Source organism: Sceloporus occidentalis, unplaced genomic scaffold, assembly GCF_023333645.1.
Source record: "Sceloporus occidentalis isolate IW3139 unplaced genomic scaffold, rSceOcc1.0.p SCAF_246, whole genome shotgun sequence".
Classification (NCBI taxonomy): domain Eukaryota; kingdom Metazoa; phylum Chordata; class Lepidosauria; order Squamata; family Phrynosomatidae; genus Sceloporus; species Sceloporus occidentalis.
Window position 1 is genome coordinate 325,399 of NW_028317226.1, and position 72,089 is coordinate 397,487.

Consider the following 72,089-nt stretch of genomic DNA (forward strand, 5'->3'; position numbering starts at 1 on the left):
CAAATGACTCATGTCACCTTTCTTTTTGTAAATGTCAGGACACAACCTGTTTCAAACTATTGCTTTTACAAGTTTCACTCCCAGAGGGTGACCCAATCAGAATTACTACATAAGCGAGTTCTGCTTGCACTGTACGTAAGCAAGCTGGATTATCAGATGACTTTTCTGTGGCATTGTGAACAATCATCAGTCACAATGTGAGGCTCTACTCCTTTAGCTAATATTAGCTGGCTAGTCTTTGGCAGAAACAAAAGTATTTCACCTGTTATCCACAACCATAAAATCGTAACCACATTGTGCCAGCAAAACCAAAGCTGAAATGATTTATAATTAACATTTTTTTTCTGTGAATGCCGCGTGGGATAAGATCTATCGCAGAATTCCCCCTATTTGCTCTTTATATCGATAAGTCAACAGCATAGGTTAACTTAATCGATATATATATATATATATATATTAATATATAGGCCAGTATAGTGTATAGATTAACTTTACACTACCATTTGTACTGCCATTTTAAAAAAGCTGTGCTTCACCTGTAAACCATAAGCAAAACCCAGAGAGTTTCCAAGTATGGTGATAATGCACTCCCATCACCATCATTATAATTTTAGAGGTCCACAAATGCCATCCAATTATTATTTAAAAGTACATTGAGAAGTATAATTAATATTAGAAAATCATATTCCAAAATGAATGTATTTAAATTAAGGAGTGTATTTTTTATTGTATCTTTACATTTTATGGGAGGGTGGCATACTTGGGAACTCTATGTTTAACCCAGAGTCTTTGGGTATACGTTTGCTTCCTTGGGTGTCCAAGTCACTTTTTCCTTTTCTGGGCAGGGGGAGTGGCGTTTAGTCATGACCACTCTCCGCCTACTTTCGTACTACTTTCCTACTTTCTAGGGGCCCAGAGGAACTTGATTCTAAAAACAGGTGTGGAAAAGACCACCACATGAGGTGAAGTAGAGGGCCATGTTGTATCTCAGTGCCAGAGTGGTATACCACATCATCATTACCTTATCTGCTTGTTCCTTAAGGTTAGCGCAGATGGAAACCTGAGAAGTGTTCTCTCGAATATCCTCCAAATATGTTACCTTCAAAAGGTCACACAGGTCAAATTTAGAAAACACAACAGAGTGCCTTAGGATATATAAAGGCCAAAATTTGCCACACAGAATATAAAATGTTAATAATCGTCCAGTTCTTGCAGGGGTTCATTGTAATGGGGGTCATGGGAGATGGAGCGAAGCACAAACCAAATCTACATGCATTCTTGTCCCATAAGCAAACAGCATCCAAAATAGCAGGACATTTACGACATAAAAGAAGCCTGTCATGCCTGGAGATCCAGAGATAGTAGGCTTTAAATAGAAGTGACGAATCTGGAGCCATCAAATCTAACTCCACATCTACCCATTACTGTTTCTCAGAGTCCCACTCTGGAATTTGTACCACTGGGGCCACAAAAAAACATTATATATGCATCCCCCACAGAGTCTCAAGCAATATAGACATACCTGGGAACTCTCTGGCTCCGGCTCCCCCTTGCGGGATGCAGCTAGTAGGTCCAGCTGATGTGCAATGCCGCTCCAAGACCCAGTGTTTCAAATGAATTATGATTGCACTTTTTAGAGAAAGAAAGTCAGGTGGTATACGACGAGGTGTGATACAGTACATAAGGCAACATGTAATGTATTTTCTGACAAAGAGAGAAAAGGCGCGTATAACCAGGGTAACCAGAATAAGCACTCTAGCTTTAAGCTCCAAGCATAATCCAAGTAGCCCCCTTCAAGACATTATTAAAAAATGATGTTAAATCAAGTTTGGGTGAAAAAGTTACTAGCCTAGAAAGTATTAGTGTAGCTGTTCAGCCCTGGCATTTTGCGTACCATTTTGATTGCGCTGGCCTGTTACTCAGCCATAATGGAAGCACTTACGATGCTTAGAGCATCGCATGTGACTGACCTACGCGCTGCTGTGCGCTTGTGCAACTTTTTATAAAACACTGTAAAAACTCAGCTGGTACAGAATGGTCATGTCTTGAGGAGTCTCTCACAACTGTAATCGTATGAAGAAAGAGTTTAGGTTCAGGTACGAGGTTTGTTCATTTTGTTTCATAAAATAATCATTATGACCAGATTAGTTCCTTGGATACATCATCCATCATGATATTTTGAAGTTGGTACCTCCCATTCATCAAAGAAGAAGCCAGAGACTAAAGGAGGTCAATGTCTTTCATTTGTTTAGTACTGTCTTTGTTGTGATGCAAAGTAAGCTAATCAGTTCACCCCTGAGAAGAGGACTGCAAATTTTAATTATCATCAAAAATAACAGAATATGGCATTGGGACATAAATTCTAGAGAATAATTCAACCTCTACAAAAAAGGGTATTGTCTCATATTATATCACACATGGCTTAATAATAAGGAAAAAATTATTAAGTGCCTGCTAATGTTGGAAAAACTAATAGATAAAATTAGAATTTTCAAGGAGCAGTAAAGATCAATGAAACCTGATGGAAGACACTACTAAAATGGGGTTAAATGAAAGGCACGGGTGGAAATTCAATCATGAATTGTATAGATTTGGCACCATAAAACATAGCAAGTACCTTAATTGTCTGGTAAATTTGGGAGTCAGGCTACACCCCATTTCGTACTTATCTTGTCTATATCCTTGCGTAGCATTCAAAATCTCCCCCCCATGTTAGTGACCACAACCTCTCACTGCAGCATGTTATGCTTTCATGCACCACACATCAACTTTCCCAATAGCAAACCTCTGGTCCAAACCTTAAGTTGCAAATTTGACACTAACCATAGATAAAATCAATACCAAGGGTAGAGCTTTAGATTTAGATTTTATTGGCCTTATCGATGGATTCTCAGTTAACAGTGAAGATCTGAGTGGTTCCAATATGTTCACAATTATAATTAACGTTTAGCAACTATTTCATAATGTTCCCAGACCTACAAGAGCATATGATTTCCAGTTACGAGAAATCTTTACTTATCTGAAAGTGAAACGTATAATTCAACTACTCAACAACCCATCATCTTCTGGGACCAAACCCAACATTTGCCACACCCTCCAAAAAGATGTCGCCCTTAAATGTTGGGGCATGGATTCAGCAAACTATGTATTTGTACCATTACTATCTTTCGTCTGTTTCTTCACAAGAGAGCATGTCTCAATGATGTGTTTCTCAATACTGATTTGTAAAAACATAGGGGGGGTTACAAAAATTACACTTAGAAATGTTTCATTTAACATACAAAACAGACGCCAAAACATTTTTTTTCTGTGAATGCCGCGTGGGATAAGATCTAACACAGAATTCCCCCTATTTGCTCTTTATATCGATAAGTCATATCGATACAAAAAAAGTAGAAAAGTAGAGTGGAGAAGAAAGATTTTCCAAACATTTGATATTGTATGTAAACTACAATGAGTTTCAGGTTGTTCCACTTTAGTCTCAGTTTAGACTAAGCAGTCCTAATTTGTGTTCTCACGTCTGACTGGCCCTTAAGAATGTTCAATGAACAAACTACAGCAGTATTCATGGAGTGCTTTTTCACAAAGGTCACTGCTGGACTATACAAAATGTACCGGTATATTCAAAGTAATATTGCTCATTAGCGTTACTAATAATTACAGCAACATAATGGAATAATATGAGAATAACTTTTATCAGTGGGAGAAGACACAAATATATCTGAATAAAAAAATAATTTTAACATAATTTGCAACATAATTGTATTTTAAATATGAGTGACATCACTCTAGTGTGGGATAGGGCCAGATTATACAGGGCCTCTGTTAGAAAAACATAAATATAAGCAAATATATCTTCACAAACCGCTTGCCCTCATATTTAATGGCGTAGGTTCTCAGTTTACACCAGTCTTCCTGGTGAGCATCTCACTCCAGCTATCCGGTTGACTGATCTTAATCCTAGCAACAGCAATTTCTTTTTTTTTTTTTTAAAGGATTAGCATTCTTGCCAATTTGTCATCTATTTTTTATTAACCTCATCTGCCAGGGTTTGTTTACCTGAAAATGTAAAATAATTTATATAAAAAAAATAGAAAAATGTATAGATTTATTTATGTTTATCTATTAATGTTTATATAAAATTATAACATTTATTAAAATGTACATATGTATAAATGTCACCCCCCCCCCGCCCAGTAAATAAGAAATGACTTGGCAGCTGTCAGTTTTGTGTTACACAGAAGAATGACTCCTATGTATATCATATCTTTAGGAAGAAGGAAGAAATAATTGGTGAGTTTTATGACAATTTAATTAAAAAAGAGAAACCTTTTTTTTTTTTTTCCTTTTTATACCTTCATGTTTGATTTCCAAAAACCTGTTATGTATTTTCAGAAACATATACATGTTTAAATAACTGTGATTATAAACTGGCATAGTTACATATATACATCTACATTTTTGGAGAAGAGGCAGGTCAGACAAATATCCATTACATGTTGATACCAATTTTTGCTTATTTTACTGAGGTAGGTCCCCCAAGTCAACAAAACTAAAGGCAGTGAGTAACGTGGAATTCATAACAGACTTTACATGATATATTAGAGATTCCTGACATCAAAGAGATTGTGCAAAGTGCAGGGAAACGATGGGCTCGTTTTAAACAAATGCATCACATTCTATTAAAAGAGTTTAAATAATTTCCTAGTCAAACTTGTACAGGTTTTCAATTGTATTTTAACCGAGCCCTGCTTTGTGAGATTCTATGAGGTAGTCACTGGTAATGGAAACTCCTTACTGCCATTGTGTGATGCGTGAAACATTCTTACATCATCCAATGTCTCAGTCATAAAGGAAGAGGCGCTGCTGCGAGTAACACTAAAACTGAAAACAATAGAAGCCCTCGCAAACAAACACCAGTTTGCACTATTTGTGATCAACTCTGGAAATATGCGATGAGTAAAAATTTCCCTTTTACCTAGCACCATATGATTGCAGATGTCTCATGAGCTTATTTCGTGGCATTCCACAATTAAACCCTGTTATTCTAGGAACGAGGATAATCACCGATAAGCAGGGATAGGCAGCTTTCGACAACAGTTGCAACATCAATAACGCTCAGTAATGTGGGGAACATTATAAACACTAAAAAGAACAAAAAACAGTATCAGGAAATATATTTTATATGCAAGCCTCCTGATCGATGGGGGTGTATGACAGCTAAAATAACTGTATGAAAATGTGTAACTAGAACACCTTTACCTGTGGCAAGACATAAACTGCTTTTCATTGGGACCATCATTAGAAGCTTTTAGCTGAACACCTTAAATGATCAGTATTCACTATGTACTTTGAGCTGGATATGCGCTAGAGTTTTGCGTGGGACTGCTTTTTTAATCCCGCTCCCGTTTTTTTTGTCCAATCCCGCCCGCTCCCGCAATGTAGGTGTTCCACTCCCGCAACATGTGTGCCCAATCCCGCCCGCTCCCGCCACATTTGTTGCCAATCCGGCCCACTCCCGCCACATTTGTGGCCAATAACGCCCGCCTCCTAACCTGAACTGCAGATTTCCCGCCTCGAGTTGCTCCCTCACAGCTTCTCTTATCTTGCTCCGCCCCGGAACAAGGCGGAGTCACGGGAAGTGACGTCACATCACGTGACTCCGCTTTGTTCCTGGGCGGAGCAAGAGAAGAGTCACTGTAAGGGAGCCGCGCGTAGGCAGCCTTGCGGGACTGCGCGGGATTACCAGGACCCGCAGGTACAGTGTCTGACCGCCAGCTCCCGCCCGCAACACCAGCAAGAACGCCCACGAGTTTTTTGGCGGGACCCACGGAACCCGTCTCCCAATGCAGTCCTCTAATATGCGCCACCGTATGTTACATTTTTATACTCGCCCATTGTGCAGCCAGGCATATCTGGCCACACGCTGCAGCACCTAATCTGCCACTGAAGCAGCAGTTCAGGTGAGACTGGTACACTGTCAGTCAGCGGCCTGCCGGGCAAATGCCTGGTGTGCCAAATGACCATGCTAGGCTATCTAAGTATCTCAAAGATAAACTGTGTCTGTGTTGCTGAACTTTGCCCCTACCTTTTCCTTTAGGCATCCTAGGTTGGCACTGTCCATTAAGTAAAAAAGAATACTTCTAACAACTTCACCCACTTTCTTGGCACAGCTGCTGCTTTTACACAGTGAAGTGTTTCACATGACCTCAGTGTACCTTTCAAAGAATAGGAAACCTGTGTGTTTTACGTCATTTCCCCTGCTGACTAATGTTCCAGGGAATTTTTGATAGTATGAACTCCCCAGCCTACTAATAAATATGCCACACACCGTTTGTAGTTTGTTATGGATTGAAACGGAATCCTCTTTTTTTTCCCCCTGCAGGTCTATAAAAGCTTAACCAATTAAACATTCACTAACAAAGTTATGTCTGTATAGTTTATTAGTAAAACTGTACAAATGGATCTTTTTCCTTATTATTTTGAACTTATTATTTAGAATAATTAGTACTAGAACCTAACAAACACTGTGGACAATTTTTTATTTATGAAAGCTGACATTTTTCACGACTTCTGTATTCTTAAAAGAAACAGTCGTTAGCAATTTGTTTCTCATAAAAATAAATTGACCCTCCAATTACATTAGCATGCTGCCAAGCCACTTCCTTTCAGTCGTCCAGCATGCTAGTATGTCCAAATAATTCCTAAGATTTCAGATGGCCAAAAGGGGCTAGTTATATCTGCAAAGCTTTTCACGAGAGATTGAGACTGAGGTAACTGAGTAGGGCACTTACAAGAATAATAATGTATTTTTTTACGTGATAAAATGTAAACACACATTTTCTGCTGTTTCTCCGTACATTATTGTGACTTTTATGACTGTAAACACTGAGCTGTGGTACACTCATAAATAGCAAATATTATGTGCTTGTTCAGAAGCGGAATACAGATCAGTGCTGAACCCAACCACTAGATTGTTTTGGAAGCATGAACATAAATAATATGTAGGCATGCAGGTATCCAGCATTATACCCTAATGGAGTATGCCCCCAATTAATAGTAGATCTAGATAAATCTAATTTAAAAAACAAAACAAAAACATGACTATTTAATCTGCTTAGTGCTAAAGGGTCCATTGATTCAGAATGTCTTTCAAAAGTAAGCAAACCACATTTCCTCTTCAACCAATGGCACATGTGTGCAGAAACCCCAACTTTTGTAGGGTGATATCAATTGCCCATTAACACAAGTTAGTACTCCTACTCTCTGTGATATGGGTAGGGGTGGCTTGGTACCGGTCCTTTACCCTGGTTCCTCATACACCCATTCCTTTTTTTGTGTGCCTCTGTGATGTAAACCCATGACTGGACACATTTGTATGGATAGGTGGGGGTTAATAAGGTTGGGGATACATAGATGACACTATGAGTACTATAACACAGTAGCTATAAAGCCCCCCAACATCCATAAATCCTTCTGTTGCTGGTCCTGTGTCCAAATTATGGAGAACTGGATACAACCATCAACAGAACATAGAAACTGGAAAAAAAAAAACATCATCTAGATGAATTAGTAAACGTCAACCTCTTGCTCCGGAGGGATGAACCAAAACTTAACCTAAGAGAAATATAGAAAAGAGAGAAAAGAAGGGGGGAATAATATTTGCCTGTCTTTAAGAAAACCATTATTTTGCGTCACAATGTTAGTAAAATCACATAATTTTATAGTATATTATGTTAAGTTCAAAGTATGCATACCAAATTCAATCAGAATTAACAGATGGCGGTCTCCCTGACGATTGAAAAGAATGTCTGGGAATTATGGAATTATTCGTGGGAAGTTTATGCTCAATTTCAGAAGCGTAGGGTAAAAACATGGTTGCGTTTGCTAAAATGGAGTTAGGAGAACCACTGTTTTTAATTACTGACAATGGAAACAACACTGGGAATCATGGAGAGTGATGGGAAGGAGTAATTTCTTCCCTGAGACCAGTCTTGAAGAAAAGCATCCACTTCTGGATACGGTCTCCAACTGAAGAACCTAGGTAACTGCACATTCAAGTGAGTAGCAAAAAGGTACACGTGGAATAGTCCCCAAATTGAGGAAATTTGATGTAAATCTAAGTTGTGAAGTTTGCAGTCACTGGAATCCTTTAAATGCCTGGAGTTCCAATTCTCAGTTGTGTTTGAGAGGCCAGGGATATATTTTGCCTGCATGGTAATGACCAAAAATGACAAACAATATTTTGCCAAATCGGCTAAAGGTTTTGATTTAATTCCTCTCAAGGTTTATGTACTGAACTGCTGAAACGTTGTCCATCTTCAACAGATTGTAAACAATTCGCCTTGTCTTTGGCAAAAGATTTTAGTGCAAACGAACCTGCTAGTACAGGGGCGTCCAACATGCGTGAGATTTGCAGCCAGGGCAACCGGGATCCAAAGCGCCCTGCTGCTTACCTGGGGGAGGGTGGGGGAGGGTCTTTTTTCCTGCACAGGGGAAGCGGAACACAGCAGAGTCACGTGAATTTACGTCACATCACATGACGCTGCTCAATTCCTGCTTCCTCTCTACAGTACAAGTGAAGTTGCTCGCACTGAATGCGAACAACGCAGAGGGAAGCAGAGGCCCCTGCGAGAGAGCTGCAGTGCAGGCAAGGGGGTAGGGGAGGGTGTATGAATGCGTATGCATTATTGAGGTAATTAAACTATGAATGAGTATATGAATGAGTGTGTGTGTGTGCGTTAGCATGGATGTGCATGGCACAGGGTGGCTGTAAGTGATGTGCAGACCCCATACTGCTGGCATCATCAATACACAAAGGGGCAGCTAGCCAGGTTTCAGCATGTACCGGCTGAATTGGCATGATAGGAATGTGATTGCTAACAGCAATATATATATAAATATATTAACATTGTTACTATTTTTTTTGTACAATTTTGGTGCGTAACTTACTTTTATTAAAAGTGTGGGGGGGGGGGTTAGGTTTTTTTTTAAAGGTGGGGGGCCATTCAGTGAACCCTGAATTTCTGTCCAGAATTTTAATTTCGGTGCATACCTAAAATAAATAGAACTATTTAATTAATACTTATCCAGAATCCTGAATTTGTAGTCACTTCAGAGGACTTTCTAGGCCCAGAAATCAGTGAGAGGAAAAGTAAAGGTTTTGTGTAATTTTCTTTATTTTAATCTGCATATTTTATTAAAGGCCATATGTTCTCACAGGGGAAAATGAGTGCGGCCCACGCACATATACATTTCTGGTGAAGTGGCCCACTGCAGTATAAACTTGGACACCCCTGTGCTAGTAGTTCCAGACAATTGATGTGAAGTTCAGATTCCTGAAAAGACCATTTTGCCTATGGAAGAAAACAGAACTGGAACAATTACCCCTTTGCCCAACAACTCCTGAATCTCTGTATCAATTGCTTTTATATCCGAAGACCAGAAAGAAATTGGATAAGGTAGATGTGCTTGGAATGAAATGGCAATAAAATCTATAACATAACCCTGAATCGTTTGAAGAATCCATTGATGGAACCAACAATCAATGGAAAAAATGGGTCTGCCACCCACTTTTTCCTCAAAAAAAAGAAAAGTTTGAAATCTTACCCGATGATGATCTGTATCGTCTGCCTCCTCTGGGTTTCCAAGACCCTCCTCCAGATGAAAAGAAGGTCCCAAATTGTTGGGACTGCAAATCATTTCTGGAGCCTTTGTTCTGGGCATATGATTGTAATGATTTGTGCGAGAGGATCCCATAAAGTGGGGTAGGCATCTTGTGGTTAATAAATAAAAACAGGATTCCCATATTGTACTCCCTATCCTGTCAGTCAGGGTTCTCAAGGATCATTCCCAACATCTCAGGTTCAAGGACAAGTTCATCTATACTAAGTTCCTGTTATACTTGTGTATGCAGAGGATAACTAAAAACAGCATATTTACCCCTTCCTCAACAATGATTACATTCCTTACATTAACATGACTACATCACACTTTTAACCCTTTCACATCACAATTCTCTTCCAGGCACTGCACCCTGTTTTATGGGTTGATTACTGATTACACTAAAATACCAGTAAAAAAGACTACAACTGTGCTGCATTGATCCATGGACTAGAGTATGATGGGATAGGTATTCCACAGGACTTGAGTGTGAGCAATAGCCTGTCCAGCATGGACATGGTTATAAATTCTATATGATATATGATAACATGCCAGATGGTACTACAGTACAGAACAAGGGTGATCCTGAGACATGGTATTTCCCATGTTAGCATAATCACACTAAAAATAAGACAGGTCATACCTGAATTGTCACATAGCCATTGTCAGACTAGTAGAATAGGCAGACCCTGAGAGTTATTCAAACCAACCACCTGCTTCAAAAGCTAGCCTACAGGTTCAAGTGGTATCAGGACATTCTAAGGATCTTTAGAGAATCAAACTGCAAACTTGGTTTGAAACTCACTATACATTACAAACTCATGCTCCGTTCCTATACATCGGCCCTCCATCTCTCCAAACAAACCTATTTTCATTAATGTCCTCCCTTTCCCATAACCCTAAACGCCTGTTCTCCACATTTAACACTCATCTCTGTCCCCCAGCACTTCCCTCTCATTCCATCTTCTCTACCCATGATCTTGCCACCAATTTTAAAAACAAAATTGGCACCAGGGATAACAGCCTCCCTATGGTGTTAATAAGATGGTACTTTGACCCCCTTCCTCCCCACAAGCCACCCTCAACTGCCTAAGTCCAGTCACCTCTGCTGAAGTTTCTGAGATTCTCTCGTCCTACCACCTCGCCACCTGCCCCCTTGACACTGTATCTTCACGTCTCCTGTGATCCCTTTGTAATGTCCTTACCCCAACTTTCATCTCTCTCTTCCCTCTGGTGTATTCCTATGCTCATTTAGACATGTCATCATCTCTCTCATCCTAAAGAAACATTCCCTTGATCCCACATCTCTTCTCATGATTTATAGTCTTGGACCTGTCTGCAGCCTTTGACACGGTAGGCCACCTCCTTCAACAAACCCTTTATGCTCATGGTATCTGTGGCATAGCTCTTTCCTGCCTCAAATCTTACCTCTCTGGTCATACTTTTACTGTCTCCTTCACTTCCTTTCTCCTAGCGCTATCTTTTCAGGCTCAGTTTTGGGTCCTCTACCTTTCCATCTACACCTCTTTCCTGGGACAACTCATATCTCCCTATGGCTTCCAATACTACCTATATGCCGACGACACCTTAATTTATATTTACTATCCTGACCTTTTACCCTCTGTTCTAACTTGCCTCACGACTGTCCTTCTGGAATTGCATCATTGATAGTGTTGCATTACCTGAAGCTTAACATCTCAAAGACTGAGCTTATGGTTATCCCGCCATACCCTTTGTTCACAATTCCTGACATTTCTTTTACTGTTAACAATGCCACCACCCAACAGACCAAGTACGCTGCCTTGGTGTCACACTTGACTCTGCTCTATCCTTCATCCCTCACATCCAGTCCCTTAACAAATCCTGTCCCCTTCATCTAAAAACATCAAAATTGGCCATTCCTGATGCAAGAAACAACCAAATTATTAATCCACTCCCTTGTGATACCTCGTCTGGATTAATGGAACCCCATGCTAACTGGTCTCCCACTCTCAAACCTTTCACCAATCCATCCTCGACTGTGCAGCTTGACTAATCTTTCTCTATCACCATTCCTCATTTGCTGCTCCAATGTGCCAATTGCTCCACAGAGCTCTGTTCCATCCTACATCTCTGCCCTCTTATCCAAATGCACCCCTAACCACCCTCTTTGTTGCTCTCATAACCTGTGTTTGTCTTCTACCATCATTACTCCTTCAGGATTTCACATGTGCTGTATTCCTTCTCTGGAATTCACTACCTCATTTTGTCAGGCTTTCTCCCCTGTATACAAATTTCAAAACCCACTTTTTTGAGAAGCATACATTCTTTCGTCTTAACACTGAGCAAGCATCCTAATCAAGACATCTGCACAATCAACAACCTCTATAGATCATCCTGATTCAATCAACTCATCCCTATCCAGGCAGTCCTCTCCTACTATTTCACTTCTCTCTCAACCACCAACTAGATTGTAAGCTGACGAGCAGGGCCCTCTTCTCCTTTTGTACCAGTTTGTTATTGAGCGTGATTTGAAATTATTTTACTGACTCTGTTTTAGCTTTATAATCGTTAGAGGCCTGTACTTTTGCAGCTCCCAACATATCACCTACCAACCTTGGTAGGTGGTGGAAGCTACCATAACTCAATTGTATGGTATGAACCAAATGCTTCCCTACATTTCTGTGTTTTGTACCCTTTTTTGTTTTTATACTTTTTTTGTTTTTTATTATAAATATATTTCCTCATAGTGGTGAAAAGAATTTATACCAGTTTATCCAAACACTACTTCTGCTTTGGCTGTAATCAGTGATAAGATTCTAGCTAAACAATGATGCCTATTCCAGCTATTCCATGGCTGACTATCTAACTTTATATAAGTATTGGTTTTATCCACCCCTGACTCCATTGTTAGACTGGCTTTTAATCTGTACTAGTGCACCTTCCCTTAGCTCTGAGAGCAATTTCTTATATGTCTAGGACACTCTAAGGAAGGTCTGGGGAAGGTCATTTTCTATTGCAGCATGACAGTGCCCCAGTGCACAAAGCAAGGTCTATTAAGATATGGTTTTATGAATTTGGTGTGGAAGAACTTGACTGGCTCGCACAGAGCCCTTGCCTCAACCCCATCAAACATGTTTGGAATGAACTGGAACAGAGATTGTAAGCCAGGCCTTCTCATCCAACATCAGTGCCTGACTTCACAAATGCTCTACTGGATGAATGGGCACAAATTTCCACAGAAACACCCCATAATCTTGTGGAAAGCTCAGAAGAGTGGAAGCTGTTATAGCGGCAAAGGGGGGACCAACTTCATATTAATGTCATATAATATTTGTATATATATAATTGTATAATACCGTATTTGCACGAATATAGGCCGCACTTTCCCCCCCCACTTTAAGTCTTTAAAGTGGGGGTGCGGCCTATATTCTGAGTCTAGCGCCCGACGCCCTTGACATGCAGTTCCGGGCGCCGGGCAGGCAGCAGGGTTAGGATACAGATCCCCCGCAGCGGTGCAGGGGACCTGCATCCTACTCTCCGGTACGCTCAGACAGCCTTCCCTGTCGGCACTTTCCACGGGGGGAGTACCGGCACGGGAGGTTGTCTAAGCGCATCGCGCAGACGTTCACCGGCAGCGGCGATGCGCGTAAACAACCTCCGCTGCCGGCACGTCTGCTCGGTGTGCTTTAACAATCTTCCTTGCCAGGAATTCCCACGGGGAGAGTCCCGGCAAGGGAGGTTGTTAAAGCACATCGTGCAGACGTGCCGGCAGCGTAGGTTGTTTACGCTCGCCGGTGAACATCTGCGCGGAAAGCTTTAACAATCCTCCTTACCGGTGCAGACTCCCGGTGTCTTGCGGGGCCGGCGGGGGACATCTATTCTACGCAGAACGGTATACAACTTCCGGCACTCGGGGGGGGGGACACAGAGTGGCAGCATGTCTCGTTGGGACACACAGAGTGGCAGCATGTCTCGGGGGGCGGGCAGAGTGGCAGCATGTCTCGGGGGGGGCAGAGTGGCAGCATATCTATTACACTTTAAATTAAATTTTTTCTTTAAAAAAAGCACCTAACTTTTAGGGTGCGGCCTATACTCGGGTGCGGCCTATACTCGAGCCAATACGGTATATGTTATGCACTGTAATCATTCATTATATAATCAAAACAGCAAAGAGAAAATAAAACTACAATAGATGTAGCAGCAGGGCTCTCTTCACCTAATGTATCGGTTTGTCTTAGTCTGTCAATTCTAGTCCTTTGAATATATGTATTGTAAGTAGTGCTGCGTAGTGGCGCTATATAAGTAAATGATAATTATAATAATGTAGAAGTTTTTTTCCTACCCACTGCCAGTGCAAACACCTCCTATTCTAAGTAGTGTATATGCTGCTTGTGAGTACAACATTTAAATTAATGGGTGAAACTTAATTTCCAAAACCTAACACACCCAAGTTTTTTTAATCCTAAATAAATCCATCCAGTATACATACACACCTATAATTTTCTATTTTCAGTACTACTTAAAGTAGAAGTGCACGTGTATTGTGTTGGGCTTTCACACATCAAGTTATATAAGCCACGTACAGAAAAACATCAGTCATGCGTTTATTCATAGGTAGGTTGTCCTTGTCATTAGGGCATGTAAGGTGGGCTGCTCTGGTATTGGCCAGTAGGGCATCCTGTAAGTTAAGTGGCAAGCCCTACTGATTATTTTGTTCCTCGGTATATCCAGTCAATCATTTTCATTTTTATTTATTTATCATGTTTTATTTATAGATCTGCAATGTACAAAAATGGAAACAAAGCAAATAATAAGCAAACAAAGAAACAAAGAAAAAAAAGGTTAATGGTTTAAAAATAAATAAATAAATCACCGAAATAATACAAGAAGTAACTATACAGTGAGTTAAGTGATGTCATTGTGACATCACTGACATTAATAACATGTTCAAGATGTCCCTAAGAGGACCTCTAACCATTGTTTTAAAAAGTTATATATCTAAAAAGTATAACTCTCCTGCCCCCGTTCACAACCCCCAAACCTGTTAAGCCATAAGCATAAAAATTGTACGAATAATGTAGATATAGATAAGGCAAAAAGTCACAAGCAAACTCAACATTGAAGTTATAGATCAAATAAATAATGCCTGGAAATTGCAGGCATAGGCCACAGATCACACACTCCAAAGGCCAGCCTTGGCACGGAGATTGCATCCACAGGACCTGCCAAGCACCCAGATTGGACGCACAGGATTTGCCATTTGTCCCCAAAAAGCCTGCCTGTGCCATCTTTGCCCCAAACATTCTCCCTGGTCATCTGTGCCGCAAACAGCCTCCCTGTGCCATCTTTGCCTCAAACAGCCTGCCTTTGCCATTATTTCCCCAGTCTCCATGTGCCATATTTGTCCCAAACAGCCTCCCTGTGCCACCTTTGCCCCAAACAGCCTGCCTGTGCCACCTTTGCCCCAAACAGCCTGCCTGTGCCATCTTTGCCCCACTTACTAACCCATGCTATCATATTCATACTCATTCACAGATACTCATTCGCTCAAAGATACTCATTCACAAATACCCATTTACACATATTCATTCACAAATCCTCATTCACACATACTCATTTATACACCCCACCCCCTTACCTCAACTGAATTCTCACACTTCAATTGTGGCCCTCTGCTTACCTCTGCATTGAATATAGAATGTGTTGATGCCATTGATTATCACACGTTCCAAAGGGGAAAGTGGCACTCAAAATCAGTCAACATCATGGAAGAGAGTATAAATCTCTTTTTTTATTGGTTGAAGATACAAAAAGACACAGAGCCAGAAACGCTTAAGCCATTGGTAAGTACTACGAATGAGAGATCCACCCTGTACAAAGGCATGGCCATACGTCCAGTACATATCCAGGTACCACCACCTCTCTTTTCTACCTTATGTAGCTCAGGTATAGATCAAATAAACAACAGATGGAAACACAGCATTGCAGGTATAGATCAAATGAATAAGACATACGAACGTATTGTGGTCACATCACGTCATGTGACCCCACGATGAAACCCGAGGCTTCTCAGATAAAGCAGCTTGAGCGCTGAGAGGTAGGTGGTCGTAGGGGTTGCCCCGGTCCGCCCAGACAGGAGGGCTCTGTCACAGTTGCGACCCCTGTAGTTACGCCACTGCTATCATTACACCCATTTCTTATTTATTTTTTTATTCAAAACGACGACTCAACACATCTGTAGCTGAGTACTACGACACTCAAATAATAAGCAGTATTGATGTACTAGAGTCATTTAATGTACTTATTGTTGCCATATACATATTACAAAACATCAACCAGACAATAACGGGAGGAAACTGTGATTCAATGTGCTTATCACAAACAATGCAGTGCCAATGGCTGTCATATTTAGAGAACATCAACCAGACCAATAATGGGAGGAAGGCAGAGAAGCCGCTACATCCTCTACTTCCTGTTTAGCCTAAACTGGCTGTAACATCCTATCATCCTTCCCCCTTACTGATTCCTGACATAGTTAGCCCACGGCTACTAAAATCAATTTACCTACCCTATAGTCCTGCAGCCCTGCACTATTGGGGGGCCTTTGAAGTATGGGATAATCCAAAATATATAGTTTAAAATCCTCAGTGGGGTTAAGCAATTAGGGGGAAATATTTCTATAAGTTAAGTTCACACAGATAATTACAACTAGTTCAAAGAAATAGTAAGAACAACGTTTTTTTCCCGTCGTGTAGTGTCAGTACCACGGGGTGTCGCTCTTCCTGGGACAAGGACCTAGAACCGAAGAGGTTAAGATACCTCCTAACCCCTCCTACTCCTCCCTATAAGAGCCCCGGCAACCCTCATACCTTCAGTTCTTTCCTTGTCCCTTGTCAGGGACGGACCTTGTTTTTTTGTTTTTTTCAGTGGTGGGGCACACGGGTTGTGTCCGGGGGTTCCCTCCGATTGCTCCCCGGGTGGTGAGCAGAGCGAGGAGTAACGTCCGCATCGGCGGACGTTACGGAGCCGTTTAGACGCCGCGCTCTTATGCCGGCAGGTTGGAGCGTGCGCACAGCGGTGGAACGCACGCCAGAGGGCGCTGCGTTCCACCAAGAGTACTGACACGCTATTGAGCATGCGTGATTCAGTTTCTCTTGTTCAGGGCGCGAAAACTAACTGGTTTTCGCATATATATAGCTGTGCTGCCCAGTCTGACAGCAGAGGAGCTTGTCAACACTGGGATTTCCGTGTCACCAGCCCCCCCACACGGATTGAGGAGTTGTAAGGTAGGATTTGGTTAATCTTACCCTGTCAAATCCTCTGCCCTGTATATTTTCTACTAAAATTTTTTTTTTTTTGTGTTTTATATTAGATGTCTGGTCCGGTTTCACCAGATAGGCCGGATAAAGAGAAATCTTTTACACCTGCTCCAAAAAAGGCTGTGGGTAAAACCAAACATTTATCGTGCACTGAATGTGCCACTCCGTTGCCGGATGGTTGTAAGAAGAAATTTTGCAATGCCTGCTCTGCTGAGAGTTTGGCAAAAGAAAAACAAAAAGACATGCAGTCTTTTTTAGGTTGGTTCCAGGACAACCTGGCGCAAACGTTTGAAACGTTTAAAGCAGCAGCAGCTACACCTGTGGAACCCGTTAAACTTAAATCCCACAAACGTAAGAGGGTATTATCCCCTCATTCTGATTTATCCTCTGGGGAGGTTTCTAGTTCATCCTATTCAGCTTCATCTAGTGGGGAGTCAGAGGATGAGACCAATTTTCCTCCACAGGAGCTGCGTAAATTTGTTAAGGAAGTCTCACGGCTTTTTCAGGATTCAGACCTGTCAGCGCACCCCAAAGGGTTGCCCATGTTATCTCACATGCAGAATCTCATGTATAGAGAGTGGAATAATCCAGGCAAAAGAGCCTTTATATCAAAGCACTCTAAGCAGCTTTTTTACCTTCAGGGCGATGAAAAATGGGAAGATATCCCTAAAGTAGATGTCCAGATAGCCCAGCTTTCCAAACGTACGACCATTCCCATTAGTGAAGTGGCTGGTCTTAAGGATCCTATGGATAAGATTGCAGAAACGTCTTGCAGACGTATTTACCAATCATCTGGATTCCAGTGTAAAGTGGCGTTGTCTAGCGCATCTGTGGCTAAAGCGCAGGGTGTCTGGTTGCAGTCCTTAGAGGGCAGTCTTTCAGAATCTATGGATGAAGGTTTATCTAAACTATTTAAAAACCTGACACTGGCTAATAGCTTCCTGCTGGAAGCTGCAGAAGAGGGCCTTAAGCTTTCAGCCCGTAACATGGGTTTGTCTTCCGTTGCCAGAAGGGCATTATGGCTACGTTCCTGGGCAGCAGATACTGCCTCCAAATCTACTCTATGCGATCTGCCCTTTGAAAGAACCAAGCTATTCGGTTCTTCCTTGGAGGAACTGATCAGACACATGTCTGATACTAAAAAGGCACTTCCTCAGGATAGGAAAAGCAGATGGAACAAGCGATACCAGTATAGACCTTCCAGGCCTTTTCAACCAGTTTTCAAGACTCAAGCCTTTCGTAAACAACACGAGAGAAAGTTTCAGGAACACCCTAAGAAACCAGAGGGTAGGAAGTTCTGACGGTGTTGGAGGTCGTCTGCAATGGTTCCTACCAAAATGGAGGCAAACCACAAACAATTCCTGGGTCCCCAGGATCATTGCGGACGGGTACAGGATAAAGTTTTCCAGTTTTCCTAGTCCTCTGTTCCTGATTTCGTGTTACCCCTCTCAGGTGAAGAACTCAGCACTGTTGGCCGAAAGCCTTACCCTTCTAAAAAAGGGTGTCATAGAGCCTGTTCCAAAGTATCAGGAGTTTCAGGGAGTTTATTCCCGTCTCTTCCTGGTCTCAAAGCCGGATGGGTCCTTCTGTCCAATTCTGGATTTAAAGAAAGTCAATGCATATATTCCTTACCGTCACTTCAGAATGGAATCCATTCTCACGGTTACCCGCCTGTTGAGACAAGGGGACCTTATGGTTACGTTAGACCTAAAAGATGCCTATCTCCATGTGCCTATCGCCATAGCCTCCAGGAAATATCTCAGGTTTGCCATAAGAGTCGGGACAAGAGTTCGTCATTTCCAGTTTACTGCTCTCCCTTTTGGCCTGTCGTCAGCTCCTCGGATCTTCACAAAGCTTTTAGCTCCTATTGCAGCGGCTTTACGGAAAGAGGGGATCACAGTCGTCCCTTATCTAGACGATTGGCTGCTAAAAGCAAGTTCTTCTCAGGAGCTCCGGGCACATCTCAGCTTTACGACCCGATGCTTGGGGGAACACGGCTGGATCATAAATTACAAAAAGTCCAACCTGATTCCAACTACGAAGATCCAGTTTCTGGGGCTCATAGTGGATTCCGTCTCTTCGAGACTTTATCTCCCACGCTCCAAGATCAAGAAGATAAAGAATCAGGTTTCCTTTCTGCAACAAAATCCAACCCTTTCCTTCAGGTTGGCTATGAGTATCCTGGGCAGTCTTACAGCGTGTATTCCGGCAGTAAGCTGGTCCAAAGCGCAGTTGAGACCCCTGCAATGGGACATCCTACAACAGTGGTCCAGGAGACCGGAGGATCTAGATGTTACCTTCACGGTATCCAGGGAGGTTTTACTCCGGCTGAATTGGTGGAAAGCAAAGGAGCGCCTCACCCAAGGGCGATCTTTTCTACCACGTCATTGGATCACCCTCACCACGGATGCCTCCAAGGTAGGCTGGGGAGCTCATCTACTCGACCTCTGCAGTCAGGGCAGTTGGTCCTTAATCGATCAAGCCCAATCATCAAACTTTCGGGAACTGAAAGCTGTGTTCCTGGCACTCAAGACCTTCGGTCCAAGATTACGGGGGAAAACTGTGAGAATCCAGTCCGACAATGCCACCACAGTCTCATATATAAACAGACAGGGTGGCACTCGGATTCCAAGGCTACAGGACCTTTCAGACCATCTCATGCGCTGGGCCCAAAGAAACCTGGAGGATTTAGCAGCGACACATATCAAAGGAGTAGACAACTGTCTGGCAGACGATCTCAGCAGATCTCGTTGCTCCCAAGCAAACTGGTCCCTGGACAAGAGCATTTTTTCTCTCCTAGTTCAAAGATTCGGCCTACCAGATATAGACCTTATGGCGACCAGACAAAACAGGAAATTGCCAGTTTTCGCCTCCCTTTACAGGCAGGACAATCCCCCCCTGCTAGACGGAATGTCAGTGGTTTGGTCTTTCAAGATGGCTTATGTGTTTCCTCCAGTAGCCATGATTCCTCGGATCCTCCTAAAGATTCGGGTAGACAGAGCCAGGGTTTTAGCTATTCTCCCTTATTGGCCGAATCGAAGTTGGTTTTCGGAGCTGCTCAGTATGGCGATTTCAGTATGGGAGCTGCCAGTTTCCTCCCATCTTCTGGAAAACAAGAACCTGTCCAAGGATGTTCTTCTGCAGTTCAGATTGACGGCCTGGCTGCTGCAAGGATGATCCTCCAGAGCAGAGGCGTTTCCAATTCTATGTCAGAAATCCTCTTGGGTTCAGTACGAAGATCTACGTCCACTATTTATCTTCGAGTCTGGAATAAATTTCTCCACTGGTGTGTCTCCAAAGGTTTGGATTTCTCTTCTCCCCCCACAAGTTCTGTTCTGGATTTTTTGCAGGAAGGTTTTTCAGCGGGTCTCACAGTCTCGACGGTTAAGGGACAGGTTTCAGCCCTGAGTCATTTTCTCCTGTCGGAGTTGGCGTCCCAAGTTCTCGTCAGACGTTTTTTTAAGGCTGCCATCATTCAACGGCCTCCCAGACGTTCGCATTTTCCCTCCTGGGATTTGTCATTGGTCCTCCAAGCACTCTGCTCTGAACCATTCGAACCTTTGGAAGAGGTATCTCTAAAATTTTTATCCCTCAAGACGGCTTTTTTGGTGGCCATTACCTCAGCGAGGAGGGTCAGTGAACTTCAAGCTCTTTCCGCGGCTCCAGAATTTACTATTTTCCACCAAGATAAAGTCGTCCTGTATGTTAAACCTTCTTTTTTGCCCAAGGTTATCTCTGAAGCTAATGTCAATCAGCCATTAATTTTGCCCTCTTTCTTCCCGTCTCCTTCAACTCCGGAAGAATCACTCTGGCACACTTTAGACGTCCACAGAGCTCTACGAATTTATATAGACCGCACTGCTTTTTTCCGCTCCATGGATCAATTGTTTGTTAATTATTTTGGTAGATCCACAGGCAATGCGGCCTCCAAGCACACGATATCTCGATGGCTTTCCGATACTATTCGCTTAGCCTACTCTCTCAGTGGTCAGGTTCTTTCATCCCGCATTACTGCTCACTCCACCAGAGCTATGGCTACATCCTGGGCTGAAAGGTCTTCGGCATCTCCAGAAGAAATATGCAAAGCAGCTACTTGGTCTTCCTTTCACACGTTTATCAAGCATTACCGGCTAGACATCTTCTCCTCCTCTGATGCTGACTTCGGGCGTAAGGTGCTTCAGGCAGTTACCTCGTGACCGTTTTTTTTCCCCACCCAGGAGGGGTCATCTTGCTATATCCCCGTGGTACTGACACTACACGACGGGAAAAATAGTAATTTTACTTACCGTAAATTCTTTTTTCCTTAGTGTAGTGTCAGTACATATATCCCTCCCTGTGCATTTTTGTATTAAAATTATTTTTTGCAAGCTATCTTGTGTTTCTTGGTACTTTCTGAAGGTATGAGGGTTGCCGGGGCTCTTATAGGGAGGAGTAGGAGGGGTTAGGAGGTATCTTAACCTCTTCGGTTCTAGGTCCTTGTCCCAGGAAGAGCGACACCCCGTGGTACTGACACTACACTAAGGAAAAAAGAATTTACGGTAAGTAAAATTACTATTTTTTTCTCATATGAGCGTAGCTGTGTGCGTTTCAGCACCTATTAATATATTCTTGTTATTTTACATTCTAGTATACTGTATTTTGCCCAGTGAAGTAGCTAGAGTAAACATATATTACACTAGGAGACTGGTGAATCAACCAAATATCTTTAGTAAACCGACATGAAGCTTTTCAACAACAGATTAACCTTCTGGATTTCAGTAAATGCCCAAAGTACAGAAAAATTACATCTGGGATATTTCCAAGTTCGGAGGTTTTCGTCTCATTCTCCATAAGAGAGCAGAGCTGTTTGCTGAGTAAGAAGTAATATTACATTTTTAGTTACAAGCATCATGTGTTTACAAAGAATCATTCATGAATAGCGAAATCTTACATTTCAAAGCCAACTGCTGTACTAAGAGACAACATTTAACTGTTCCTTTTTGAGCTACTGCTTCATTTGAAACATACCATACCAGGAAACCTTGTCAGCTGACTTATTAGAGAGAAAAGAAGAGCAAATACCATCACAAGAGTGATTGCCTCCTTACGCATGTTCCTCAGTCTTCAGAATAAGGAAGTCTTTAGAATGGAATGTTTGATAAACAATAGAACTGTTAGGCGAAAGTGCCCTTTGGCAACCTTTTTGGGTATGTTCTTTTTGGGTATGTTTTTGAAATTCTTTTGGGTTTCCTTTTTTAAACTTTTTATTGGGAATGAGGTAGTGTAGTATATAATGACAGAAAAGAAATAAGCGTTTAAGGTCATTACAAATTGGCCACTCGTAATGGAACTTTGTACATCAAACCCATATAGATAGATTTTGCATCACATCAATGTTGTGGGAAGGAATAGTCTTGGACCAGAGGCGCCATGATAAGCCAGTAGAGTTTTAGTCACTATGATACAGTATGCGGGTGATACACCCCACCATTAAGTTCAAGTAAGTTGCATGAATGTGTGTGAGGACTATAGAATGTGTTGATGTCATTGATAATCACACGTTCCAAAGAGGGAAGCGCCACTCAAAATCAGTCAACATCAGCGAAGAGAGTATAAATCTCCTTTTTTATCGATTGAAGATACAAAAAGACACAGAGTCGGACACGCTTTAGCCGTTGATAAGTGCCACGGATGAGAGGCCCACGCTGTCTAAAAGCATGGCCATACATTCAGTACATATCCAGGTACCACCAAGTCCTAACATCATCCACCCTCCACCGTAAAAGGACAGATCGCCTCTATCTACCCTACGATCGTTAGTATTGTGTCTACCTCTCACCTCCATAAAAATCACTTCCCATGTCTAACGTGACCAGAAGGAGCAAAAAGAGTGGGAAGAGTCACTGAAACTGGGGTTTGTAGCCTTGGTAGGGAATGTTTCCACAATGATAATTGTAGTGAGAACCATTCAATGTGTTGAAATTTATGGAGAATCATCTGTTATCCAGTGTGTTTAGATTTAGACATGTACAATTTGATTCTCTATGAATCTCTATAAATTGTGGCTTCAACCCAATCCATTTCAAAGAAATAGTGCAGTCTTGTCAGGACCATGGCTAGTTTTGGGGGTGTAGTGTGGATCCATTGGGAAGGAAACAAGCAATTGTGTTTTTTCTTTGACTGTTATATACCAAATATTTAAGGTTTTTCTCTTTTTTCCCCAAAAGTCTTAAGTCACTTAAGTCTGCAAGACATTCTTCAGAAGTGGACAAAGAAAATACTCCTATATTATAAAATGGGGGCTACTGGAGAGTTATCCAACAAAATGCAAAATCCCATTTTATGATTTTGCAAGCAGTAATTGTTTTCGCCTCAATATATTTCTCCTCCTGTTACTTCTCTCAAAAAATGTATGCATCAATTTCCAATTAATATACATTTTGCTTGACATTTAAAAGGTTAATATTAAGTAAAATATTTTAGGTGCAATTTCATATACATATACTAGATTTAATTCATGATAACAGGAAAACTGTGGGGGTTCAGGTACACAGACTTCATGAATGTCTATTATACAGATTGTGGCTATGTATCAAGATCAATTCTGGATCAAAGCGGTCAAATATGTGCAATCTCCATAGCAACTAGTGTGGAATGTTTCAGCTCTCTGCACTTCTTCTGAACAATTGCTCAAACCCCCATTGTGTTGTGCGTGTTTCAGAACTTAATACACTTTTTTCTAAAAGGAGTAAAAATTGTGTGAGTCATCTTATTATATTGCTACTGTTTACAGGATACGTGCTGTCCGGCAACAGCGTCCTCATGAAAGCAAAACAGAAGAAGAGTAGGAGAACATACTAACGATTGTACACAAAATAGTGTGCAAAAGCTTCTGGCTGGTTTATGGTTCTCCATTATTTAATTAAAATACATATATTTATGGCAATTTATGGTGTTAGTGTGTGTCAACATACGCTGCTAAAGTGTCAGGGGGCGAGCCTAGGCTTAGTGGTATGAGGGAGAAAGCGTGTGTACATATGTGAAAGGGAATGGTGTTAGATTAAGTAGGTGTTAGAGTGGGGATGCGTGTTACTGTGTGTGTTTAAGTTAGGGGGTGCTGCACCACAAACTCTAGGCTCAGCCCTGGTATAGCTAAAGGCATTACTAGCAGGAAGAGTGAGGTGTTCATCTGCTTTGCATATTTCCAGTCACATCTCACCTAGAGACCCCATTTCCGGAAGGATATTGACTTCTGGAGACGTTCACAGGAGGGCTACAAAAAGGGATCTTAATATGCATTGCTGAGTGATATGCAGTTATATACATAAAGGGAAGAATAAATGTTACAGCAAGACATCGTAAAGTAAAACTAGAGGGTTAGAGGCTTAGATGTAGGGAAGTTTTAGTTTACTGAGAGGGTGGTAGATAAGTGGAATGGCCTTCCAGCAGAAGCATTAGAGGTTATTACAGTGAAGGAATTTCAGCATGTATTGGATAGACATAAAGCTATCCTGATTCTAAAGACTAGATCAAGGATTGATTGAGGTTTGAGTCTCTACATCAAGACAGTCAGATGAGATGGGCTGCCATCAAAACATTCTATGTAATCATACATGCCCCAAACATATTACCCATTGCCTTTCTAAAATGCCCTAAAAAGCGGGATCAGATGTCTCGGTTTAATAAAGCAGGTTAAAGGAGCAATGAAAGAGGAAATGTGTGGACTGGGCGGGACACAGGTACAGTACTGATCATTCACGGAAACATTCCAGGGGCAAAGGACAGTCACCACTGCATGCTGCCTAGGGGCAACTTTCTAAGGACATTATATGGGTGAAAGATACATCTACAACACGTTGCCCGCGTGCTCCTAGCCCCACTCCCCAGCTCTCTTACTATGACATCACTACACGAGTTCGGAGGGCAGGGTTGGAAATTACGATGATGTCATTCCTAAACCGAAGCATAATATAGGAGGAAAGGAGCACGTGCTCCATTAACCCCACCCGAGGCGATCGTCAGCAACTGCATTAGCGTCAAGGGGGGCGAGCACTCCTAGCAAAGGTGCGTGGCCCCGGCTCAGCCGGAGTGGGCGTTCCCCTGAGAGAAGAGGATGCGGGGACGTGAGACGAGTAAATGAAGCGGAGTGGGCGTGGTTTTGCGCGGGGCGGGGCTATGTGACTGGCCGACACGGAGGTACAGAGTGCAGGGGCTGGAGTGCTGCGCGAGCGCTGGTATCGGTTGGGCCGTGTCCTCGCGGACGATTCGGGCGTCCCCTCAGTAGCCGGTGTACCGGGAGAAGTGACTGGTCGCGGCGGGACCGTAGCTAGCGGAGCCAGTGTGTCATAATAATTATCAGCCATCGTCCCGTGTGTATTGCTGAACGAGGACGGTGATACGATCAGCAGACGATTGCCCACCCACAGTGTCCAGTCGCCACATCTCCACAACGGGCTCTCCATGTCACGCGTGTCGTTGTAGCGGCTAGAGGTGGTCGGGGAGGAATTGACTTATCGACACCTCATTCATTGGCTCTCAACCTCCGCCGGTATACCACCTACATTGGTGTCCGTGTTGGACATGGCGGTGCTCGATCTGGCCCTGCAGGGGCTCGCCATCTTCGGCGTCATCCTCTTCTTCGTTCTGTGGTTCATGCACTTCTTATCTATCGTTTACACGTAAGTGCTGCGATGGCTGCATAATATGTTTGTTTTATGGGAGGAGGAGGGGGGGGTATTTTGATCGGAGGGGTACATCATGCTGGTAAGATGACCCCTCACCCTGGGTATTTCAGGGGTCAGATGTCTAAGCCCCTGCCCCCTCTCTGTGTTGGGTGCTGTGAGGCGGTCACGAGTGGGGGGCGTTGCATTGTTTGGGAGATGGGTGCCGTGTCCCCTGTCACTAGGTGCAGACAGGAGCCCTCCCCTCCCTACACTGTCACCAAACACCTCTGCTCAGCGGTCTACCGCACACACCTACCTGGCAACATGCATGGCTAATGGCTGCTCTGATGATCATGTGTGTGCTCGGTGTTCAGATTACATGTAGAGATCCTGATCACGATTCCTGACATCCTGGGCTGTAGCTCAAGATGGGGGTTTTTCATACATTAGGACAGGCCTGGCTCACATCTGTACGTGGAGCATCCACATGTGCAGAGGCAGGAAGGAAATCGGGTAAGCCCCCTTCATCCTCGCCTCCCCCTCCTTGTAATGTATGATAGTCTTATCTGGAAATCAGGAACTGAATATCGTGGCTAGAAAAAACATGTGTGTATTAGGCATGTCTGCATTAAATCAATGCATGCACACTGATGGGTTGCTCCTTGAACGCAGTAGTGCTACATTCCCAGCCCATTCATTTGGATGTGTGAGTGCAATCCTGTATAGTTGGCAGGATGTTCCTGCCCAGGAATTGGGGGAGGGGAGGCTAATCTGTTGCCTATAGCCTGTTTGCTATCGAAACTTTACCAGCCAAATATGATGGCAGGGGGAACCTGGTGGTCTCCATCCCACGTTCTTCTCCCAAGCTTTGGGAGGAGCAGGAATACATACCGTGCCATAAATGTCATTTATAGCCTGTGTTTTGAATGTAGAATGAAAGGTGGAGATCCTCGTAAAGCGGATGAGGTGACGAAGACGCGAAATTATAATTAGAGATACTTGGCTGAGACCTTTTAAAGTATTGGACTTTTAGCCCTTGGTGTCACCACTGATGAGTTGCTCCAGAATAAAAGATGAGGTTGTTCCTGCGCAACACAGCAAAAAAAAAATCCCAGTGGCCGCCCTAGGCGTACCACAAATCTTTCTTCGGTTAATTCTGTGTATGTGCTGATGAGGATCTTGGATCCAGTGATCAGTAGTATAAATGAGTCTCGTAAATGAGCGTAATAAGAAAACGCTCTGGTGGCCGCCCTGTGTGTTTGGGTTGTAGAAGATGCTGATAAATATACCAAGGGACTGCATTATTAACTTACCTTTTTTATACATTTTTTTTTTAATGATTTCTGAGCCTTCAAGGTATCTTATGTAGAGCTTAAGTATATAGTCATCAAACATCATCTTGTAGTATTTTCTAAGCACATCCCAATTATGATTATTATTGCTGTTATCATTGTACAATAGTGACGTTTGTAAAGCTGTTGTCCCGCTGGTCAACATTTTCCATGCAGGAATCATAGAGCGGGATTTGGCGAACAGCTAATAGTCTGGATGTATACAAGCCATTTGCCCCTCAGATTGTTTACGGTTGCCATTGCTCACCGAGACCCCTCACATCACTATTCAGTATGAGGAACTTGTCAATGTTGGCCCTTCATGAATGATGGAGTTTGAAACAACAGCTCTCTTTAGTGAATAAACCCTGTTATGTAGAAAGATATTTGATGGTTTGGTATGCCAAGCCAAAGTCATGGAACGCTTAATAAATAGTTTGTGTCTTTGCATTGCGTTATTCTAAGACTGACATGACGTCTTAGCTGAACTCTTCTTCATATCTCTGTTTGCTATGACTTGGGTGATTTCCGCTCACATTCATGTTTTCGTGCCTCGCTGTATTACTGATTCTCCGCTCACTATTTCCTTGAGATTTCCATCCAATCGGATCATCTTTGCTGCATTTTTTAGAAATCCTGGACCATACCTGCCACTAGTGATGGCAAAATCTGCGACCCTTGCAGTACTAATTATATAATATATATTAATAAAAAATTAAAGCAAACATATATTTTTATGTTTTCTGGCGTCCTCGCCCGTAGTGTAGTCTCATTGATCACAATCTTGCATGCACTATTAGACATGGGTGTAGAGTATGCAAAAACAAACGGTGCATTGCGAGAATTGTATTGCTGGTGTAGTCAAAAACAATTTTTATTGAATTATTCCTGCCCGGATAGGGGCAAAATTATCATTGTAATCACATGAGGTTGATCATTTGTAACATGGCTCAATGACTTACTCGAGTGCTGTCTCATGAGATTCCTTTGCTTTCTCAGCAAACCGAAGGCTTTCTTTTTTTTTTTTTAGTATTATTGAGTAATTAATAGATTCCACGTCAAGGTGTGACTGAAAAGTGTAAGGAATGATCTGATTCCGTGTTGAATATAGCAATATTTACTTAACGTGTGCTTGCTGTTTATCTCTACATACATTTCCGAGCTGGAAGTTGGAAGTGACTCATGTAAGTCCGGCCCTCATAAAGTATAGAACCACAAGCTTTGTTTTCCTGTCAGCTCATCATCAGGAGAACCAAGATGAAGGAAATACTTTTGTCAGACCAAGATTGTACCTCCCAAATATAAGTTTGACCAAAAAAAGGGTCGTTTAGGTTTATTTGCGTATCTCTATGGATTTGGTCTCCTGGTGGGACACATTTTAACAGATGCTCAGTGACCATGGATCATCAGTGACAGCTGTTTTTGAGTTTTTTTCACCTGTCAAAACATCTACTTAGGACTCGCCAAACACATGCTGATCGCTCAGTAGACATGTCTCTGTGTTCTGAAGACATGGGCAAAGTACAGAATGAAGTTTAGCTATTTTTGTAAGAGACCCTTCTAATGGAAACATCAAGTTGCACATAAAGTGTAATCATACTTCACGCTGGAGTTCTTACTTCATGCCAAATCCCTCCTTTCCTTTTGACCAAATACAATTTTGATACATTCTTTAGTTCCAGTAAACGTCTTACTTCAAAAACAGTTGGTTTCCAAAGTTTCTGTTATGTAATGCAAATGGCAGCTGTCATAGATACAGCTCTCAAGACCAGACAATCTATGGTGCAGGGTTGCAGAACATGTTGGGGCTCCTTTAACTAATGTAAACAGTGTCTCCTCCAGCATTACTATGTAAGTCACGATAAGGAGTGGCAGGCTCGCTTTTTTTTCCCCACGTCGTTGTGTGTATTAAAGATTTGGTTTGCTTTTGGCTGCGATATTGCTTGTATGAGTATGGTTTAACGATTCCAAGAAATTCTGTATCATATTGCAATGGGTGAAGCTTTTGATTTTGCGAGCTTGTGACATACATGGCAAGCCCAGTTGGGAACTGTTAACAAGCCATAGCATGCTTTCTAGAGAGTAGTCATCATCCTGACCCCCCCAGCAGTAGCTCTAGGATCTCCTACCATGGATCCGTTGTGTTTCGTCAGACCTGAGCTTCTTAAAAGAATTCCCAGTCCCCAGCTGGGAGACTTGATGATCAGAGTTTTTAAAACGGTTTGAAGGGTTGCAAGATTCCTTAGTCATCTAGAATATGTAGGTTTCCCAGAGGTACATTATAACCCCACCAACATACCTAGATAATATCCTATGTGCCAGTGGCATCCATTCAGCTTTCACTATCGGCCTTAATATCGGTGAAAAGATATGTAAAGTTTAGTAAACGGGAGTGGTGAGATTATATATTTGTACCTCATTAACAGCGTGGTCGAGAGACAAAGTGTGTCACATGCAGGGAAGAGCAAGTACATATAAAGACTCAAAGCGTTCAAAAAATTGTGACTCCATCAAAAAGGTGTGCTCCAGAACTTTTTTCCCATGCTGAATATCGATACTAGCAATTCCTATACAGTCACTGCCTTCTCAGAACTGCTATGTTACTCATGGTCAAAGCATGTGCAGGCTTCTGCCGTGTACATGATGCAACCGTGACTTTAATCACTTCCAGTTTATGGAAGCCTATTAACACATATATGTATGGCAGTAACACAACTTGCCTGTTGTGTCAATAGGGAGAAGAGCATATCAAATATATAATTTTAGCTCTGTTCTAGACTAAGTGTATGTGAGACCCCCCTCCATACATTTATTACACCGTCCGGTATCATTTGCTTTTGCGGCTGTTGTTACGCTATCTTGTAGAGGGTCTTCTCAAAGCTTAGGCTTTTCAGGAAGTGCTGTGGTTGACATTTGCCTGTTTTAGAGATCACCAAGCAAGTAAATCACAAAAGTTGCCTTGTAAAATGGTTTGAAAGGTTAATTTTTCTTCAAGCTCAAATATTACCCTATTTAATTGCATTGGGCATTTGTCTGAAACGTATCCTTTCAAATAATTCAGACTACCTGCTCATTTTTGTTGTTCACAACGTACAACTTGAATATAGACTTGAAACTTGCTTAAAGGGTAACTTAATTTTAAAGAGTTTAAACAAAAAATATATATATATATATATATAACTGTTTACTATATGTGTTTTGTCTCTGTTATCTTAGGCCAATCTCAAGCCCTTGTTATATTGCATTGATGTATACTGTAGATGCCCACAACAAGGGCCTCCAAGTCTTCTGGATTCATTTAGCATCTAGTTTTTTTTGCCCGTCATAGGAACTCAAAAGTACCGACGGTTCCATAGCAGGAGCCGTATTCTACTGAATCTCCCATTGAGACTGCTTGTTCATAGTTTTCAGAAGAGTATGTTCCTCTCCTAGAGGTTAGACAGCTAACTTCTGGAGTGTTCTAAAGACAAAAATATAGACTCAGCAAAATGCAAACATAAATTGTGGACCTTATGCTATTACTGCTTACACACTGCAAGTTGGGTTTTTATAGCTGAATCCATTTGCTTCTTGGTAAAGCTTGTTTAATGGTCTTATTGCTGACACTCACTGAGCTTTCAGATGAAGACTCAAAGCAATTACAGGCGTGTTGTCGAGGGACCAGCATCCATTGGAGTGTTTCCTTAATAAAGCTTGTTGCCTGCCAGAGTCTATTCATCAGTTTCCCGTCTGGTTAAAATGGCTTGTTTGCAAGTTACGAACCAGCAGCTATTGTTTTCAGGGAACTAAAAACTTTGTACGGTATCTGTGCTGGCAGAAATACAATTTTACTAGCATGTTTTTAAAACTGGGTTTGCAAATTTTCGAGCTAGAGCCTGCATCAGCAAAGATCACTTTGAACTCATGGCTCCACTTGACGTAGTTTGTCAATGCCCTACAGAGTAGTGGTGGAGAGGGGACAGCTGTCCCCTGGAACACACACACATATAGTCTTATTTATCTATCCCTATTTCTTGGTGTGTCCCACAGACCAATGTACCAGGTCAATTAGAAGAGTAGAAGTCAAGTAGAAGTAGGGTAGAAAGAGGCTGCAAGAACTAGCACTGAAACTTTCATTATTTCCTTATTTGTTGTTTCAGGAGGCTACATCTCAACAAGAAAGCATCTGACAAGCAACCGTACAGCAAGCTACCTGGCGTTTCACTTCTTAAACCGCTGAAGGGGGTCGACGCTAACCTCATCAACAATTTAGAGACCTTTTTTGAATTGGACTATCCAAAAGTATGTATATCTTGCTATTTGACATTTGTATAAAGGCACATGTGACAGTCTTACCTTTTCATGGCTTGATGATTGCACTGATGATCCAACAACTAAGTGTCCTGCTTGTACCAAGGTCCCTTTAGAGGAGCAGTCTTTATGCCTGCTCCTTTTCCCTTAAGAAATTGAATAAGTGTTTGAAAGTGTGAGTGTCCTAGTGATGGCACGTTTAGTTTGAAAGCCTCTATTTCATAGCTACATAGAGAATGGGCCTTAAGGTTAATAAATGTGCATGTTATGCCTTATTCTAAACCCAGCCAGTGCATCATGGTGACCTTTGACGAAGAATCTGTCCATGTGAACACCCTTAATACATATGGAGGTGCTGAATGAATCAATGCGAATATTGTTGAATAGACTGTTTGGTAAACATGAGACGTGTAACACAGCAGAGTTTTGTCCACGTCCAGCCTGTGGTTTTTTTAAGCCACCTATGTTGTTTTCTTCATAAACCATAAGATGTCTGCGTACTCTTATTTGGGTTCATTGGTCGCTGGTTATGAAAATTGTTGCAATAATGAAATAATATATTACGGCACAAAGATGGAAGATTAATATGTCCCTCTTTTTGTCATCCTGGGACACTGATCTTAAAAAACTAGCATTATACTGTACAAAAAATTGAATGTAGAAGCCACACCTTAGGTTAACAGCACTGTGTCTTTAAAAAAAAAAAAAAAAAAAAAGCTTCACACGGTCAATAATTAGCTCAGTGTGTGTTTGTCTTGTGGATTGGAATAAGGTGTTGTACGTACTGGCAATATCACAGAACTTCTGACTGCTTTACTTCTAGAATTGCCTCCAACTATTTTCTCCTAGCGTGCATTTAAGTCGCGGAAGGAGTGCTAGTAGAGATGCTCAACCGGATGGGCAAGACGTCACATTGGGGTTCTGTTTACTGGTCAGAACGCACCATGTCCTTCCCGAATGTCTTGTAGGATCAGCTCTAAATACACAATTGAATTACATTGTTATTTCATCTATGATGGGGAAGTCTGGGAGTTGGTTATTTAAGATTGGTCTCCAAGGCACGGTAGTCCCTAACTCCAACCACAAACCTCTAGAACAATTGCACTGATTATTAAAAGAATGTACAGTGTATGCTTTAGTCAGGGTGGGACAAATAATAATCTAATTTAGCAGGTAGGCAGAAAATTATAGGCTTGATTATCTTCGAAGCCAGGAAAAGGTACGGTCAAAGAGATTAGATGGGCACTGTTATGAATGGCTGCTTTACATAGAACCAAATTAATTAAAGCTGTCTCAGAACAGCAGGGCCAACCATCATCTAGGCCGTTTTCTGCCTTGAAGTTCTCTGCCAAAACAAGGAACTGCGGCAGTTAGGGTACCTTTCCTTGTGGCGTTAGATTAGGTGTTTGAAATATCCTTTTATAAATAATATTATCTATTGATACTCCACTTGAATGGGTAGAAAGCAGCCCTTGCTGTGCACAGAGACACTGAAATGTACTTGGACACCACACTGTGAGCATTGTAAATCCTTTCCTGTTATTCCTGTGCGAAAAATGAAAATGATTGTATGCATTCACTGAGCTGCTTTACACAAGCCACTAAATATTTATTTTAGAAACATACAGTGCAGTGGCCATGTGGCGCACGCAGAGCCTATTAATCGACCTTTTCAGCTGTTTGCTGGCGTGTAGACGTTTATTTAATTTACAGTTTGTTGAGAAAGCCAGGCTAGGGTTACACGTGGTTTGACAATAGTGCGCAATTCACGTGCTGCTGGTCTAATGGAAGGGGCTGGGTTTTTTTCCTCCAATGTAATTAAATAAACCCTTTCAAGTTGTATTTGTGTGTGTGTGTGTATATATATAATATACCCCGTATTGGCTCGGATATAGGCCGCCCCCGTATATAGGCCGCACCCTAAAAGTTTGGTGCTTTTTTAAAGAAAGTTTTTTCTTTAAAAAAGCACCAAAAAAACATGCTGCCACTCTGTCCCCCCCCGAGATATGCTGCCACTGTTCTTCCCCCCCGAGATATGCTGCCACTGTCCTCCCCCCCGAGATATGCTGCCACTGTCCCCCCCCCCCCCCCGAGATATGCTGCCGCCCCCCCCCCCCCCCCCCGACTTACCAGAGCAGACTCCCGGGTGTCTTGCGGGGCCGGCGGGGAACATCTACGCAATACGCGTATACAACTTCGGAAGCTGTATATGCGTATTGTGTAGATGTCCCCCGCCAGCCCCGCAAGACACCCGGGAGTCTGCTCTGGTAAGTCTTGGGGGCAGAGGTAAAACGCATCGTGCGGACGGTCACCGGCTGCGGCGATGCGGGTAAACAACCTCCGCAGCCGGTGACCATCCGCACGATGCGCTTAGACAACCTCCCGTGCCGGCCCCCCCCAGTGGGAAGTGCTGGCAAGGGAGGCTGTCTGAGCATATCGGGGAGTAGGATGCAGGTCCCCTGCACCGCTGCGGGGGATCTGTATCCTAACTGCATGTCCCAGGCGTCAGACGGTAGACCCCGAATATACGCCGCACCCCCACTTTAAAGACTTAAAGTGGGGGGGGGAAAGTGCGGCCTATATTCGAGCCAATACGGTGTGTGTGTGTATGTGTGTATATATATATATATGTGTATATATATATATATATATGTGTATATATATATATATATGTGTATATATATATATATATATATATGTGTATATATATATATATTATTAATAATTACGGAAGTTAACACTGCATTGGTGCTGTTCTACATAGACATTTTTTCCCCCCACGTTCTTAGATTTTGCTGTTATGTTCTAACATTGTATGTCTTAAGCTTACTCCTTTATTTTTTTATTTTTTAATTACATCCAATTTTGCTGTATTTTCCTGAAAATATTACAGCAGGGCCTCTGAATCCTGTCTGTCTTCACAGCTCAGCCTGCCCATCTGACATCGCATAAGGGGCCGTTACTGTTAAGCTCTTTTAATCACTCTCATCACGCCTATCACACAGAACACTTCACTCAGTCACGCTCACTGGTCATCCCTCTGTAAATGTGGATCTGCAAAGCTTTGCTGTTTCACATGAATGAGCATAAAATATCAGATGGGTGGGGCTATACATAATGATGTAATAAATAGGAGGAGGGCTTTGTTTGGATGGCAGGACTCTGTTTCTATGGAACTGTAGTATTTCAGTAGACTGTTAAACAGGTTTTAAAAGATAGGGGAGAATTAAAGAGAAAAACTATATTCTTTGCTGGATTTTGATGGAAAGGGATACGATTGGCAATTTGCATTCCCTGCTCAAACTTCCATTTAAAGGCATATATGACTACAAATGCCTATTTTATGCCTAAAGCTTACTCGTATCAGTGGCTTCCATGACACTGGGCTTACTTATATGTTTTGTCTCTGGAATACAGCCGCCTTTGTGCCTGACCGTTCATGCGGTAATATAAAAGTGTACATGGATTCCTGGCTCGGTCTGCCCTTCTGCATACCTCCGCCGTCCTGCCAGACACTTGTAAATGACTTGCATCCTGGGCTCATGCCAAGTGATCTTGTTATACCTTAATCCATCGCACTGAGACAGGAGACATTTTTCAAAAGTAAAAATACATAGATCTCTTGTCTAGCAGTGTATTTGTCGTAAAGCTAGGTAGACATATTTCATAACGGAGTGGTTTTTTTTTTTTTGAAGTTTTTTTTTGGGGGGGGGGGGTCTCTTATATGGAGAAAGAGTTATACCGGTAATTAAAAATAAAGTACTGTGACACAACATTTAACTAATACTGTGACTCACACTGTGATGGAATGTAGCATTGCGTGTTTAACAGGTGGAGCTGAACAGACGCTGCCTCTTATAGTGTGAGTGATAGGCACGCGGTGCATTGAAATCGAGCTGCTAGCCTCAAATATTGCCTTTTTGAATGTTTAATGCTCTAACATTATACCGTGTACCAACATGGCCGGAGGGTAGAAACATGTATGTTGTACTTATTGCATTGGCCTAGAAAATATATAGGGCGACATTGAGACAATTAGTACAAACAAGAGTTCGGTAGATCTGAGCAGACTTGAAATGCCTTATTTCGACATGTGAGTAGGGCCAAAGTGGTGCAGTCACCGTGGAAATCAGGAGGAAATTCAGTTTTTTCGTTATTAACTTTTTATTAAGCACCAACAAATTATGCAGCGCTGTGCAATTTAAATGGGGGAGTTGACACATATATATACACATCATCGGAACCAGATCAACTCATCCACTTCCAAGCAGTACTCTCCTATTGTCTCACTTCCCCCTCAACCACCGACTAGATTGTAAGCTCACAAGAGCAGGGCCCTCTTCTCCTTTGCACCAGTTTGTTATTGTGCGTGATTCTAAATTGCTCTACTGACCGTAACAGCGCTGCGGAATTTGCCGGCGCTTTATAAAGAAATGTAATGTAATAACCAATATAAATACATACAGGCTCATCAGGAGTTGAGAACCCTGCCCGTGAGCTTGCCATCTAGCCTTATGGTGCATTAGACAAAGTTTCTGGTTATGAGGGCCCTACTCGGGAGTTTACCAGTGGGCTTGATAAGAAGTAGGTGTCTTTTTATTTTACCCATGACCTGCTCCCTTTGCTCATGCCTAAAAAAAAAAAAAAAAAAAAAAGACTACAATGCTTGCAAAGGTTCAAGGTAAACCTAGTTAATCCCATTAAGATTATCCTGTCTTGTTTTTCTCATTTGTTGCTTGATAATCTACAGTGAGGCTTTAACAGCAGTGTTACGGCAGAAGCCAAGTGGGGCCGGCCAAGCAAGTGTATGATGGTGGTTTACACCACTGTCATTAGCAGTAAGGTGGGAGCCGGAGCTAGGGGCCCATTGCTCTTTGCCTCATATTCATGTTTTTGTTCTGCACTCGTTATTCGTTATGCGGAAAAACAGATTTACCGCACAGAGTTTGTAATAACCTTTATTCTGGCTCTTGGTTTTGCTCTCAAGGGACTTTTAGGTTTCCAAGGGATTTTCCAAGCTGCAGGCAATGATTTAATTAGAAATTCGCGGTGTGCTGCTAAGGAGAACGTTATTTTAGTGAGACGTTATTCTATTATGGGGGTTGGATGCACTCGTGTAGAAGTTAGGAGCCGCGCAGATAGATCTCGGAACCCCCTTAAAGAGGTACACGGAGACTAGTATATAACAGCCTGACAACGAGCCAGATGTGAATATCCGGAAGCCATGGCTACATGGCACCTGGGATTTGTCTTCATTACTTTTTTTTCTTTTTTCTTCGTTTGAACATCTCGTCCCCTATGGGTTTTCAGACTGCCTCACTGGTATGTGGGCCAGCAGTTGCCAGCCAGGGCTGCTTTTTCTGAACGCAAGCATATCGTAACCAGATACTTCGAAGCTTTTGTCCTCTATTGACATGTAAATGGTGCATTTGCTCTTTTTTGGGGGGAATTTTTAAGAAAAGTTTGTAACCTTTTGAACTTCCTGTTCAATAAGGAAATGAAGACAAAAAACGCTTCCTCCGCTCTCCTTAAAATAATACCTGCTGACTCGCATCTGAAAAGTGTGGCTGTTCTGTAGCATGTATGTAGCGTGTTTTTGTTACAAACGGGTTTGTATGAATGCACGCACAGGCCCCTTCTCTGGCCAGTGTAAAATTCCTCAACCATCGTCCTTCTGTCCGCATGAATAGATTATAACTGCTAATATCTGGGAATGAGAGAGTGTCTAAAGACGTTGCGATTTAAGACGCAGGTATGATTATTATCGTGTTCCACTTGTGCTGCTAGTGAAAAAAAGCCTGGGAACTTTGACCGTACGGCTGTTGCTGAGCATTGACGCCTTGCTAATTAAAGTGATAAAGGATTAAATCACGTGTTGGGTATCTGCCCTCTAATTCCTGAAGGTTATTGTAGGGTGTTGACCTCCGGTTTACGTGGTGGCACCAAGCACCGCGTCTAGCTAGCTGGGAAATGTTCGAGAAACTCAGTAAAGCGCTAAGAAAAATTCCCTGTTCTAATTCAGTGAAATCCCCATTCAGGAATATAATTTGAAACACCCGTCAGACCGGTTTTTAACATTTATTTTGGCGTTGATGTAAGCACAACCGTAGTCGCTCTCCTCTGCTGTGGTGAGTAGATACCTGTATGCGGTGATGCCCATTTGTTGCAATTTTGGTAATGACCCTTCAGACATTGTTGTGGGAAAGAATCCGTTTCTCTGTTCTTCCATTATGACTGTATAGTAGAGCCCTGGGATAGCCCAAAATATATAGACGGTGCCTTGTGGGAATTGCTTGTTTCCATTAGTCATTAACGTGAAGCTGAGTGCGGAGACACCTTGTGCCGTCGTGTTAACGTTTTGTTTATTGTGTCTTCCAGTTTGAAATCCTCCTTTGTGTGCAAGATATCGATGATCCAGCGGTGGATGTATGTAAAAAGCTGCTGGGCAAGTACCCCAACGTGGATGCCAAATTATTTATAGGTAGGACACAAATTGATGAATCTGTTTTCTATAGCTAAGTTTCTGTACCTCTCATGATTTTTGTTATAATGTTTTACAAAACAAAAATGAGCCATATTTTATTATCTTTAAATCATGGTATTCCACCTGCTCTGTTGAATTTACGGCTTTAAGTAGAGGATAAAACACATCATTCCTATTACTCTTTAACTGAACATTAAATATAAAACGTATTAACGGGTGGGAATACTTAATTGTCATGTGAGACACAACCTGGCGGTGATAAGGCTTTTCTGTTGCTATGGTAACAGCCTAACACCTTCAGGGGGTAAGAATAAACTGGCAGACCTGCGAAGGCTTATTTGCTGCACCTTTTAAATTCTCGTTGGCTGACTTTGGAAATGTCTGTTTTTTCCCCACTGATGCGGCTTCCTTTGCAATCTACATTTTAAGCGAATCCTTGAGCTAATTTACATCGGTAATCATTTGTGATATACAGCTTCCCAGAAACATAAATAGTGGCCTTAACTTAATCACATCTTTTTGTTTAAATTTCTATTATTCGTTATTCCTAAAAGTCCTTGAATGTCCCTGATACTGCTCTAGAAAAATAGGCAGCTGTGTGCGCTAATCAACGTTGTATGTACACCACTCGGTGTCAGCCGCACAAGACTGTGTTAGGCCGTGTAGGGAGGAGCGGTTAAGCTGAATAGTCCGGGGGCATTGATCAAAATGCTCTCCCTCCTGTGCTTGGCCCTGCATTTCTGTAATCTAATACACTCTGCGCTGCTGCACTAGAAAAGCAATTGCTTCAAAGCGGTTTGCACACAACATCTGATAGCCGGATTCCAGGGTTTCCTTATCTGTTCCCGGAGGAGTAGGTATATCAGATGCGTTAAGCCACTCTCATCTCTTCTGTTTCATCCCGTGGAGAGAAGATGGAATGGCTTATTAAAGGGGAAGTCTCATGAACATACTTGTCTTAGGGTGGAAGGTACTGTGTTGTATGAAGTACTGTAGTGTAGGTTCAGAGGACCGAGTTGTTCGCATTGTTCCAATAAGCTTTGTTTTTCTGCTGACCTGGAAAGCATCAAAGTAGGCAATCATGTGATGCTTTGGATACATTTCACCGCACCAAACGGATTCTGGATAGAAACCGACAAATTCCCTTTCTTCATAGACCTAAATATAAGGGGAGCCAATCTATTGTTTACCAAAAAGCTCTATGATGAGAACTGATAGTGTTGTCTAGTAGATTGGGCTTAGATAAGGGATCTACACAAATAAGAAGCCACAATACATCTTTTACACTGTGTTTTGTGAAAGCTTGTTGAAAGATAGTGAAAATAGTTTTTTAAAACTTTTGAAATCCCCTTTAAATAATTGGGAAAGAAAAACGCTGCTGACAATGTCCAAAGAAATAACTCGCTGTGAACAACTTCCCGCATATCTAGTAAAGTTCTGCTGATAAAGTAAAACTCCTTGGGCGGATTCAAGAGTATTTGGCTGGCAAGCAACTTGTATTCTTCCTCCACCTCCTATAAAAGGCAGCTGGGCTCTAATAAAATGCCATGATGTTTTTAATCATAATATACTATACTGGCTGACCTAACTTGCCAAGTTGAATCTACCTGTGTAATTTATGCCATGCTATCCATGGATACTTCATCCACATGCATATCTCTGGAAAACTTACAAAAAACATTACTTACGTACTTTTCTGTTTTCCACAGGTGGTAAAAAGGTTGGTATCAATCCAAAAATAAACAACTTAATGCCTGGATATGAAGTTGCCAAATATGATCTCATCTGGATCTGCGATAGTGGGATCAAAGGTATGTTCTAGGTCAAAGTTGTTACTTTGAAAAAACATAATCTGCCAAAAGAATGGAAGATAATTTTATATGCCTGTGATGCAACTAGTGTGGTTCTTTCTCCTTTGATACGTGGAAGTCAAAGTAGAGAATTTTAAGGATAGCAAAAATGTGGGGATTTAGAAGCTGGGAAGGAACGCATCCAGTACACAGTAGCAACGTTTTAGGAGCAACTGCTGCCCAGTTTGTTGGACTTGTATAGGGTATTGGTTTCTCAGTATCCATTGGACCAGAGTGTTTCACCAGAAGACCCTTCTCTATTTCTTAGACATGTCTGTAAGAGTTGAAGTGATGGTGTCTTCTCTAGTCCTGCCCCAGACCTATGGTCTCACCTATGGTAGCCCAACCACAATTTTCTATTGTAGTATAGTCAACAGGTCCCTGTAGCTCAATTAAGCTCTCAATGCACTTTTCTTGGAGTCCAGCGAGGCTCTAGAAGATCTGTTTATGCTTCCTCGTCCTCTGCACGTGTGATCTGCATTTTCAACGTTATGTTCTCCCTGCAGACAGATTTAATGCACGGTTCCACTTCTGTCACATCAGCATTACTACGGTTATTGAATACATTTGTAACTTCTGTTGAGACACATGTAAGATCTGTAATACTCAGCCAGGGCCGTGTGCGTTAAACTGCTTCGTAATGATTACAGCTGGTTTTCAAACCAGCGTTGAAGAATATAACCCCGTGTTGAAGAGTGTAACCCTGCATATCTCTTTTTTGGGTTCTACGTATACATGATGGGGGTATCAGATGGAAGTTCAGAATGTGGTTTTATTACTATAGCAACCAGTGGGATGTTCATGGTGACTGGAGCATTTTATTGGCCATTATGTCTGTAAGCCCACTTTCTAAACTCTGCACCAGGATCACTTTTTTTTTAATGTATATTATAACGTTGTTGTGTTAGACTGTACATGGACCATCTGCAGCTTGTCCTCCATTCTGATGGGTACAAAAACGTATCAAAATATGAGACCTCTAGTTTTAGTTTTGTTTGCCTTTAGGTAAGGGAAATCATTATGTCTGAATAGTTGGGTGGCGAGTTTACATAAATATATATTTCACATCAGTGTCGGTTTATGAGTTATTTTAAGAAACTGCTGTGTGTCTGTTTTGTGGCAACCATGCCGAGTCCATCACCGTGGCATTCTGCTGAGGTGGGAGTACGAAATTAAATCTAGAACAAGTGTGTTTGATTTGAGTAGTGGAGCATTCATGGCAGCATAATTCTTGGAGAGGTTTTAACACTCTGTATTACATTGTTTCATCCAAGAATACCTTCGTAATACACAGACTTAAAAACAAATGACAACATTATCCAGCCATCTTTAATTATTTAAGGCTTTCAAATAGCAGGTGGCATCTGTTTACTGGTGATTGCCTACATCTTTAGTGTGATTTTTGTGTTTCTTTAAGAACGCAAGGAATGAGGTAGCCACAGATGTGCAGTGACTGGCATTAAATAAAAGGAACATTCTTGAGAGAAGCACACCACCGTAAAATATGTTGACACGCTACAGACTTAATAAGGTTCAGCAGTCCATAGAAACTCCAGAATGATTCCATAGAAGAACAAGGAAAGGGCAAAACTAGTTTTATCTTACTAGTGGTCATTTAATGTATAGTACTTGACAAGATGGGGAACGAGGAAAGGGTAAAGATTAATAGTTATATGTTACTAGTCGTTCATTTATATAATACTTGATAACTTCTCGGATTAGTCTAAAGGTCTTGTTTGGTAAATTCTGTGTAAGAAGTATTTAATTAAATGTTTTGGTGGGGAATGGTGGTTGTGAAATTTTTGGAGTTGGAGCGACAAAACAGAACAGTGAAGCTCCCGCAGACCCATTCTCCACCGTGCTTAGCTATTATTCATTCAAAATCCTGCAATACAGGCCAAGACGAGAGACCGGAATCAATCGCCTATTTCATGTTGCGCTACTGAGCTAAAATGCACCAACATCTTGTTTCTTGTGTTGCAGCAGTTTGAATAATAAAGTTATTCAAACACCAGCAGCTTATTGCCACCTTTTTTTATGTGGTAATTTTTTTTACTTGTTAAATAGCTTGCACTGTGATTAGCATTTATGTCTGACATAATTAAACTCTGTTCACTAGAGAGTAATTGCAGAGTAAATACATCCTGCAGCTAGGTGGCCAAGTATGGCTTTGTAAAATTTTGGCCCTGGTAACACGACAGAACCAGACCTGTACAAGGAAAACTAACCTTTTTTTTTTTTTTTTATTTTTTTTTTTTTTCATGGCCGTTCACTGACTTTCCACCGTATACATAACAGTAACCAGAGCTGGAATTTTCCATTATTCCGGGACTAGTAATTTTCAGCAGACGAGTAAAACAAATGTTAGGGGATCTACAAACACACAGGAGCTATATCAGTGGATGCAAGGAGGCAGCCCTAGCTGTTGATAAATCATAACTCTCGTTATCCTCAGCTAGCTAGTTCCACATCCTAGTCGACGACCACGGTATATTGTTATCAAACAAAAGCCGGAGCTTTAGGCAGCCATCCATGCGAGTCCTATTTCCCCAGTAGTGATACCTCCTAAAGAGCCCAGGGTGTTCTGTAAACACCATTGCATTGATTTATTTAATTTATCAAACTGAATAGTGTGGGGAAAGAGACATGGCTGCTTTCATGTGCAAGAAATTCTTGGCGGCCTATCTCCTAACCACCCCAGACCTATGTATATTAGGGGAATGTGTTTTGCTGTCCAGCATATGTGGACAGCGTGTCTCTCCTAGCTACATGGTACAACAAGGCAACAGGATCTCCACCTCTTAACACAACTGTTGCTGTTTGTCGGACACACCTGTGTACTAGTCTATTGTGTCCTGAGCACAACGCAATGTATCAGTCTGTCACACTACTAATAATTATAAACCAAGCTATATATTAAGTCATTGCAACTAGCAACTGCGGCTTGAACGGCTTTTAAGTACTTTAGTGTTACTCTTGTAGACATACTGTTTGTGGACATGGCGTGTTATATGCTCCCTGGACATCTTTTGTAACTTCTACTTTGCTGCAGTTACTGCAATAAAAAATATAAATTACAGTAATGTGCAAATAATATATCCTGGTTTTAATTCACTTTATTATTCTTTGTCTGTGGGTGTGAATTAGCAGCAGAGCAGTGTTAAAATGCCATGTTGGCTCCAAACAATGTTGAACAGCGGTGGTAGCCAAGGCTGCATTCTGGAGCTAACCCAAAGGCATTCATCTTGCAAATATCGCTTTATAAATTACAATATAAAATGTGAAGATATGTGATCCACCCATGAATACATTAAACAGCAGTGATATATGGCATCTGCTGGCACATATTCAATTATGTGATTTTGGGCTCCAGTTGGGGGTTTATATCACAGCCCCTTATTGTCTACCATTTGTTAGACTTGTACCTATCTTATTTTTGTTAATGACTCTAATTGGGCTCATTCTTTCTTCACAGTAAAACCTGACACCCTCACAGACATGGCCAATCAAATGACAGAGAAAGTTGGTTTGGTTCATGGGCTCCCCTACGTGGCAGACAGACAGGGCTTTGCTGCTACGTTAGAACAGGTGAGCACCTGCGTGCAGCAATGAAACCCCTATGCGTTTTGCAGAACTGTATACATTCTTATGCATGCTTCACAAGTGTTCGTTTTTGGGACCCAGATCTTTCTGTCCCGCTTTCCTCCCCAAATGTTTTTCTTTTCCGCTAGCGCCGAATGTATGGTGGGCATGAGTGTCTAAGGTCCTAAAATTCACAACAATTGAAATCAGAAAAACCTCTTAAACAAAAGTGTCACTCTTTAAAATGTTGGGAGGTATTCTATGGAACCCCTTGAGATATTTCAGGACTTCTGTACAAAATCTGAATATTGTTTGTTTAACTTTTTTTTCCTTCTTTTTTTATACATGGGTACATTTAGAATTTAACAATTTACTTCTTTATCTACTAGGTTTACTTTGGCACCTCACATCCACGTTCATACATCTCTGCCAATGTAACAGGTTTCAAGTGTGTAACAGGAATGTCTTGTTTGATGAGAAAAGAGGTTCTGGATCAAGCTGGTGGACTTATTGCCTTTGCTCAGTACATAGCAGAGGACTATTTTATGGCCAAGGCTATAGCTGATCGGTAAGTTGCTTTCTTTACATGCATAATTTACTACAGTCACCCTACAGGATACTTTGGGCTGTGCTAAATCTGTTTAGACTCCTAGAACAATTTTAACACCCTGAAAATGGCATAGGATTTCTTGTGTTTGTGGCCGGGGTTTATTTATTTTTTTTTTATGTAGTTTTTCAATGAATGCTAATTTTGTATTCTCCCTTCCCTCTTAGTGGTTGGAAGTTTTCTATGGCTACACAAGTTGCAATGCAAAATTCTGGCTCATATTCTATATCCCAGTTTCAGTCTCGAATGATCAGGTAAATTAACTTTTTTTTTATTTTTATTTGTCTATGTTTTAAATCACACTAACCTTTTAAAAGAGATTGTCATTTATAGTTAGCTTTGTTGTCTGTTTCTAAATAGCCTCTTGTCCATACAACCTACGTGGTCTGTTTTACTGACAGTTACTCTGTTTCAGGTGGGCAAAGCTGAGGATCAACATGCTTCCTGCCACCATCATTTGTGAACCAATCTCCGAATGCTTTGTTGCCAGTTTAATAATTGGCTGGGCAGCTCATCACATCTTCCGATGGGACATTATGGTGTTTTTTATGTGTCACTGCTTGGCTTGGTTCATATTCGATTACATCCAGCTCCGAGGTGTTCAGGTATGAATTTTATATGTTCAGAAACTTTCCAAATCTCTACCATTAGGTTTGGTATCCGTTTACCGAGGGATGGGTTTATGGTGGTTATGTTTTTTCTGCTAGGCTCTGTTAGCTATTGACAGTCTTCCCTGTTTAAAGTGAGGGTATGGGATGTGCATTTCAGTAAGCAGACATGATTAATGATGATGTAGCGGGTGGACAAAAGGCAGCCTGTAAGTTAACAGTATGCTTCAGTCAGCTGATTCCCAATCACTTGGGTCTGATTGCAATTAAACCTGTATTGTTTTTTCCATTGTTACAGGGGGGGCCACTTTCATTTTCAAAATTGGATTATGCCGTCGCCTGGTTCATCAGAGAATCCATGACGATATACATCTTTCTGTCTGCCTTATGGGACCCTACAATCAGCTGGAGGACAGGACGCTATAGATTACGGTGCGGGGGCACTGCAGAAGAAATCCTAGATGTATAGCCATGGAGCTGTGACTGTATATGTATATATATATATAAATATTCAAAGAGGGGAAAAAAAAAAAAGGAAAAAAAGTATTATAAGTTATGTTTATACAAATTTTTTTGAATAGTTTTATTACATGTATGTTTTGCTATCTGATCTTTAATTTATTTTGCATGGCACTTGCGTCTGTGAAAAGAAAACATTTCTAATCTGGGCCATACGTGGGTAGTTCATTACCATTTTTGTTTGCGTACACTGGGGAGAACCTGAAGTCATTTATAAGCGCTCTGCAGTAAACTGCATCGGAAGCAGAACGAAAACGCAGGCTTTAAGGAGCTGATGAACAGAGAGCTGATCTTTAGAACTGGCACTGGCTAATTTGCAATATGCTGATGCTCTTCTAGGGGGAAAAATAATGGAAGGATTAACCCTTGAGTGCCGGGTTGTCATAGCCCCTCTTGACACTAAATGAGGTTAAAAGAAATAGCAATGGTACAAAAAATACATTACTGCATTTTAACGCAGGAGATAGCAGATGGGCCTTGTTTTGGGGGGGTTTTTTTGGAGCCAGGGTGATTATCCTCTACATTTTTGGGGTGGACAAATGAAGTCTGGTAGACTGGAGTATTCCATCTCAGACCCGAACACCATGCTAACTAAATACTTTTCATTTGGAGGGGGGCGGTATAACCACCACTTCTTCTTTTAAAAAGCAATGATAGGAAACGTGCTAGTATCTCCGATTTTAATTTTGGTTTTACCCGTGTATATATAAATATATATTTAGAACAAAATCTCAAACAGCTCTTTACTGGATTTCTTACATGATGTTTGCCTACCTCGTAAAATTGCTGCAGAATAAACGAATTGTCAGTGGGTAACTGCACGTATGAAAACTAGGAGCTAACACAACCTTCGATATATGGTTCTGTATTGTTTGTAGAGTTGGGTTTTCTTCCTATCTGTTACTGCAATGAGCCAAAAGTAGACTGTGTTTGATGGTTCTCTACTGTCCGCCATGGCCAGAGGTGGGCCTTCCTGCTAGGGTTGGGCACATCTCCCATTGTCTGCAGACCAGTGACTGATGGGAGTTTAATTCAGCATATATTGGTGAACTTGATGTTGGCCCATTCATGGTGTAAGAGATACTATACCTGTTTGCTGGTCCCTTTTGGGACCCTTGCTAATGACTATGCTTTAAATGGCTTAAGTGTATAGCACTACATGTCCTCCTGGTGAGGTGACGTTTCAGTATGCATTAAACGTTTTTTAATTTTAAGTTTTGGGTCCCCCCCCCCCCCCGTTTCTCTTTATACATGACCGAAAATACCATAGCGAACCATTTTACACACACAAAAAAAACTATTTTCTTACGCAACATGAAATTGTTAATATGGGTAAAAACAACATTTTATGGCACGTATCTAGTGCCTTCATAACACATGTGTAGTCTTTTAAAACAAGAATCCTAGTAAATACTGTAAATATATATATATATATATATATAAAACTATGTTTAAATGTATAGAAAAGCGAGACTGGGTATATTTACCAGACATGAGCTTTGTACATTGCCTAATTTATTACCTATCAAACAAGTCTACTATTGGGTTGTATGCTTTAACACCATTTGATTTATTCTATTTCATTATTGTTTTTTGTATGTTTACTTGTATAAAAACTAAAACTGTTAGCAAGCTGTAAATGCATGCTGTATATTCGTCCATGCCGCTGTAAACTGTTTTGTATAATTATGGGCTTTGGTTTCTATCATAGTTATCTAGTTTTCTTGGATTTTTGTGGTGAACTGGACTTCTTTTGTTACATGCACACTGAAGAAGTGAACAAAATATGCATAAGCCTTTCAACATTATATATGTATATAGGTTTCCCTCCTCCAGCATTAACACATGGCTTAGTATACCAAGTATTCGTGCCAGCTTGACATAAGCGTCACACATCTTTCAAATAGCAATAACAACCTTTTAAGTTACCTGGGCAGTTATTTTTTCCCCCTTTTCACTGAGCCAATATAAATAATTGCCCAAATATTGGTAACCACATACACAATATAGATTCTGGCCACATCCAACCTAGCCAGCTTAATATTTTTGCCTTATGACATCATCATTTTTGTTTGATGGGCATTTATGTTGCAAACTGGTAGGGCAAGGCTTTTGTTGCATGTTCGCTTTCTTTGCGTGAATCAGGGAATGTTTCCTTGAGGAAATAGCACATTACGAGCCCAGTCTAGTGGTGACCCACACTTGCTGTCCATGAGGAGGATCTGAATCTTTTGTTACATATTTTTTATGTATTTTGTTTTTTGTGTATTCGTTGACGTTTGGTTGATGCCATCCGATACACTGCATAGGTGAACTCCAGCATATACAGTACAATACCCCAGCTGGAAATACATCCGTTTACTCAGTGTATATAAAAAGTGAAAGGTTGGACAAACTTCAGCTTATATGCTTTCTAGATACTGCTAATGATGATTTACACATCTTACACATCTGTTATGGAGAAAAAAAATGCAATACCATAGCGCTCCTTTTTTTTTTTTTTTTTTTCTCTCCCTTTTATCACAAAAAATTGCCATTCTAGAAAGCATTGCAAAGAGGAACAACATTTCAGTTCCATGTACTGTGTTAACTTAAAATGGTCTTAAAATAGATGTGAATGTCTAGAATATTCAGTATTTATTTAAAATCATTGTCATTTTCTTGTTTGGTTTTTGTTCCAAAAAATAAATTTTGATTACAATCAAATAACTTGTTTTCATTTTACAGAGACTTGAATGCATAAGAGCACGGGACTTTTCCCATAGATAACATTCTGTTACACTGAAGAAAGAACTGAGGGTCCATGCATCCCACACAAGGGCTATGTTTGTATTTGTTATCTCTGTTCCAACAGCAGAACAGGGCACAGATACTAACTGATATCGCCCGAGATAAAACTTAAGTTTGAAATTGGATTTTCAGAAAACCGGCACGATAAAGATTAATTTTTGAACCCAATGACGTAACGCTTTGAGGTTTATTCACTAAAGAGAGTTGCCAGAAGAGTTGAGTTTCAGCTCCCAAAGTCACTATACATTATGAAGGTCCAACCCCTGTGAGCTTCTGGTACAGGAAGAGCTTGGCTGACCCTGGATAAGGTGAAGTAAATCAGTGAGATTTCTTCAGTCTCCTCGCACATTGAATTATATACTATAAAGAGCCAGCTCATCCCTTCTAGCTGAAAAAAACTTGTCAATGTTGGCCCTTCATAATGATTATGAAAATGAGTTGAACTCTCCTAACAACTTGCTTTGGTGGATAACTCCTTTGGGACCTTTTCACTAAAGAGGGAGTGTGCAGAACATTTTAGCTCCCTGATATCGCAATGCATTATAAATTGGTGCTCCCTGTATATAACATAATTAATGTGTGAGAGTTCTAACATCCTCCACTCCTCAAGATTCTGAAGTGGGAAATTGTTTTAGCCAATTTAGCCAAAAGAGCATTTGTGAGGTCAAGCAATGATGTTGGATGAGAAGGCTCACAATTGGTGTTCCAATGCATCCCAAAGGTGTTCAGTGGAGTTAAGGTCAGGGCTCCACACCAAACTTGTAAAACCTATCATTGCTTGCTTTGACCTAGGGGCACAGTCATGCTGGAACAGTAAAGGGACTTCCCCAAACTGTTGTCAGTTGTCTAAAATGTCTTTGTATGCGGTAGCATTAACATCACCCTTCACTGGAACTGCCTAGCCTGCCTAGCCTAACTCCTGAAAAACTGCCCCAGAACATTATCCCTCCTCGCTAAAGAGTAGGAATTCCTCCATCAGACTTCCAGGTATTGAAGCATGATTCTTCACTCCAGAGAACGTTTCCACTGCTAGTCCAGTGGCAGTGTGCTTTACACCACTCCAGCTGACGCTTGGCATTGCATATAGCAATCTCGGGCTTGTGAAACAGATTTCATGAAGGTCCCGATGCTCGCTTATCTAGTGAGTGACGCTACAGAGGACAGGCAATTTTACATGCTATGTGCTTAAGCACTTAGAGTGGACCAGGGCAGACTGACTTGTGGCTCAGGTGGCATCCTATGACACTGTCATGTTTAAAGCCACTGCGCTCTTTAGTACCACCTATTCTACTGCCAATGTTTGTCTATGGAGATGGCTGCCTATGTGCTTGATTTTATACACCTGTTAGCAATGGGAATGGCTGAAATGCCTAAACTCAAAAGGGGGTGTCCACATACTTTTGGGCATATAGTGTACCTTTTTCATGACTAGCACAGTCCTCGCAGAAACTCACTAGGGTTGGCCATTCAGTGAGTGTGCTTGGTACACGTGGCTGATAAAGGTTTTTTTTCAGATATCACAGCCAATAAGAACATTTTTGATAAAGCAGAATTGGAATTTTTTAATCTATATAATTTCAGCTCTATAAACCTTCCTCTGTTTTGTGCTACCATGTTACCTGTAATTGCTTTCCTGATAGCTAATTCTTTTAACTGTCCAACAAAGACATACCAACAGACAAATAACATGCCCTTCAAGAACTGCAACTCACATTATTATGGGTTAAACATACTGCAGTGTGTCATATTACTTCATTTGCTGGTGATGTCCTTCTGTGCTCTGGATTCCGTTTGCTGATGATTGTCAAGTGACTGTCACAGAGATTAAAAAAACAAACGCATGCCTGGTTGCCAAATATACAGCATAGTTTTCTGTTAGATATTTGTGTCAGGCAGAGATTTTCACTGTATTTTGCTGTTAACTGATGTGCCTGCGATGTGGGTAACCGAAAGGTTGAGCTGGGATCTGCTCCAAGGTTTAGGGGCCCTAAGCGAGACATATAGTTGTGCATTAAAAACAAATTTTCATTCATTCTGCCACATCATCCCTTATGAGCAAAGAAAGATCTGAAGACGCTACCAGCTTTAAGCAGTTACAGTGCTGTGAAAAAGGCGCCCCACTTTCCGATTTTATTTTTACAGATTTGTCAAACATAAGGGCTTCAGACCATCAAACCAGTTTTGATATGAGATAAAGATAACCAGAGTAAACACAAAGTGCAGTTTCTTTATATAGATAGCGAACAACAGTGCGAGCCATCATCTACAAACGTCTCATATTTGCTAAAAAAAATACATCTTGGTGACCGAAAACGCAGCTCCTGTTCGAAAACTCTACAATGTGGCTGAATTAAAACATTTCTGCCAAGACAAGTGGGCCACAATTCCTCTGCAGTGATGCAAAAGACTCATTGCCAGTTATGGAAAATGTTAAATTAAAGTTGTTGCCTCTAGTGTGGCACCACCTGTTATTATTTAGGGGGGTAATTACTTTTTTCACTTCAATAAATGAAATGATCATTTAAAAGCTGCATTTTATCTTTGCCTTATATTAAAATTAGTTGGAGGGTCTGAAACATTTAAATGTGACAAATACGCAGAAAAGAAATCAGGAAGGGGACAAATACTTTTTCACAGTGTTATACTTATTAGTCTTTTCAACCACAAGTACATAGATGACGAGGTAAGGCCCCATCTAAACATATGTCCCACCGGAAGAATATGGTCAGCGTGTCTCAGTTGGTATCTTTTTATTTCATGTAAAGTAGAAATACCTAAGCTGAGACATTTTGTTTTACATTTTTGACCAGCATAGTGACAGAAAACATCATTCTGGTGAAACTATTTAAATACACACTCAAATGGCTTCGCTATATGGTAATTATAATTTTCATGGTGTCCCCTTTACCAATATGTGTGTGGGGGGGGGGGGTGCAGAATCTTTCCATATGCATTTGCCCCTTGCCCTGGCCCCAGCTATTTTCCATGCACAAGAGATACTCTCCTCCAGCTTTTTAATCGGTTATTTAATATGCATCTTTCTTTACAAGGGTTGTCAAGGACTGTAAACTGTCCCTTTAAAATCATCAGATATGGAAAGAGGTCCTGCAGGTTAACATCTTCTTTTATAAACTTGTCTGCAGTGCTGCACCTTCCACTTATTCTCATGTTTCCAAAAGGATAAATTAACAAAACTTAATGATAAAAAAGTTTAACTCTCACCTCTCAGTATAATGTGCTAACCCTGCCTCCTTCAGAGTAAAAAAAAACGGTCAGCGATCTGAGGATATGAGAAAACCTTAGAGAAGATATTATTATTTGACCTTCATATTGCATGAAGGCCCTAGTAACAAGTATACGGACACCCCTCCTAATTATTGAGTTTACGTGTTTCAGTCACAACCATTTCTTACAGGAGTATAAAATCAAGCACATATGCAGTCGTCTCCATGAGACAAACATTGGTCATACTGGCCTTCGACAGGGTGGCCTGGCCTTATCTCTTTCGGGTGTTAGAGCGACTAAAGCTTGGCCATCACTTTCTGAGCTGGGTTGGGGCCCTATATAACAACCCTACCAACAACCGCTGATTATGGTCAACGGGCTCGTGTCTCACCAGGTCACCCTGTCGAATGGCACTAGGCAGGGCTGCCCGCTTTCGCCTCTTCTTTTCGTGCTGGAAATGGAGCCCTTGGCAAATGCTGTCCGTGCTAACGTCTCTATAACGGGCATTCCTATAGCTGGAGTCCAGCATAGGCTGGCGATTTATGCTGATGATATGCTTTGTATTAACTCGAACCCACTGGACTCCCTCTCCCACATGCTACAGGAGTTACGGACCTTTGGCACACTCTCCAAATATAAAAAACAAATTATGCTGTAACGTCCAGACGGAGCTATTGACGGATTTAACCCGTAAATTCCCCTTCAGGGTCTGCGACCAAGCCCTCACTTACCTGGGTCTGCGCATTCCCAGGGACCTCTCCCTTCTCTATACATTAAATTTTTCCCCCTTACTCGCCACCGTATCTGCCGACCTACGGAGATGGGACTACACCCATGTTTCCTGGTTTGGTAGGGTGGCCGTAATCAAAATGAACATTCTCCCCAGATTTCTATACCTGTTCCAGACTCTACCCATTTTTCTCCCCCGCTCATTTTTTAAGAAATGTCATGGGCTTTTTCGATCCTATGTTTGGTGCTCTAAGTCTCCTAGACTATCCCATGCACATTTAATTAGACCTAAACTAAAGGGTGGATTGGGGTTACCAGATTTGGAGAAGTATTGGCAAGCGGCCCACCTCCGTAGAATTACCGAATGGTCTATTTCGGTCCCCAAGCTGTGGTTGGAAATTGAGGGGTCGTTCGTACACGTTCCTCTTTGTTGCCTTCCTTGGCTGCCGGACTCCAAGAAACACTTCACTTCACTAAGATTTCGCTTACCATTTCCTCTACGTTGAGGGTTTTTGGTAGGATTGTGAGGGAGGGCATCTTGCCCCCTCTATCCGATTGTTCCCAATCCTAACTCCCCCCTCAATATGTCTATTCATCGATCTCCACTGCAGCCCTCTCTCCCGTGGCATATGATTCGCTTTCATTCCCTGTTTGTGGGCGACAAACTGGTGTCGGCCGAGACCTTTTATGGCAGGCAATCCTTGTCCTCTGCCGAACTCCTTTTCTATTTACAAACGCAACACTTTATAACGTCAATCCCCAAGACTCCCCTCATGACACGGCCATTATCCACTTTTGAATCCCTATGCTCTTCTACCTCAGAGACTCCGCATCTACTGTCGGTCCTCTATGCTCTCCTGTTGGACTCTGCCTCTAGGTCAAAACCTTACTTTATGGGCATGTGGGAGGGGGATCTCTCTATCTCACCGTCTCCTCAGGACCGGGATAAAGTTTTGTTTGCTATTCATAAGGGCTCCATTTCCAGCACAATCCAGGAGTGCTCATATAAGCTTTTGACGAGGTGGTACAAGACATCGATTCTTCCCCGCGGTCTCTGATGCCTGTTGGAGAAGTGGGACGGATAGGGGGACTTTGTACCACATTTGGTGGCAATGTCCGGCGATACAATCTTTCTGGCAGGTGTCCTGGGGGTGGTGAAGTGGGTGGGGGGTATGGATCTATTGGGCAAGCCAGAGGCGGTTTTATTGCACCTTAACACACTCCAACAACAAACTTATAAACGTACACTTACCATACACCTTTTAAACGCTGCAAAGGCTGTGATACCCAGGTTTTGACGCACTTCCACAACTCTGTGGGGGGAATAACCTTTATTGAACAAATGGAGGAAATGGTGTGGACATCCAGGGGGAAGGGTTACCAACATACCAGGCGTTGGTTCTGGTGGCACGAATTTGTCTCCCCCACGGACTTTCGGACCATCCTGGGTCAGCACCTCCCAGACACCCACCCTTCCACGTCCTCTCAGTGACTGCTCTACACGCTACTCTTGGGACCGGTAGGGACGATTGACAGTTCACATTTAGGGTCTCTGGGTTTTTTTTGTCCTTTTTTGATATGTTTTATTTTCCCATGTAAGGCTTTTTCTTTTTCGGCACTATACATCAGCAGGGTAACTCTGCAATATGTCTTTCCACTTCTCACATTGTCAATTTGGTATTCCACTGCCTCAGTATATTACCGCTTACCTGGAGCAACCACTAAAGGAGCTTTTTGTTTGTTTATTGTTTCTTTGTTTATGTTGTTTAAAATTTTCTTTTTTGGCTCCGTTGATTATGTGTACTCGACTGCCACCGCCACCTTCCATGGGTTCCCTCTTGCACGACTCTCTGAATATCGTCACTGCGCTGGTCTGGCCGGGTGGCGCCCTTCCTTTTTACTACACACTTGGAGATTCATGTAGCAATATATGGCTCGTCGTTTATGTGATAGCGGGATGTCTTTATTGTCCACATTCTACTTTGGACTGCCTATTTATTCTTTTTGTGTCCTCTCTTACTGGCGGTTATTCCGCGGGATTTACCATTTGGTTTGTTCCTATGTGCCTTCCGCACTCTTACTGAGCCATGTTTGGCACACTACTCACCTGACATCTATTCTATGTGAATGTATATTGTTCATGATCTCTGTATTTTTACACTGCTCAATAAACGGAGAATGAATAAAAAAAAACATTGGTCATACTGAAGGGCTCAGTGACTTTAAATGTTGCATAGGATGCCAAGTCAGTTTATGAGTATTCGGCTAATAAGTGCAATTATTATGAAGTGGAAGCATCTGGTAGTAACAATAGCTCAACCATGAAGCTGTAGGCCATGGCTCACTCACAGAACATGGCTGCAGGGTGCTGAAGCTTGTAGCACATAAAATACACCTGTCCTCTGTGGAGTCTTTCACTGAAGAGTTCCAAACTGCCTCTGAGTTCACCATCTGCACAAGCACTGTGTGTCCGGAGCTTCATGAAATGGGTTTCCATGGACGAGCAGCTGTACACAAGCCCGCGATCACTATACACAATGCCAAGTGTCGGCTGGAGTGGTGTAAAGCACATTGCCACTGGACTCTGGAGAAGTGAAAATGTGTTTTTTGAAGAATAAATCACGCTTAAGTTTTATTCATGAATCTAGGTTGAGGAGATGCCAGGAGAAAACTACGTACCAGAATGCATAGTGCCTCTTGTGGCGGAGAGATAATAGTCTGGGGCTGTTTTTTAGGGTTTGACCTAGGCTCCTTCATTTCAGTGAAGAGTGATATTAATGCTATTCCATACCAAGACATTTTAGACAATTTCTTTGTGGCACCAGTTTGGGGAAGGTCCTTTACTGTTTCAGCATGACTGTGTGCCTGTGCACAAAGCAAGCTCCATAAAGAAATGGTTTGATGAGTTTGGTGTGGAGAAACTCAAGTGGCCTGCACAAAGCACTGAACTGAACCCCATTGAGCACCTCGATGAATGAATGAATGGAATGAATGGATGACTCAAAACGCAGATTGCGAGCCAGGCCTTCTCATCCAACATCAGTTTCTCACAAATGGTCTTTTGGCTAAATGGGCACACATTCTCATAAATAGACTCTAAAATGTTGTTTTTAATCCTTCCCACAAGAGTGGAGGTTGTTATGCCTGTAAAGTGTGTGTGTGGGGCGCAACTACATATTCTTGTATTTTTAATTAGATGTCCAACAAGCTAATATAAATGCAATGGTCAGGCGCCCACATACTGTAATGTATCCGGCCTAGTTGTAATGGATCTGTCTACCTACAAAAATAGATGCCTGGAAACAAAGATGTGAAAGCTCTTGGGAGTTCAATAACTTTCATACCGAAGAAAGAGAGCCAAATGATAACATTCCAGAAAGGTATATAATGTGTTTCTAAAAAAAATCGTTATGACAGTATATAGTAGCTGATTTATTCAATATTAAACATCTACATGCATTTTTGAAAATAAGCAGAGCCCAGGAGTAACAAGAGGCCAAGTTGGTATGTATACTGATAAGAATTATTGCTGGGTTAAATGCTCTGAAATCTGAACCTCTTATGAAGATGTCCTCTTTGGAGTTGAGGATTCCAAGTTATTAAATAGGTAGATTGAAAACTGGAATTTGCAAGACAAAATTGTATTGGGGTTAACTATGCATTTATGTGTATTGCATCTTATAGCGAGCAATATTTGCAAAAATATGGCAAGCAATAATTGCTGGTGACCATTCTTTTAGTCCAAACCATCTGACAACTGTAGAAGAAACCTGAACACATTTAAAAGTCAATGTAAATGACAACTTTTATTGAACCAAAAATTATGCCTAATGTTATTTTTCATACAATTGAATAGTGTGCTTTTTCAATCTTTTTTTAAAAGACAATTCACTTTAACAATGAAGGAGTTAACATGCAGCATTTAGAAAACCTAAACAAAACCTTTCTATGGTGCACTTATGTCTGCATTGCATCTAAATTTGGGTGAGACCTGTTTGGCCAGTAAAGCTTGCTTGGCCTCAAGTGCTAAACAGATGACACAAGAACAAAGTCATGTCCCATGGTTGTCACTGTTTACACGTCCATGCAAATGGGAATCTTACTTCCTTTTCAGTGCGGGATGGTGTAATAAAATTGGTTGCATTCATATACAACAATGATGCTATGCTCAGTGTAAAATCGGAACAAAAAGCTACTTAGAATATAGCTGTCATCCATTTTTTAGCATACAATGGCCAGATTAGGCCCAAAAAACATAAATTGCAACATGAATTCCCATATTATGTTTTTTGTTCAGTATCAAAAAAACATAATATGGGAATTCATGTTGCAATTTATGTTTTTTTGATACTGAACATACCGGTATTTGGGCCTAATCTGGCCATTGTATTCTAGCATCACAGTCCTACAGTGTGGGTTTTTTCTTCTCGTAAAATGTATTTTATGTGTATAATCTCTGCTTTCCTTAATATACAAGTAACATTGCATTGTGTTACTGTATAACCTCTCACTGTCCTGGTTTGTGCTTTGGTTAATTATCCTATGATTGTCTCGATTTATTACACCGTGACAGCAGTAGCATTAAACATATAATATAAGTGAACTCTATAGTAAACTAAGGCATGAAGTATGGTGACTGCAAAAAAAAAAAAAAAAAAAAGACAGGGTGATCACGCACAAAGCTCAAAGCTGGGAACCTGGCAGAATTTTCAGATAATAAGGGTATTCAGGAGAACTATACAAGCAGAAACTATGTTGGCTTCTGCATACACCTAAAACAAGAGGACAGAGAGCTTACTGCAGAGCTGCTTCCATGACAACCTTCTTCTCTGTAGGCTTACAAAAGCCCAAGCAAAATGACACCGCTGACAGTCATACAATGAATATTTGCAAACGCTGTGGGTAGAATAAGGAAATGTCAAAAAAATCTGTGGTTTCCATCTAATTTCGAGTCTCTACTTTCACAAGGAAACTACCTACATGATAGGTCACATTAGACTCATTTCTCAGACAAGGTGTTTTATTAGCAACATCTGCTGTCAAAACCTCGTGCCTGTTTCATTGATCCCAACTCCCTATAAACATTGAGAAGTGCTGTTTTGTTACCTGCCTGGCAGCTGCATCCTGACAACCTGTCTGATAGGTGCAGTGATGTATTTATGAGGGTCGCTGCCCTAGGCCTGACCCAGGTTAGTTTACCCAGCTGCTCCACAGACCTACCAAGCCAAAGAGGTCTCTGTTTAGGGTGCCGCTGGTCAGAATGGTGGGCTATGACATCATACCCTGGCTCTCCTCATTAGGTGTTGCAGAGTTTGGCATAGACTTCCAATGAGCACTGATTTCCCAAAAAGGCCCACTGCAGCCCACTAGTGAAGCCAAATGTTAAAAGGTTTTTTTTTATAATATAATTTCCAGGCAGCAGCAAATTAGCCATTTGTATGTATTCCAGCACTATCATCCTACCCCAATCTACTAGACAAACACACTGATTCTGTAGCGGATTTGGCCTAGGCCGAATAGACCTAGGTAGGAAGGTCCTGGGGGCCACTTGCCCTATTTGGTGATGAGGCTCAGTTTAGCTCCATTGCTCAATGGGCTGGTTAAAAATAGCATCACAATCCCATTAACACAATGCAGGATTGTGCCAAGTTGGCACAACCCCCACAGACTCCCCATCCTTAAAAGAAGAAGAACTAGAATATCCCAGTAGTCATAAGAGGGATTGCAGATGAAATGAGGTCTGGTGGAGCTGGGTGCATAGGCCTAGGGCAGCATTGAAGCTTATTATGGCACTGCACTGACACTTTTATCATACTGTCTTGTGGTAAACAATAGAATGGCTCAGTCTTAATCACACTCTTTGAGCAGGGAAACATGGCAGCCTCAATTACTGCAAATAGGAGAATGATTGCACAAGGAGAAAAATATGTTTTCCGTTGTACTTCTCCTTTTAGTGTACAAACAAGACTTCCTTTAAAAAGAAAAGCCTAAAGTAAAGAGAAAGCTACCAGCTAAAGAAAAAAGTAAAGGTAACATCTGACCGATGCCTTTTGGCAGTCTAGAGCAACCATGGTAAAGTTAAAGGACATATACATGCAATGATTGGTGATTATGACATCAGAGGGGCACTCCACTCTAAAACCCCCTACATAGGCTTCTCCTAAGCCCCCCCCGAGGAAGCCTTGTGTGTTTAATAGTAGACCAGAAACTTCCGCTAAAGATGTATGCAGGGCCGGCCCTACAATGGAGCCGACTGGGGCAATTGCCCCAGGCGGCACTTCAGAAGGGGCGGCACTTTGCCGCCCCATGCGGGTTTTTTTTGTTTTTTTTTAAGCGGAGGAGAGAGAGAGGGGCACCGAGTGGTTTTCGCTTACCCGCCCGGCGCCCCTCTCTCTCTCCTCTGCGGCGAGTTTCCCTGTTCGGTCTCTGTGCCGGCTTGTGATGCAGAGCGCCGGAAGTGACGTGAATTTCCGGCGCTCAGCATTACAAGCCGGCACCGTGGCAGCACAGGGAGACTCGCCGCAGGACTGTTTAAGGGTAAGTACCGGTGGGGGGGGTAGATAATGCCGCCCCCCCCCGGCGTCGGCGGGGGGCGGCATTTTAAACTTCGCCCCAGGCGGCGTTAAGTCTTCGGCCGGCCCTGGATGTATGTCTACTTTGTCTACCATGTCGGTAGAAGAAAAGCTGTCATATCCTAACATAGATGCATGGTTTGCCTTAAGCTAGGTATCTGTGAATTTGTCTCGAACATATGTGTTTCCCTAGGTACAGACAGTCTCTTACGTTAAAATTATTTTACATTAAAATACGCTTTTTTTAAAAGAGTGCACAGCTCCCTTACAATAAAGCAGATGCAACAGCACATTTTAAAGGGACAAGTAAATAAAGAACTCTGTGTCAAAAATATATTCTGATTTTATAATATAGTGACACTCAGAGTATGTAGTCATGCACACATACAACTCAATGTGTAGTAAATAGTGCCATCTCACTAATTGTACCTGTACAGAATTTCTTATTCCCTGCTCTATTTATTGCATAGGTCCCAATATCATTTAAAACTTCTGATTCTTGACCCCCTCAGACATCAATGCAGATGGAAACTAACAGATTGGCTTTTACTTGTCACGGAGCTACAGGGTCCTAAATCCATTAGTCTTACAGGGACCATGCTTTCAATAATTGTGTTTGTGTTTTGTACTTGCCCTACAGGTTTAGAAGTAAACACATGCATTTCAATCTGCAGGTGAAGATTCATGCTGATGATTTCCATTTCTTAATAGTATACTTCAGCTGTGTTTCTAATTAAGTTACCAGCATGGGGTCTGCAGTGTCTCTTTCCACAATGTAAACCTCCCGTACATTTGGGATCGGAGAAATCACCAACTTAATCGCTAAAGTCTGAACCCATTTAATTTAGTAATTGTTGCATATGTTGTTAGTCTCTCTGTATTATTTATTTGGCACCCTTAGAAAGTTGTGATCATCTCTTACAGACACTGCATTACAATATTGTATTTTACGGTTTCATTATATACCATATTTCTAAAGACGACCATTTTGTCCTTTTTAGAAATCTGTTGGGTTGGTGGACCATACTTACCAGCATCCTCTTTGCCAATATGAGGGAGTATAACTGGGAACATTCAGGGTAGACTACCCAGAGCTCTCCCTCTTATGGGGGAGTAGATTCTTGAAGGGGCAAGGTTAGCCCCAGACCGGCTTTAGTGGATGAGGATTGGGGGGGGGTGGTCAGGTAGAGGCTATGGCCAAATGTTGCTCCTCTACCTAGAGAAATTGACCTGGAGACCCAGAAAAGCGGTGCTCTGGCTTTAAGAGGTATTGTGACATCATGTAAACTATAGTGAATAACCCATCTGTAATGCTCAAGATATTGCTTGGGTGCTGGTTTCCACAGTGCCTGTGACATCCAAGCTTCATTGATATGATTAGTTGCATGAGAAGCTAAGAGGTATCCAAGTTATGTTAGGCCTCACCTCTTGTTCTGATTCCTTTTGGTCTCTTAACTATGTGAGGTTGGTTGAGAGATGATTAATTTGTAAACTCAGCTTCTCACAGTAGAGGTATGGAATTATTGGTAAAATCTTGATCTTAAAAGAAAACTACATGGCCATTTCCAACTTTGCGTACATGAAAAAAGACCTCTTTTGTTTGTTTGGATATTCCCAAAGACACTATGTCATTGTCCTTAGCTGTGGTAGGCAATGGTCGGACCAAGAACTCTGTTGGCTAATGGGAGAGTTTACATATCACAGCTCTGAACTGATGGCCAACACCTTGTTAAACAAGGTGTTGGGAATGTTAGCACAAGAAGTGTGGATAGTTTTCAATATTGGTTGTCCTAAATTATCACACACAGCACTTATTGTATTTAATTTTTAATGGTTATTTTTGTTTGTGCTTATGTCAGTCAATGGATGGGACAATATGAAAGGAAATATCAGAGCTGTTCACAAGACGAGGGTAGTACCGTATTTGCTCGATTATAAGACGAGGTTTTTTTCAGAGCAAATGCTCTGAAAAATACCCCTCGTCTTCTAATCGGGGTCGTCTTCTAATCAGACCTCAAATAGAGTCTGATTAGGAGACTAAGATCCAGATCCCCCGCACCGCTGCAGGGGACCTGGATGCTCCTGTCTCACCCCCCCCCCATCATACACACACTTACCGGTGCTTCCTGCTGTATTGCCGGGGCAGCGGGTTGACGTCTACGCGATCCGCGTAGACAACGTCCGCTGCAGCCGGAAGGAGGTGTGGCTAGCAGCGGGGGTTGTCTGCGTCCGTCGCGCAAACCTTCCCCGACTGTCAGAGATCAGAGTTCCCCGCACCGGTGCGGGGAACTCTGATCTCTGACAGCCGGGGAAAGTATACGCGACGGACGGATACAAACCCCCGCTGCCAACTCCACCTCCTTCCGGCTGCAGCAGAAGGCGACGTCAACCCGCTGCCCCGGCTGGAAGCACCGGTAAGAGAGGGCTGAGAGGGGAGGGGAGGGGAGAGTGTGTGTGTGTGTGTGTGTTAGTTAAATGGGGGTATAGGGTGTGTGTGTGTGTGTGTGTTAAATGGGGGCATAGGGCATTTCTGGAGTGGCGTTAAGGGGGCATTTAATAGAGCACTCTGCCTCCTGAAATGCCTTATACACCTATATGCCACTCTGCCCCATAATATGCATTTTAACCCCCTAAATGCCAGAGTGGCATATAGGGGTATAAGGCATTTCTGGAGGCAGAGTGCTCTATACAATGCCTTTTAACTCCCTTAATGCCACTCTGCCTCCTGAAATGCCTTATACCTCCCTATATGCCACTCTGCCCCATAATATGCATTTTAACCCCCTAAATGCCAGAATGGGATATAGGGGTATAAGGCATTTCTGGAGGCAGAGTGGCATATAGGGGTATAAGGCATTTCTGGAGGCAGAGTGGCACATAGGGGGTCAAAAGGCATACCATGGGGCACAGTGGCATATAGAGGGTTAAAAGGCATATCATGGGCCACAGTGCCATATTGGAGTGGCAAGCCTGGGGGCAGATGTGCGTAACTGGGGGACAGGTTGGAAAATACAAGAAATAAAAACAAAAAAAATATTTTTCTCAATCATAGCTTTTATTAAAAAAAATAGTTTACATGAATTAACATTTACTGGTAAAACTTTTTTCCTTTAGGGTCGTCTTATATTCAGGCTTTTTCTTTTTTTCCTAAGTTAATATTCAGATTTTGGGGGGTCGTCTTATAATCAGGGTCGTCTTATAATCGAGCAAATACGGTAATTATTTAGAACAAAGGAAAAAAGCTAACATGGTTACCTGAACAACTTATGAATAGAATAGTATAGCACAGCACATGTCTGGCATGTCTCCTGTTGCCTGGGCCCGTGTGGTACAATCACTGATGTATTTATCTTGAGTGTTGAGCTAGGCTTACCCCACAGCAGCACAACCACCCACCCCCCTGTACCTCTGTCATTATAGCTTTATATTGGGACATGATGCCTTATCACAGCTCTCTGCTTTTTTTTCCACAACGGGGTGAAAGGAAAAACGATGGAGGACTGTGCTGACTTTCCCTGCTCCTCCATAGTGTTTAAGGACTGGTTGGGGAGATCAGCACTATGCCTTTTAGCTGGACCATTGAGCAGCGGCACTACAGGGAACCTAATAGGGCAACAGGCTCTCAGGACCTGCCATCCTTGACCTTGGTCGGGGAGTGTACTCACCGTCAGTCATTGATTTGCCTGTTAATTTGAGTATGTCATGCTGCATGTACTGTAAAGTGCCCCATAGATTGTTGGTATTTTAAAGCTTAATGATAACAACGATAATTTACCAAATGCACTGAAGTTTGCTCTTTCTATATATTACTAAGTAAAGGTGAGTGAGTGCATGTGTGTAGATTAAAAAGTTATTTGAGGAATGTTCCATATCGCAGACTTCAGATTACCAGTCTTCAATCACAACGAAGTATGTTATGTGGTACATTTCTTAAATAAATGTGGTGTCGTATTCCCTTAAAATATTCAGAAGAGAGATGGCATAGGAAATTTGTTGCTACCTTTTGCCCTAGATTTCATTTTCCCTGAATATAAAGTCTAAATTTTGATAAATGAATGTAGTTATGCTAAAAGCAGTTAATGCAACAGTTCTCTTTCAAGCAGGTTTCGTCTAACAGAAACATAGAAGTAGAGATGTGCAAAATTGCCAAATAAAGAGAAACACTTGCATTAAACTTTATCTTCAGAATAAAAAGTATTGTCAGAATTGTTAGAAGATCTGCACCAAAATAGTAACGTGGGAGAGATGATGCATATTAAAAATAAACAATTTTTAGATTGGATTATATTGCTAGTAATGCTACCCACAATACTATCTGCAAATATAGGACCTTCCCAGAGCAGGCTGGAGAGCTCATGGGGTGGGTGCTAGCACCAGAGTGCTCTTCATGGGAGGTACTGTGAATGGGAAGTAGGCAGGACAAGGAGGGGGTGTGAAGAACTACCAGGTATCCATTCTGTGAAAATTGCAATAACTATTATTTTTTTTACAAACATTGAAGCAAGAACAGAACAAATACCCATCCTAAGCTAGGATGTATAGGCATCCACAGAAATTATCCCTGGGAGAAAGAACAACGCCTACTAACCCATTCTCTCTGCTTTTAGGGTATCTGAAGTTCTGTTTCCATGGGCTGGTGTACAGGAGATGCCCTTATCTTGGAACACTGGATTTAACCTGATTTTTATGCTCTTAGTATTGACTGGCCAAATTCATACAATATCATGTACGAAAGTTAGATAAATGCATAGGAAGCACTAGAGCTTCTACTGGCTAGTCTAGAGTCTCTGGCATTATCAACCTTGGTAAATAACATAACCACCTGCATTACAAAGTTCCTAGTATGGTCCCTTTGAACCTGATACTTATAACATATGCAGGTGTTGACAATTGTAATTATTAGACATATCACTGTTGGAACATTGTTTTCTCCATAACTGAATGTAACTGACTGCCAGTTTCATGCATGGGCTATGATATACATGGAGAAGGCAGCCTATGTATCATAATCTGCAGGGGTGCCTCATCATAACCTGGTGTGTGGAGCACATAATGTCATCTGTAGGCTTTATGTTCCACCAACAGAGCTTGACATTGCTCTAAGTAGAGGGACCTTTTCTTTGAAATGTTCCTAAGGAATTGTTTTGTATTTTCTTGTTAATTAAAGTTTCATTTATATAGAGTCATTAGATTTCAAAACACTGTAGAATGAGTTGGTGTGGAAGGGCCTTCTCACTGCAGCCTACAACCCCTTCAAGAATTAGTAAAACAACCCACTGGAGTAGAATCAATCACATATTTATTAATAGTTGTAGTTTGGAGTATAAGAATGCAAAAAGACAGAATGTTGCAGAATCTTGCAATACTTTTTTTAATGGACTAACAGTATTTAAAAAAATAGACGAGCTTTCGGGAGTCCTCTCTTTATCAAGTCAAAAGCATTTCTGACCTACTTGATAAAGGGAGGACTCCCGAAAGCTTGTCTATTATTATAAATACTGTTAGTCCAATAGAAAAAGGTATTACAAGATTCTGTAACATTCTGGGTTTTTTTTGCATTCGTGGCCACTTGATTTCCTCAATCTACAAGCATTTCAGAATCACAGAGATATTGATATGTTAGATGACAAATTATTGCTCATAAAAGTAATAAACAAATAAGAAATAGCCTTTTTAAACCTGTGTTCCTTTTTTAAAATCCAGATCCCATCATATTGCCACAGTGTATTATACATGACTAAAATGTATTTAAATATTAGTGAAAATCTGACAGATTCAGAATAAACACAACATATAAATAGCTCTACTTATTTGCTTTCTTCTCCCCTGGCTATGTTCATTTCCATAATGGTGAGTTTGTTTTAGCAAACCTGGCTATTTTAGCTGTGACCTTCTTTACATATTGACACTATATGTGTCATACATTGTTTTATAATACAGGGTTTTTTCACAGTGGTGGACTGGTTGATCATTTTTACTTTGACAACTTATTTGCATTTAGATATGGCATTATCACATTTTGTCATTTGATGTCAGGTTGATGATGTCATTAATCATGCGGTTAGGGTTTCCTTTCTTCTGTAGCAGCCCTTGTGCCATAACCAGTTGTTTGAATATATATATATATATATGTATATATATCAGTAATACATAAAAAATCACTATATGGCAAATTACCATTTTTTGCAGAAAATAATTATATTTTTATGAATTATGCATTGGTACAGTTTTACACAGTATATTAATGCCAAAAACAATCAGTTTTTCTTGGGCCTCATGTCTGTGACCCCCACCTTCACAAACAATAAGAACATTTAAGATTTATATTTATATCTTCATTGTAGAAGTGATGCTTGTGATTATCTCTTTAATAGCAAACAGGTGTTTGAGGGTTCCTGTCCAAAGTGCTGCTTTGTATGGCTGTCATGTGTCCTATTCACTGCTGGCTAAATATATCTGTTTTAGATGTCAGGCACTCGGTTCTAAAAAGGCCTACTTGAGCTCTTCAGATTAAACTAGTAACTGAGATGCATTTAGAGCTCCCTTCAGAGATAAGTTGACAAGGGTCATGGCTGAAAAACATCACTGTCTTTTCTTGTTTTCCAGTTACAGATTTATGTCTTCTCAGCAGAATGAATTAGATAGAAATATGCATGGGGCATCAGTGAGCAAGCAAGAAAACAGAAAAGCTGATGCAACATCGAGTGAGGACTTGAAGTTTTGTGAACTGGCAGTTCATAAATGTCCCCAACAAATATAGTTGCGTATTCATGGTCAGCAAAGGAGGCAGGCCCAGCTTGTCACAGGCCCAGCGCCACATTACAGGGGTAATCTCACCTATTCGGTGAGATCACGGGCCTATTAACACTTCTGAGACCCGTGCCTTGTATAACTCTTTATTCCTTTTGGACGTCCTTATAGGTGTAATACCAGCTTACGATGTCATGTTCCAGCACTTAGTATAGTGGATGGACAGGGAAGAAGACGTGGACACACTATATTTTTTATACATATGGGATGAAGCATCCGAATAAAAGACACTTTTTATACTTCTATCATCATGGAGTGCCTGTGTTCCTTTATTTGATCGATTTCAGTGTTGGAGTGGATGTTCCTTCTCGCTAGAGCACCCATGTGGGATAGCTGCTTTCGCCTTGCTTTCTATTTATGTGGTCTGAGCTGGAGAGTTTTGTTTGTTAAACCTGGTTTTACAACCCATCTTTAGAACCGTGGTTTACCCAGCTGCGGTTCTGGAACTCTAGCACGGCTACTTTACGGACTATCCCTTGGGACATTCCCAGGGCTGTCGCTAAGGGCCTTGACGACGGATCAAGTTGCTTTTTGGAATATACCGTATTTTTCGCTCCATAAGACGCAGTTTTTTTCCTCCCAAAGTAGGATGAAAAATCAGCCGCGTCTTATGGAGCGAAGATGCAGGCAGGGAGGGAGGGGGCAACGATATACCGTATTTATCGGCGTATAACACGCACTTTTTTAACTAAAATCCGGAGCTTAAACCCTACCTGCGTGTTATACGCCGATAAATCCGGGGTCGCAACTGAGGCAGGCGGCGGCGGCGGCTGCCAGCAGAGGAGTCCTGGATTTCTGCCAGTCAGGGGGGCCCAAGGGGTGCCGAGCGGTTGCTGAAGACAACCGCTCGGCAACTCTCGGGCCCCCCTGCCTGACAGATATACAGGAATCCTTTGCTGGCGGCGGCCGCCGCCGCCGCCGCCACTGCCGCCTGCCTCAGCGCTTCAACTCCTGTGTTGGAAGCGTTTGTCTCGGGTGCCGGCGCTTTACGCTGGGCGCCGGCATATGACGTCAGACGCCGGCGCTCAGCAGTGAAGTGCCGGCACCCGAGACAAACGCCTCACGCTTCCAACACAGGAGTTTAAGGTAAGTGACCGGGGCGGGGGGGGGAGATCCTGAGAAGGGGGGGTTAGGGAGTTAGAGGGGAGATCCTGAGAAGGGGGGGTTAGGGAGTTAGAGGGGAGATACTGAGAAGGGGGGTTAGGGAGGGAGGTCTTACTGTGTGTGTCTTACTGTGTTTGTGTGTGTGTGTCTTACTGTGTGTGTGTGTGTCTTACTGTGTGTGTGTGTGTGTGTGTCTCACTGTGTCTGTGTGTGTCTTACTGTGTCTGTGTGTGTCTTACTGTGTGTGTCTTACTGTGTTCATAGCTTATTCAGTTATTGTAATAAATATTTTAGCCCATTTTTTAGCTCAAAATATTTTTTCCTTTTTTTTCTCCTCTAAAATCTAGGTGCGTCTTATCAGCAGGTGCGTCTTATAGAGCGAAAAATACGGTAAAATTCTTAGACTCTGGGATCTTCATTGGTACCCAGGGACCCCAAAATATTGATTCTTTACCAGGTCGGTGTTGCTGGCTCTGGGAACTGTATGGAGGCGCTGGGCTTTCTGGTAATTGATGGGATTACGCTCCTGATCTAATTATGTTTGTGTATTAATATCTGTACTGTTCTCCATAAACCGAGTTCTGTTTGCACCCTACACTAAGTCTCGACTAGTACTTGGGTGATTACAAAGGGTTAATTCCTTGAGCAATTGAGCTTTCAGAGGCAAGGAAGATATGTACAGTAGAGCTACTCAGTTGGAGTACGGGTCCCCGTCACACCTACAACACTTTGTGATGTGCTGTAAACTTTCCGTGTTTTTGCTTTTGATATCTTTCTGATCTTTTTTTCCTGTTACAAGAAAAACAACAAAATACAAAAAAAGAAATGCATTTTCCCTTTTGGCTTGAAAATGCTTCAGCAGCACTTCCAAGTACAGATAGTAACCGGGTGTAATTCTTGTTTAGAAGACTGTCTCCTAATAACATGGACATAACATGATAGTCTTCCCTTACAAAAAAATACTGCAGTTTTTCTGAAGTAATACTGCAGTTTTTTGGACATGAAAAAACTGCAATACTGCACTCTTACTGCAGTATTACTGAACATTTACTGCAGTTTTACTGCATTTGTACTTCACTGTACTGCAGTTTTACTGCACATTTACTGCACTTTTTTTTTTATATTGCAAACCTACAGTTGTACTTCAATGTACTGCAGCTTTATTGCATTTGTACTTCCGTACAAAAATAACTGCAGTAAAACTGCAGTACAGTGAAGTACAAATGCAGTAAAAGTGCAGTAAAAGTGCAGTATTACTTAAGAAAAACTGCAGTATTTTTTTCGTAAGGGTTAGCATGGGTTACTGCTGATTTAGAAACCCTAAGTGTTGGTAACAGTCTTGCAACAAATGCTTTATGTAGAGTTAATTTGCACTTTAAAAAGTAAAGATGATTCATTTGTGCTTGATACATTTTAGCAAATGGGAAATAAAAGTCTTAAAATAATGTAGAAACCAGTAGAAACCTTGATGGGGTGGAGAAAGTGCTGACTTGGTATGTCCGGCCAAGGTGATCTTGTTGATTAAGTAAACAATAATGTGTTTACAGCAAACTCTCCATATATCTCTTTTTGAACTATAGTGCCAAAAAGCGATGGCAGAAATGTACTCCATAACCATGAATTGAATTGTCAAAAAAATGTAAATACAACTACGTCGCTTCTGTTCAGATGTTTGACGCTACTTTTGGGTAGGTATTTTTTCCAGACCATCAGAGCATTGCAGGCAGAGGCGTATCTAGGGTATGGCAGCTATGGCTCGTGGCATAGGCGCCATTTGAAGGGGGCGCTAGTGTGCGGCTTTTAAACGCCGTCTTTTTTTTTTTTTTGATGCGGAGGAGAGAGAGAGGCGCCTAGCAACGGCTCGCCACCCCTCATTCTCCTCCACGAGCCCTCTACCTCCGTCCCGGTGCCGGCATTTCATGCTGAGCGCCGTAATAAGACATTATATTTTGGCGCTCAGCAGTGGAGCAGCGGGCACCAGCGAGCGGCTTTTAAACACTGTCTTTTTTTTTTTTTTGACGGCTTGGCGCCCCTCGTTCTCCCCCCGCATAAAAAAAAAAAAAGACAACGTTTAAAAGCCGCTCGCTGGTGCCCGCTGCTCCACTGCTGAGCGCCAAAATATAATGTCTTATTACGGCGCTCAGCATGAAATGCCGGCACCGGGACGGAGGTAGAGGGCTCGTGGAGGAGAATGAGGGGTGGCGAGCCGTTGCTAGGCGCCTCTCTCTCTCCTCCGCATCAAAAAAAAAAAAAAGACAGCGTTTAAAAGCCGCTCACTAGCGTCATATTACGGCGCTCAGCAGTGAAGCAGCGGGCACCGCAGCCAGGGCCGGCCCGACAATGGAGCCGAGTGGGGCAACCGCTCCAGGCGGCACTCTTGAAGGGGCGGCACTTCGCCGCCCCAAGCCCTTTTTTTTTTTTTTTTTTTTAAAGCGAAAGAGAGAGAAAGGGGCGCCGCTGTCAGTACCGATCGGCGCCCCTCGCTCTCTCCTCTGCGGCGAGTCTCCCTGTTCGGTCTCGGTGCTGGCTTGTAATGCTGAGTGCCGGAAGATTTCCGGCGCTCAGCATTACAAGCCGGCACCGAGACCGAACAGGGAGACTCGCCGCAGGACTGCCGAAAGGTAAGTACAAGAAGGGGGGGGGGGGCGGCAGGGACGGAGGGAGAGGAAGGGTAGATAAGGGGGGGGGCGGCAGGGACGGAGGGAGAGGAAGGGTAGATAAGGGGGGGTGGCAAGGACGGAGGGAGAGGAAGGGTAGATAAGGGGGGGGCAGCATTTTAAAATTCGTCCCAGGCGGCATTTTGCCTTGGGCCGGCCCTGACCGCAGCAGTGCAGGAAGAGAGAAGCCTCCCGTCGCTGGACCTCAAGGTGAGAGAACTACAAAGGGGGAGAGGAAGAGGGTAGTAGGGAAAGGGGAGGGGTTAGAAAGTGACAAGGGAGAGAGAGGGGGTAGTAAAGAGTGTGAATTAATGTGTGGAAGTTTGGACAGGGGCACAATTTCAGTGCTTGCCATAGGCGCTGTTTTCACTAGATACGCCTCTGATTGCAGGCTACAAAGTGCATTTTTCCCAGTAAATGATGCTTTTACATTATTGCAAATCATTAGAAACATGAATATGTTGATTTATAACATTTTTGGTGTAAACTGTTTTTATGCTATTTCAGCTTTCACTGCCAGAAAAATGTTGAAGAGCTTGTTTTATCTATATTACAGACAGCAGCTGGAGCACAGAGACTGCACCTTAGCAATATGTAGACTGGATGCTCATGCTGGTCACGTATTGTAACAAAGATGTCATACTCAGTCTCTATGAGGCGTCCAAATCATGAAAACCCTATCATTGTTCTCAACAACCAAGGTAGGAACAGAAAAATCAAAACACGACCTAGGGGACTGAAACAGGAAAGATCTCTTCCAATACCCCAGGAGGTATATTCTAAAAAATAATCTTAAAAAGGATTAGGATTGCACGTTGTCAGAATAAAAGTTTTGTATTAAACATGTGAAAAATCTTCAGAGAATTTTCTTCATAGACTTTCATTCTTTTGATGTCAAAATCTGACATTCCTCGCAACATTTTAGAGGACCAAAGAGGGACAATTAGGGGGGTTGATAAGAGGCAGTACTGGACTGTAAACAGTAATATCAGGCTTGGACCTTAAAGGACAGTGGTCAATAAATTATATGGCCACATCCAACATTTTCTCAGCATTTGCTCTCATAGTGGATAAGCAAGAGGAAAGCAGTGGGTAGGGCACTTGCCCACAGGGCATTTGCCTAGTCTGTCTGGTGGCTAGTCATAGCTAGGGAGCAGTGCTATATTTTAACTGAGTACGGTATTTAGAACAGTAATCATCCATTTTGTTTACACACTTCAATTATAACTACATCATACATACATTCTCTACTGTTATATACAGTAATGTTACTGCTGTGGTGCACTGTAGACAGGGCCGGCCCAAGGCAAAATGCCGCCTGGGGCGAATTTTAAAATGCCGCCCCCCCCCTTATCTACCCTTCCTCTCCCTCCGTCCCTGCCGCCCCCCCTGGTACTTACCTTTCTTCCGGCAGTCAGCTTTACAAGCCGGCACCGAGACCGAGACTCGCCGCAGAGGAGAGAGAGAGGGGCGCCGAGCGGGTACTGACAGCTTGGTAAACGAAAACCACTTGGCGCCCCTTTCTCTCTCTTTCGCTTTAAAAAAAAAAAAAATAAGGGCTTGGGGCGGCAAAGTGTCCCTTCAAAAGTGCCGCCTGGAGCGGTTGCCCCACTCGGCTCCATTGTCGGGCCGGCCCTGACTGTAGAACACTGTGATACAGTTATGCCCAGCAAACATCATAAAAAAGAGGAAGATCGGGGGGGTGAAAGTGGAACAGACGGATTTAGATCCTAAAAAGAGACACATGGGAAGGATTGGTTTAAAGTGAGCATCTGCTATACACTCCCCCCCTTAATTTTCTGCCATGGATAGGGGACAGGGAGAGTGGCACTCTCCATGTCAGGAGGATGGAAGTGAAGTATCTATTCAAAAGTGGCTAACACACAGATAGCAATACAATAATAAATAAATATTTTAATACATACCCCTAATCCCTGAAATGTCATTTATCTAGATTAGTGTCTAAATGTTGGGCACCCTTGTTAATGTGACGGCCAACATTCTTCCATCGAAGGGCAGGGTTATAGTGCAATGCATGCATGTAGAGGTGCCACCGTTTGCCGAGCCATTTCCTGCACGCTCTGAGAGGTTGTACCTGTGGGGTATGTCTATAAAGAGGAGAGAAAACAAAGAAAGACGATAAGAAAAAGAGAGGAGAAAAGAGACAAGTGAAGAGGAAGATGAGAGAGAAATGTGTAGAAGGTGAGAATAGTGAAACCGCAAGAGAGGAGAAAATGATAAGTGCAGAGGGAAAAGAGAAAGAAGAGAAGAAAGAGAAAGCAAGATTGAAGAGGTGGAAAGAAGAACAAATCACGCGGCACTGTACAATTTAATGGGGGAGTTAACACATACATAATCAATATACATTAATACATACAGGTACATCAGGAGTTGAGAACCCTGCCAGTGAGCTTGTCATCCAGCCTTATGGTACATTATACAAAGTTCCTGGCTTTGAGGGCCCCACTTGTGAGCTTACAAACTAAGTGAGTAATAGGAGTAATTGACTCTAAAGATGTTAAATATAATTTATAAACATAATCTATTGGGGGAAAGTACAGGGCCGGACTGGGACTGAAAAGCAGCCCTGGAAAAATTTGGAGACCAGCCCCATATAGTTTATGTCACGGTCAAGCTCTTATACCCACACGCACCCCTTATACACACCCGCGTCACACTATTCGCCATTCTTTTTATCTCATTATTTGTAATAAAATGCCAGAAAGCAAAAGTGTTAAAAGGCCCTAATAAATTAAATACATTACACATAATGGGATCAAAACATTTGCTACTGCGAACATTTTTAGATGAAAAAGTTCCATTTTATTCAGTGGAACAAAACACTGATCACATTATTCTTCACGATATTCTGGTAAGAAACTTTTATTTCTTTATTAATTCATGTAGACTATTTTTTTCCATATTTAATAAAAGCTATGACTGAGACATGTTTGGTTTTTATTTCCTTTCATTTGACAACCTACCCCCGAGTTATGCACTTCTGCCCCCAGGCTTGCCACTCTGCCCCCCTGATATGCCTTCTAACCCCCTATATGCCACTCTGCCTCCAGAAATGCCTTATACCCCCTATATGCCACTCTGTCCCATGATATGCCTTCTAACCCCCTATATGCCACTCTGCCATATACGGGGTTAAAAGGCATATCATGGGACAGAGTGGCATATAGTGGGTATAAGGTATTCTGGAGGCAGAGTGGCATAAAGGGGGTTAAAAGGCATATCATGGGGCACTCTGCCTCCAGAAAAGCCTTATGCCCCCCTATATGCCACTCTGCCTCCCCGATATGCTTTATATCCTCCTAAA

The 72,089-nt window shown here is 42.0% G+C and overlaps 1 protein-coding gene across 1 annotated transcript; it reads left to right on the forward strand.

Annotated features, from left to right (window-relative positions):
- Window positions 1-25,523: 25,523 nt before the first annotated feature.
- On the forward strand, window positions 25,524-44,827 carry LOC149276122 (ceramide glucosyltransferase). The gene is made up of 9 exons (XM_089503877.1): window positions 25,524-25,621; window positions 31,077-31,218; window positions 37,606-37,708; window positions 39,421-39,522; window positions 43,037-43,149; window positions 43,533-43,711; window positions 43,918-44,004; window positions 44,166-44,355; window positions 44,657-44,827. The coding sequence occupies exons 1-9, from the start codon at window positions 25,524-25,526 to the stop codon at window positions 44,825-44,827; spliced, it is 1,185 nt and encodes a 394-aa protein (XP_089360003.1).
- The last annotated feature ends 27,262 nt before the right edge of the window (window positions 44,828-72,089 follow it).

Bases quoted from the DNA above. Each gene is read 5' to 3' on its own strand.
- LOC149276122 (XM_089503877.1), top strand. From the start codon at position 25,524: ATGGCGGTGCTCGATCTGGCCCTGCAGGGGCTCGCCATCTTCGGCGTC. The intron at 25,622-31,076 runs GTAAGTGCTGCG...TTGTTGTTTCAG, and splicing joins TTCTTATCTATCGTTTACAC to GAGGCTACATCTCAACAAGA. The intron at 44,005-44,165 runs GTAAATTAACTT...ACTCTGTTTCAG, and splicing joins TTTCAGTCTCGAATGATCAG to GTGGGCAAAGCTGAGGATCA.